We start from the raw sequence: 71,434 nt of genomic DNA on the forward strand, positions 1-71,434 counted from the left end.
ACATACTTCCTCATGAGCTATAAAAAATTGACACAAATAAGAGATAATAACTTTTGAATTGTTTAAAGGTAGCACACAAAGTATTTACTTGGAATGGCAGAAAAATACCATGTAGTAGGTAGGTATGGTGGACACAAATGGCATAGGTTTTGGCTCAAGGATTTGGATGCACGAGAAGTATTCCCTCTCAATGCAAGGCTTTGGCTAGCAAGGTTGTTTGAAGCAAACACAAGTATGAACCGGTACAGCAAAACTTACATAAGAACATATTGCAAGCATTATAAGACTCTACACTGTCTTCCTTGTTGTTCAAACACCTCACCAGAAAATATCTAGACTTTAGAGAGACCAATCATGCAAACCAAATGTCAACAAGCTCTACGGTAGTTCTCCACTAATGGGTGCAAAGTACATGATGCAAGAGCTTAAACATGATCTATTTGAGCACAACAATTGCCAAGTATCAAATTATTCAAGACATTATACCAATTTCCACATGAAGCATTTTCTGTTTCCAACAATATAACAATGAACGAAGCAGTTTCAACCTTCGCCATGAACATTAAAAGTAAAGCTAAGAACACCAGTGTTCATATGAAACAGCGAAGCGTGTCTCTCTCCCAAACAAAGAATGCTAGGATCCAATTTTATTCAAACAAAAACAAAAATAAAAACATACAGACGCTCCAAGTAAGGCACATAAGATGTGACGGAATAAAAATATAGTTTCACTAGAGGTGACATGATAAGTTGTCGATGAAGAAGGGATGCCTTGGGCATCCCCAAGCTTAGATGCTTGAGTCTTCTTGAAATATGCAGGGATGAACCACGGGGGCATCCCCAAGCTTAGACTTTTCACTCTTCTTAATCATATTGTATCATCCTCCTCTCTTGATCCTTGAAAACTTCCTCCACACCAAACTCAAAACAAACTCATTAGAGGATTAGTGCATAATCAAAAATTCACATATTCAGAGGTGACATAATCATTCTTAACACTTCTGGACATTGCACAAAGCTACTGAAAGTTAATGGAACAAAGAAATCCATCAAACATAGCAAAAGAGGCAATGCGAAATAAAAGACAGAATCTGTCAAAACAGAACAGTCCATAAAGACGAATTTTTCTGGGGCACTTCACTTGCTCAGATGAAAAAGCTCAAATTTAATGAAAGTTGCGTACATATCTGAGGATCACGCACGTAAATTGGCATATTTTTCTGAGTTTCCTACAGACGGGGCTACTCAATTTCGTGATAGCAAGAAATCTGTTTCTGCGCAGTAATCCAATTCTAGTATCAACCTTACTATCAAAGACTTTACTTGGCACAACAATGCAATAAAATACAGATAAGGAGAGGTTGCTACAATAGTAACAACTTCCAAGACTCAAATATAAAACAAAACTGCAAAAGTAAAATAATGGGTTGTCTCCCATAAGCGCTTTTCTTTAACGCCTTTCAGCTAGGCGCAGAAAGTGTATCAAGTATTATCAAGAGATGAAGCATTAACATCATAATTTGTTCTAATAATAGAATCAAAAGGTAACTTCATTCTCTTTCTAGGGAAGTGTTCCATACCTTTCTTTAGAGGAAATTGATATTTAATATTCCCTTCCTTCATATCAATAATAGCACCAACAGTTCGAAGAAAAGGTCTTCCCAAAATAATGGGACAAGATGCATTGTATTCAATATCCAAGACAACAAAATCAACGGGGACAAAGTTATTTTTAACCGTAATGCGAACATTATCAATCCTCCCCAAAGGTTTCTTTATAGAATTATCAGCAAGATTAACATCCAAATAGCAATTTTTCAATGGTGGCAAGTCAAGCATATTATAAATTTTCTTAGGCATAACAGAGATACTTGCACCAAGATCACATAAAGCATTACAATCAAAATCATTGACCTTCATCTTAATGATGGGTTCCCAACCATCTTCTAACTTCCTAGGAATAGAAGTTTCAAGTTTTAGTTTCTCTTCTCTAGCTTTTATGAGAGCATTTGTAATATGTTTTGTAAATGTCAAATTTATAGCACTAGCGTTGGAACTTCTAGCAAGTTTTTGTAAGAACTTTATAACTTCAGAGCTATGACAATCATCAAAATCTAAACCATTATGATCTACAGCAATGGGATCATTGTCCCCAATATTTTGAAAAATTTCAGCAGTTTTATCACAAGCAGTTTCAGCAGTTTTAGCAGTTTCAGGCAGTTTTGCACACTTTGCATTAGGAGTAGAAACATTGCTAACACCAATTATTTTACCATTGATAGTAGGAGGTCTAGCAACATGTGAAGCATCAACATTACTAGTGGTGGTAATAGTCCAAACTTTAGCTACATTATTCTCTTTAGCAAATTTTTCTTCTTTTTCCCACCTAGCATGCAATTCAGTCATCAATCTAATATTCTCATTAATTCGAACTTGGATAGCGTTTGCTGTAGCAAATGACTTAATATCTTTAGTTTCATTAGGCATTGCTTTCAATTTTAAAAGATCAACATCAGCAGCAAGACTATCAACCTTAGAAGTAAGAATATCAATTTTACCAAGCTTTTCTTCAACAGATTTGTTAAAAGCAGTTTGTGTACTAATAAATTCTTTAAGCATGGCTTCAACACCAGGGGGTACACTCCTATTATTCTTGTAAGAATTACCATAACCATTACTATTATTAGAAGGATATGGCCTATAGTTGTTACCAGAATTATTCCTATAAGATTTGTTGTTGAAATTATTATTTTTAATGAATTTCACATCAACATGCTCTTCTTGAGCAACCAATGAAGCTAAAGGAACATTATTAGGATCAACATTAGATCTACCATTCACAAGCATAGACATAATAGCATCAATCTTATCACTCAAGGAGGAGGTTTCTTCAACAGAATTTACCTTCTTACCTTGTGGAGTCCTTTCCGTGTGCCATTCAGAGTAGTTGATCATCATATCATCAAGAAGCTTTGTTGCGGCGCCTAAGGTGATGGACATAAAAGTACCTCCAGCAGCTGAATCCAATAGGTTCCGCGAAGAAAAAATCAGTCCTGCATAAAAGGTTTGGATGATCATCCAAGTAGTCAGTCCATGGGTAGGGCAATTCTTTACCAAAGATTTCATTCTTTCTCATGCTTGGGCAACATGCTCATTATCCAATTGCTTAAAATTCATTATGCTACTTCTCAAAGATATAATTTTAGCAGGAGGATAATATCTACCAATGAAAGCATCCTTACATTTAGTCCATGAATCAATACTGTTTTTAGGCAAAGATAGCAACCAATTTTTAGCTCTTCCTCTTAAGGAGAAAGGAAACAATTTCAATTTTATAATATCACCATCTACATCCTTATACTTTTGCATTTCACAAAGTTCAACAAAATTATTAAGATGGGCAGCAGCATCATCAGAACTAACACCAGAAAATTGCTCTCTCATAACAAGATTTAGTAAAGCAGGTTTAATTTCATAAAATTCTGCGGTAGTACCAGGTGGAGCAATATGTGTGCATAGGAAATCATTATTATTTGTGCTTGTGAAGTCACACAACTTAGTATTCTCAGGAGTACCCATTTTAACAGTAGTAAATATAAAGCAAACTAAATAAAATAAATGCAAGTAACTAATTTTTTTGTGTTTTCGATATGGAGAATGCAAACAAGACAGTAAATAAAGTAATGCAAGTAACTAATTTTTTGTATTTTTGATATAGAAGGCAAACAAAGTAGTAAATAAAATAAAGTAAAGCAAGACAAAAACAAAATAAAGAGACTGGATGTGGAAGACTCCCCTTGCAGCGTGTCTTGATCTCCCCGGCAACGGCGCCAGAAAACAGTCTTGATACGCGTGAAGCACACGTCCGTTGGGAACCACAAGAGGAAGGTGTGATGCGTACAGCAGCAAGTTTTCCCTTAGTAAGAAACCAATGTTATCGAACCAGTAGGAGTCAAGGAACACGTGAAGGTTGTTGGCGGAGGAGTGTAGTGCGGCGCAATATCAGAGATTCCGGCGCCAACGTGGAACCTGCACAACACAATCAAAATACTTTGCCCAACTTAACAGTGAGGTTGTCAATCTCACAGGCTTGCTGTAAACAAAGGATTAAACGTATGGTGTGGAAAATGAGGTTTGTTTGCGAAGAACAGTAAAGAATAATGTTTGCAGTAGATTGTATTCAGATGTAAAAGAATGGACCGGAGTCCACAGTTCACTAGTGGTGTCTCTCCACATCCGTCTATCCACGAAATAATAAAAGAAAAAGTGTTTCCGTCGTTTGGTTTGGTTTGGTACGTCAGAGAATCACATCCGTCCATCCACGAAATCGCGTCCGTCCGTTCACCCCCACATAGTCGGTCAGCGCAAGAAAAAATAATCCAGCTTTGTCCCGTGAAGGACTGAATTCCAGAGTTCCTAACCGTGTTGGATGAAAGACCGGTCCAATCAGGACAAGACCTACTACTATACGCCTTAAAATATGGGAGAAATCGCTCGCTACAAGGACACGCGAGCTTCAACGGCAGGTCCATACACTACTTAGTTCATATCGTATGGTACAAGAACTCGATCGAGTCGTCATCTCACGTGTCCGCTAAGGTTTCCGTCGCTTTTTTCTTTTCCTTCACATAAGCCGCGATCCGGAAGCTTCAGCACGAAACAATTACGAGCATACAGCCGTATAAGGTCTGGTCTCGACGTCTATGTAATCCACAATATAAATGCTCGACCAGGGTCCAGGGTATCATCAACCAACTCAATCAACAATTTTGGCCTTCGAGTCGGGAACCGGTAGACTTGTGAGGGATTATGCGTCGAGTATCCGATCGATATGAATTTTGGTCGGCTTACCTGCTAGCAAACCTGGGATCGCATCGTCATTTTCGTTGTGACGCCGTCCGGCTACGCTCGTGCCTTCGCAACATCTCGACCCTGCTCGTGTTGAATTGATTTCGGCTCCGTGTCCGTCCCCGCCAGAGGTCATCATCACCCAGACAAGCACCCGACACGCGCGCGGCCGTCGACTCGCAACCAATGGCACGTTTGCCCACGCGAGAGTGGCCTCCATGCCATGACGCATGACCTATAAAAAATTAGTGTCAAAGGATGGAGTTTGTCTTGGCCGTCGTCAGCGTCCTAGCTAGAGCCACCAGCTACCTCCGGCACCTCGGCGAACCTGTCCGCGTCGTCGTGCTGATCATCCACGTCAAGGGATTCGAGCGGAGGTCACCTGGCACCTCGATGAACCTGTCCGCGCCGGTGTGCCTGTTCTCATCAACCTCATCGAGGATCGAGGGAATCGAGCGGAGGTCACCTGAGCAATTGGATCGACAATGTCTTCTCCACTCCCGCACTTGAGGCTCTCATCGCCCTATTCTTGCGGACGGGCTCGAGTTCCAACCTTTGAAAGAATCTCCTATCATGTGGACGCGATGGGCAGCCAAACTCCGACCTGTGGTGGAGAATTTGGATCCTGGACATCATCCTCCCTGTCCTCCATGAAAGTAATCCGGCAGTTTTCCATACTTATCTTGCGCAAGATGTATGGATAGAAGCGCATGCGTACATCGTGCCTCCTCGCTTGGCAGCAGCACCGAAACTTGGCCCTGTTGATCATCACTTCATTCACCACTTCATTCAGCAATTAATTGGTTTCCTATGTATATGTAGTCTTACTTGCTTTTTATCAAAAAAAATGTAGTCTTACTTGCTGGGCGGACGCCTCTATGAGTCAATTAGGGTATCTGATGCATGTGCAAAAGCTATAATAAGCAACGGATGAGGGAACCGAGGGCGGTTGTTCAGGTGAGGTGCTACTAGACTGCCAACTCCATGTGACCGCGCTGACCATGTTTCTTTCTTCTACTCAAGTTTTTCATGCTTAATTCGCAAAAAAAGTTTGTCATGCTTAACCGTAACAAACACACCGGTATGTTTCTATAGCAGTATTCAGTTTATAGTGCATATAGTTGTTTGAAATATAAATTTATTCAAATAAAAAGAGTCAAAAATAATAGATTAAATAAAAATATCAAAATATCAAAGAGTAGATCGAATGACAAATAATAAAAGATAAGTAATATGAAAAAATACGAACCGAGGCTTGGTTACACTGGTAGATCGACTTGGGAAAAAATTAGATGGCGTCGACGTTTTTTAAAATGACTTTTTTATCCCGGTGCAACGCACGGGCATATTTACTAGTAAGATAAATAGCATGTTGGGTGAACAAATTACAATTGGGCAATTGACAAATAGAGAGGGCATAACAGTGCACATATATATCATGATGACTACTATGAGATTTAATTGGGCATTACGACAAAGTACATAGACCGCTATCCAGCATGCATTTATGCCTAAAAAGTCCACCTTCGGGTTAGCACCCGCAACCCTTCCAGTATTAAGTTGCAAACAACAGACAATTGTATTAAGTATGGTGCGTAATGTAATCAACACAAATATCCTTAGACAAAGCGTTGATGTTTTATCCCTAGTGACAAAAGCACATCCACAACCTTAGAACTTTCTGTCACTGTCCCAGATTCAATGGAGGCATGGATCCACTATCGGGCATAAATACTCCCTCTTGGAGTTACAAGTATCAACTTGGCCAGAGCCTCTACTAGCAACGGAGAGCATGCAAGATCATAAACAACACATATATGATAGATTGATAATCAATTTGACATAGTATTCCATATTCATCGGATCCCAACAAACACAACATGTAGCATTACAAATAGATGATCTTGATCATGATAGGCAGCTCACAAGATCTAACATGATGGCACAATGAGGAGAAGACAACCATTTAGCTACTGCTATGGACCCATAGTCCAAGGATGAACTACTCACACATCAGTCCGGAGGCGATCATGGTGATGTAGAGTCCTCCGGGAGATGATTCCCATCTCCGGCAGGGTGCCGGAGGCGATCTCCTGAATTCCCCGAGATGGGATTGGCGGCGGCGGCGTCTCTGGAAGGTTTTCCGTATCGTGGCTCTCGGTAATAGGGTTTTCGCGACGGAGGGAATAAATAGGCGGAAGGGCAGAGTTGGAGGCGGCGCAGGGGACCCACACCATAGGCCGGCGCGGGCCCCATGCTGGCCGCGCCGCCCTATGGTTACGGGCCCTCGTGGCCCCACTTCGTATGCTCTTCGGTCTTCTGGAAGCTCCGTGGAAAAATAAGACCCTGGGCGTTGATTTCGTCCAATTCCGAGAATATTTCCTTTATAGGATTTCTGAAACCAAAAACAGCAGAAAACAGCAACTGGCTCTTCGGCATCTTGTCAATAGGTTAGTGCCAGAAAATGCATAATAATGACATAAAGTTTGTATAAAACATGTGAGTATCATCATAAAAGTAGCATGGAACATAAGAAATTATAGATACGTTTGAGACGTATCAGTTCGGAAGGATGCTAAGCCGGTGAATCAACATTTACGCCGGTTTGCTGAAGACAGGAGGAAGATCATCAGAGAAGAAGTAACAAAACTATTGGTATCCGGCTTCATCGTTGAAGTCCTACATACCGAATGGCTGGCAAATCCAGTGCTGGTCGAGAAGAAGAAGGAAGAAGACCCGAAGGCACCCAAGGCTTGGCGCATGTGCATTGACTACACGCACTTGAACAAGGCATGTCCCAAATACCCGTTCCCATTGCCCCGGATTGATCAGGTGATCGATTCCACTGCTGGATATGAACTGTTGCCATTTCTGGATGCTTACTCTACCTTCCACCAGATTCCCTGAAAAAGGAATATCAAATAAAAACTGCTTTCATTACCCCGCACGGGGCTTATTGCTATGTCACTACGCCTTTTGGTTTGAGAAATTCTGGCGCGACATACTAGCGTTGTAAGCAAAAATGCCTTCACGATCAAATCGGTAAAAATGTGCAAGTCTATGTCGACGATGTCGTGATAAAAACAAAAGTAAAAGATACTCTGATCAATGATCCGAGACAAACATTTGATAACTTACGAAGGTTCCGGATGAAAGTTAACCCGACAAAGTGCACCTTCGGCGTACCTGCCGGAAAACTGCTAGGTTTCCTGGTCTCACGCCGCGGTATAGAAGTTAACCCGGTAAAGATTCGGGCCATCGAAAGGATGGAATTACCTCAATGCCTCAAAGATGTGCAAAAGTTTACTGGATGCTTGGCATCTTTGAGCCGGTTTATAAGAAGGTTGGGAGAAAAAGCTTTGCCGTTGTATGCCCTAATGAAAAAATCAGATACTTTCGTCTGGACCTCGCAGGAAGACGCGACATTCAAGGAGTTAAAGAAAATGTTAGCCACAACTCTAGTGTTGGCATCACCTTTGGAGAGAGAACCCATGTTGCTTTACATAGCGGCAACAAACCGGGTCGTAAGCGTTGTGGTTGTGGTGGAGAGAGAAGAGGAAGGAAAAACCGTGCAAAGACCGGTATACTACCTGAGCGAGGTGCTCTCCCTCTCAAAGCAAAACTACCCGCACTACCAGAAAATGACCTATGACGTATTCATGGCCGCCACCAAACTCAATCACTACTTCGAAGAGCATCCGATGAAGGTGGTGTGCGAGGTGCCAATATGGGAAATCATTGGCAATAAAGACACCATCGGCCGGATCGCCAAATGGGAAATTCATCTATCGCCTTACGTACCCACCTACGAAACAAGAGACGCCATAAAATCACAATATTTGGTGGATTTCCTGGTTGATTGGGCTGAAATACAATATAAGCCGCCCAAACCGGAAGTTGATTACTGGAGGATGCACTTTGACGGATCAAAGCTCAAAGAAGGTCTCGGTGCAGGAGTGGTTCTCACCTCACCAAAAGGAGATAACTTGAGATACGTGCTGCAAATACACTTCAGGGCATCAAACAATGTCGCTGAGTACGAGGCTTTAGTCCATAGACTCAAGGTCACAAAAGAGGTCGGAGTGCGCCGGATCGTTTGTTACGGTGATTCGGATCTGGTGGTACAACAGTGTTCCGTAGATTGGGATGCAAAGGATGCCAACATGGCATCATACCGGTTCTATGTGTAGCAGATCGCCAGATTCTTTGAAGGATGCAAGTTTCACGATGTGTCGCGTGCGGAAAATGAGGCAGCTGACACTTTGTCTAAGCTAGGTTCATCCAGACAAGAAATACCTGCCGGAATAGCCCTGTACCACTTGAGGAAGACATCAACCAAACCAAGTCCAGAATCCGAGTCACTTTTTGTGCCGGAGTCACATATTGTACCAATGGACATTGGCAAAGTAAACCCGGGGACTGCTCCCTCTGGCCCGGGAACTGCTTCATCTAACCCGGGGACTTCAGGATCGAAGCCGGAAGATAATATGTGAGTGGATTGCATGGAGATCGATATGCCGGTCTTTGTGGTTCGAGAAGCACCAACTTGGGTAAAACCTATTAAGGAATTCTTGTTCAACGGTGGTGTACCAGATGATGAAACCGAATCAAGAAGAATCCAAAGGAGATCTAAAGCGTACACCATCATCAATGGTGAGATGTACAAGAGAAGCGTAACAGGAGTACTGCGCGCTGTGTGGAGCTAGAAGAAGGAAAAGAGATGCTCCGAGAAATCCACCAAGGGGAATGTGGGCACCATGCCTCATCTAGGGCGTTGGTGGCAAAAGTATTCTGGCATGGGTTCTACTGGCCCACGGCTTTGGAAGACGCTGAGGACTTGGTTCGGAAGTGCAATGGGTGCCAGAGGTACAACAAGCAAAATCATACCCTAGCCTCCGGCTTAAAAACAATCCCGATAACTTGGCCCTTTGCGGTTTGGTGCCTGGACATGGTCGGACCATTCCGGCCGGCGAGAGGAAAAATGACACACATTCTGGTCATGTTGGAGAAGTTTACCAAATGGGTGGAGGTTAAACCAATCCGGAAATGTGATGGGCACACAACCGTCAACTTTCTGAAAGACATCATCTTGCGGTATGGTTACCCACACAACATTATCTTTGACAACGGCACAAACTTCGCCCAAGGAGAAATTTCATGGTTTTGCGAGGACAATAGGATTCGGCTTGACATTGCTTCTGTGGCACATCCAGAATCTAATGGGCCAGTGGAAAGGACAAACGCACTGGTGCTGTCCGGTATAAAACCTCGGCTTATCGAGCCACTCAAAAAAACGCCAGGATGTTGGCTTGATAAATTACCATCTGTATTGTGGAGTCTAAGGACCACACAAAACTGATCAACTGGTTATACACCATTTTTCATGGTATATGGAGCAGAAGCGGTCATACCAACCAACATTAGCCATGACTCACCACAAGTCCAACTCTATACAGAGGAAGAGGTCAAAGAGGCCAGAGAAAATAATGTCGACCTGCTCGAGGAACAAAGAGAGTTGGCATTGGCAAGATCAGCCATATACCAACAAAACCTCAGACACTATCATAGCTGGAAGGTAAACCCAAGGGTATTCCAAGAAGGAGACCTAGTTCTACGTCTAGTGCAGCGCACTGAAGGATGGCACAAACTCTCACCTCCATGGGAGGGACCTTTCATTGTGAGCAAGGATATACACAATGATGCCTACTACCTGATAGACGCACATGATGCCAAGAAAGGAAGGAAGGACGGGTCAGGAGAAGAAATCAAACGCCCATGGAACATAGCTCTACTTCGCCCTTTCTATTCCTGAGGATGTAATGTAAGGAGTTCGTGTACTTTTTTAAGTGTTTTCCTATCTATGTATGTCGGCACCTCAAATGTATCTCGGGGACTACCTTTATTGAAGTTGCATGCAATGTGTCTATTTTTTACGTATGCCGGTTTGTTTGTTGGAAATTCTTCTTTCCGATTTAGTAGTGTGTTTAACCTAAAGGTGAATCTTCGACTTAGCTGCTATCCGCAACCCGGCTTCATGGAAAGCAAGACAATCTGGAAGGATTTGAGCACATGAAAAACAAGAAAGAAACCGAAAACAAACAATCCGAAAAAAAGTTTAACTAACCCTAGTTATACCGGTTTTTTTGAAAGAATTTCGAGTTTTTGCTCTAAGTTCGAGAAAGTGTTTGCTCGGAAAAAGAACTTTGGGCCTCATACGTCAAACACCCAAAAGAGGTAGACAGAGCCAAAATAAAAGAACTAAGCATGCATTGGATTGAACTCGGGAATGAATGAGGAGTCTTAACCACACAAGTTAAAAAGAAAACAAACCGGAAGGTTTCCAGCAAACCAAACTTAATGGTTTAACGTACCAAGCTGAACGAGGTTTAAGCATACCGAACCTAGCGAGTTAAGCAGTTCAACGCACCAAAAGGACTTAACAATATATTACATCTTGCCACCCGGCATACCGGGGATTTCACTAATTGTTTTTGGTAGGACACGGCCAGAGTTTTCATGCATATTCCGGAGAAGAGCTCTCCGGAACTTGGCCAGTTGTGGCGGTTTCTTCAGGGACAACTTCCTCGGTCTCTTCATCTTCACCATCCTCAGCTTCTTCCCAATTCATCCTCAAGATCCGCAAGAGCCGGAACAAAGGTGCTGGTAGTGTCGTCGTGGTGAACAGACAGATGCCATGGGATGGCTTGAGTTGGGGTCGAATGTGCGCTAGAGGATTCGGGGGAGGGTTTTGGTAACAGAAGGGTGGAATCCGGATGGAATTCCGGTATCTTGTTGAAGAACTTGGCCTTGGCCAGAGGTTGAAGAAGCACAGTACAAGCTCTACTTCTAACTTGGGATCTCTCTATGGCATGATGAATCGTAGGTTACAGGCTACCATCTACTTACCCCGCGCAAGGGAGTGCTCCCTCTCCTTATATAGGGGAGAGGGTGGCTTACAGGGGAAGAAACCCGAATGGCATCTTTGACTAGACAAACTACTTTACAAAGCCTCTTTGGCAGCAGGTGACGCCGGTAGACCTTTAATCAGGAACGGAGACATCCTCCGGTAGCTTTTACATCATCTTCTGCGTTGGCCTCAGAGCTTCGATTAAAGCTGAAGTGCTTCACTCATCCTTGTCCTCTAGTCCTTGAGAGAATCTTTGACCGGGCTGCCGACGTGCTACAGTGTAGTCCATGCCGGTACTCCGGTATCTTCTTAGTCTATTCCGGTATACCCCTTCTGGGATACCGGCATAGTTTCTCTTTAGCATGATCTTGACTTCCTTGCCCAGAATAATCTTTAAACCGGTACCTCAACAGCCTAAGCGAGGCTAGTTCGGCATGCCTTTGGCATACCGGGGGTCATCCCCCCAACATTAGTCCTCGAAGCTGGTATAGTCCGGTGGATCCTATCCGACGGACCATGCCAGGTCCCCACTTCTTAACGTACCGGTTTAACCCTTCCGGTAACCAGCTCAAAACCTTCCAGCGTCTCTTTCGAACCCATCTCACCATACTGATCTTTTCCGGTAGCTTTGTCATTAAACTCTCCTCGGCGAAGTCGAGAATATCTCGGGAACAGTGCATGTCAGAGACATGCGCACAGTTTTTGACGCGCCAGTGTCAGGGGTCACTTCCCTTCGACTCCCGCGCTCGCATTTAATGTGCCACACCGGATCCTCGCTGCTGTTCTGGATCCTTGTGGCCTCCCTGTGGCCTCTTGTTTTTTACGCGTGTAGCTCCGCGCCACGTGGCAGCCCACGAGGCGAAGCGCCGCGGGCCCAGCGGTTTCCGGCCCATGAACTCTTTCCCTATTTAAGGGCGCGTCGGTTCCTCGTCGTCTCCTTCCTCGCATTCCCCACTTCCTGAGCACCTAGAGCCCTCGCCGTTTGCGCTCCTCTTGCCGTCGTTCGCCGCCGAGACCTCTCTCTCCGACGAACCTCGCGAAGAAGTTCCGCAGAGCTCTGCCCCGTCGAGGTTCACCGAAGCCTCTTCGCCTCTTCCACTCAGATCACCGTACGACAACCCCTTCTTCCTTTTCTCCGTTCGCCGCCCTTAGCCGCTAGCTCGCTGAGCTCCAGTGGAGCGTCGCCTTCGTCGTCCGTCGCCGCCCTCAGGTTAGTTTCACGGACGCAGTATCTTTCTCCCTCTTTACCACATTGCTCTTGGGCCGGTAGAGTATTTACTTCCTCTTTTCTTTTGTTTTTTCCTCTTACTCGTAGATCTTCGCGATAGACTAGATTCGGGGAAACCAGTTTGTAGCTAGGTTTGGAACTTTAGGCAAGTATGTCTTCCGAGGAATATGTTTCGGAATCCCCCGCTAGCAGTCACCACAGCGTGACCCCCACCACTTCTTCCGGGGAGGAGATCTCGGTTGACCATGCTTCCGATGGGCTCGAGGCGGACCTCGCCCAGACTGAAGAAGATGCCAGTACTTTTATTTTGTTTTTTTCGTGGTTGTCAAGCACAAGGTTTCGTGTAAATAAATAACACAAGTATAATAAAGCGAGTAAAACTAGACTAGATAAAATAACTGAGTAAAAACAGTAAAGAGGTTGATTGTTTTTGGTGTTTTGGATGCAAATAAGAAAAATAAATATTTTTGTATTTTTGGATTAAAATAATGCAGCAAATAGAAAATAAGATATGAAGTTGCAGATAATAGTATATGTAGGATCAGAATAAAAATGGGCATCACGTCCTAACACAGAGATGATGCAACACATCTCTCTTATACTCCACAAGAAAGAAACTTCATCAATCGTGTATTTAGAATTAACAGAGCATAGCAATTAATAAATACTTTTACATGTAGTTTGAATATGAAATATGCTAGCTTGAACAAACAAGATCATCAATAATGTCACGTGATGAACATAGCACATGCATTCACTTTATCCCTAGTGAGGTAGCAAAAGAAAGGTAAAGCCATAATAGATCTTGAACATATTGTCACTATCCAATCACTAAAACTTTGTTACTCCATCTAATACACACATCACCCCACACACGCTTTTGCACATATGTTTCATCAGAACAAATACTTAAGAACGGGGTACATAATGTGCATCTACCAATACATCAATATAATATGATCAGATCTCATAAAACAATATCATACAATAATGATCCACCACATAGGTATTACAAATATGACCATAATCATGATAGGCATCTCATATATGGCACTAAGAACTATGAAGAACATGAGAGAAATAGATCAAGCTGATGCCAAAAACCCGTAGTTTAGAGGTAAACTACTCACTTTTGGTCAAGGTGATGATGATGAAGACGTCGGAGAAGGTGGAGATCCCTCTGGCGGTGATCCCGATGGAGTTTCCCCCTCCAATCTTCTCTGTTGCAGCCTCCGTTTTTGTGTTTCTGTGTTTGTGAGACACTCTCATCCCGAGAACTCTTCGGGGTCCTATATATAGTCATTTTTAGGGCAAAATATGTCGGTGCGTGCAAAAATCAGGGCCATCGGACGATCGACGGCCGAACAGAGGTGGGTGGCACGCCCTACCTTACTAGGTGCACCACCTGGCCTCTTTCGGCCCTTAGGCCTCTCCAGGTGTGCTTCTAGGGAACATGGTGCTTCTCCCGATGAAAAATTGATGACTCCGTATAGGTCTCTGAAAGTGAAAATACACAAAACAGGGTTTTCCTGTTCTACAGTATAATCCAAATAAAGGGGATCATTGGTAAATCCCCATAAATTAATGTAAAACATGAATTATCATCATATATGTTGCAAATATTGGATCATGCAAACATTACATGTTATCATTAACACTAAGACATAACTCATTGCATAACATATTTTTTTTAGACTATATAGACAACATGCATGCCATAATAAAATACCTCTTATCAACCATTGTACATGCATATGGGCACATCGGACAAAACCGGGGAAATGCGGTAGCGAAGTGGGGAGGTAGGGGCTCAAGGTTTCCTTGTCACTTTGGAACGAACGGATACGCGGGGCGACGGGGTGTCGAAGGAATTGGTGGGATGTAAGAGTACAAAATTAATTAGCGGTAAATTAAAATTGTTTAGACTGATTCGAATTTCCTTAGAAAATTGGCTCTAATTTTTGGAGGGAAACCAAGTATTACGTTGGAATTTTGCCTATATCTGCTGCAGTGGGTTAATACCATGTGGGTTTTACATTATTATAGTAAAAATAGCTTTCATGTCAGAAGATATTAAAATTATTTCATGGTGACATGTAATCCCATTTCGAGAATATCCCAAAGTTTAAAAGTAAGGAATCTAATATGAAATGTGGGGCCTTCCAATATCATTGGAATAACATGTATTATTTCACAACAAGAAAATTTTGTTGCAATATACGAAATATAATACCACTACTACATATTTTGTTGCAATATATGTTTCCTATTGCAACAATGGAACTATCTGTGTCACCATAATAAAATTCTGGGAATATGTCGAAATTATTGCCACCATCTAACATTTTGTTGCACTAACTACCTTCTATTGCGACGAAAGTCTTTTCTAACGCAATGTCCTTCGTCCATTGCAATACATGCCTCATATTGCCACAAAGAGATAATTAGTGGTAATATTGCAATTTATTGCAATAATTTTTGTTGCAATACGAAGGAATCCTTGTAGTGATGCTAGAAGTTCTTCATGTGGTTGGTCACAAGGAACATGTGTTGTATCGCCGACAGGTTGCACCGGAGAGACCTCTCGAGGCTAGTTGTCCCCTTTGTGACCAGGAACCTGAAACCATCCAACACTTGCTCGTTCTATGCTCAATGGAGCCAACCCGGCCGTTGAAACTATCAAGGTGAAGATCAAGGAAGAATTGGTGGTTAGCTAAGTTGTTCCGAACCCATGGATTAGCTTTCCGAAGCCGGTCACATTGTGGTGGTAGGTAGGAGATTAGGCTAGAGAGTGGAGAGGGTCCTTCACCCCATGTTGACCGCACGATCTGTCGTGACATCTAACAGTGTTGTGTGGGTCTTCTGGCTCTTTTCTTCTACTCCCTCTGATCCAAAATAAGTTTGGAGAGAGTGTATGATTTATATACCCTGGAGGGCGTATTCTCAAGAAAAACCCATTATACATGCCCTAAGGCTTCACTTGAAAATTGTCTAGCTGTAATAGGTAGCTCCTGTAGAAGGCTAGGGTTTTGGGTGCAAGCGGAATACATTGATCGGTGCACCTCGGCACGTATATATAATACATGATGCGGGCCTCTACCTCAACTATACAAGAAACTAGGAGGTGGGCCGGTTACATAACGCACACGTATACAATATATTCAACACCCCCCGCAGTCGAAGCGTCGCCAGAGACACAGAGACTGGAACGAAACTCCTCAAAGGTAGAAGTCGGCAATCCCCTGGTCATCACATCGGCAAACTGTTGCGCAGTCGGAACATGAAGAACCCTAGTCTGTCCGAGAGCAACCTGGTCGCGTACGAAGTGAATGTCAAGCTCAATGTGCGTCGTCCGGCGATGATGAACGGGGTTGGCGGAGAGATATACGGCCGAAACGTTGTCGCAGTAGACAACTGTAGCGCGGGACACACCGTGATGCAACTCCTGAAGCAGCTGTCGAAGCCATGTACACTCGGCAACAGCGTTGGCCACAGCTCGGTACTCAGCCTCCGCGCTAGAGCGCGAGACAGTAGGCTGTCGTTTCGATGACCAGGAAACGAGTGAGGGACCGAGGTAGACGCAGTAGCCAGAGGTAGAGCGCCGAGTGTCGGGGCAGCCAGCCCAGTCAGCATCCGAATAGGCCACCATCTCCATAGAGGGGGACGCTGTGAGGGTGAGTCCAAGATGCGTCGTGCCTAGGGATATAGCGGAGAATCCGTTTGACGAGTGTCCAATGGGAATCACGAGGAGCGTGCATATGGAGACACACCTGCTGAACAGCATACTGCAAGTCTGGGCGTGTGAGTGTCAGGTACTGAAGAGCTCCAACTATAGAGCGATAGAACGGAGCATCAGACGCTGGAGAACCGTCGAGAGCGGAAACCTTGGCCTTCGTGTCCACAGGGGTGGCGACAGGATGACAGTTGAGCATACCAGCGCGCTCAAGTAACTTATGGGCATACTTCTGCTGATGAAGAAAGAAGCCATCAGGACGCCGAGTGACCTCAATGCCAAGGAAGTAATGAAGAGCTCCCAGATCCTTGATGGCAAACTCGTCACGTAGCCGGAGAGTAAGCTGCTGAAGGAGAGTGGCGGAGGAGGCCGTGAGTATGATGTCATCGACATACAGGAGCAAGTAGGCAGTCATGTCACCCTGGTGATAGACGAACAGCGAGGCATCCGAGCGAGTAACGCAGAAGCCCATAGTCTGCAGAAAGCTGGCGATCCGCCGGTACCAGACGCGAGGGGCTTGCTTGAGGCCGTAGAGCGACCGAGATAGCAAGCACACATGTCCAGGATGAGAAGCATCAACAAAGCCAGTAGGTTGATCACAATAGACCTGCTCAGTAAGGTGTCCATGAAGAAACGCATTGGAGACATCCATCTGGTGAACTGGCCAGCCACGAGAGACCGCAAGCTGCAGCACGGTGCGAATCGTGCCCGGTTTAACAACCGGCGCAAAGGTCTCGGTGAAGTCGACGCCGGCACGCTGACGGAAACCGCGGACCACCCAACGAGCCTTGTAGCACTCAAGGGTACCATACGGAGTGAGTCTTGTGCCGAAAGACCCACTTGCCACTGATGACATTGGCGCGAGGTGGCCGAGGAACCAGTGTCCAGGTGCGGTTCCGCTGTAGGGCGGTGTACTCCTCCTGCATCGCAGCAAAACAGTGTGGATCCCGAAGAGCTGCCCGTACGGAGACGGGGATCGGAGAGGGCGCGGACGTGGAGGCCGCAAGGAGATACTCGTCGCTAGAGTATCTCAGGCTCGGGCGGTGAGTACCGGTCCGAGACCGCGTCGTAGGGGCGATGGTCGGCACCGTCGCGGCAGGGGCCCCGGCCACGCCAGGGGCCGAAGGGGTGGGCGACGCCGAAGGCGGGGCAGCGGCCGCGCCAGGGGCTGAAGGGGCGGGCGACGCCGAAGGCGGTGCAGCGGGCGACGGGTTGGACTCCGAGTCGGAGTCGGACTGGGAGCAGCCGGGCGGCGAGGGGGCGCGACCAGGGAGGGTCGCAGCACGTCCCGAGGCGCATGCAGCGCCGAAGCCAGGGGGCGGCCCAAGGCTGGACCGTCCAGAACCGTCCGTGGTGGACGGCGAGGCGAGTACCGGCGGCGAGGGAGTGGCGGCGGGTACCTGCTGAAAAGGAAACTGCATCTCGTCAAAGTAAACGTGTCGCGACGTGAAGACGCAATGGGAGACGGGATCATAGCAGCGATATCCTTTTGTGTTGGGTGGGTAGCCAAGGAAGACGCAGGCTAACGAGCGGGGTGCAAGCTTATGAGGCGCAGTAGCGGCGATGCTAGGATAGCAGAGACAGCCAAAGATGTGAAGCTCGTCATAAGAAGGCGGTGCACCGAAGAGGAGATGATGAGGGGCGAAGTTGCCGCGGGTGCGGCATGGGCGAATGTTAAGAAGGAGAGTGGATGTAGAGAGCGCGTCAGGCCAGAAACGCAGATGCATGTAGGCGTGAAAGAGGAGAGTGCGAACGCAGTCATTGAGAGTGCGGAGGACGCGTTCGGCGCGACCATTCTGTTGCGAAGTGTAAGGGCATGTGAGTCGAAAAGTGGTGCCATGAGTGGTGAGGAGAGTGCGAACAGCGAGGTTGTCAATCTCCTTCCCGTTGTCTGTTTGCAACGCAAGAATGGGACGACCAAACTACGTGGCAACATAGGAATAAAACGCGGCAAGAGTGGCGAGAGTATCGGACTTGCGGCGCAACGGAAAGGTCCACACATAATGGTAGAAATCATCGAGGATGACAAGGTAATAAGTATAGCCCGTATTACTTGCAACTGGAGAGGTCCAAACATCACTATGGATTAACTCAAAAGGGTAGGAGGCGACATGAGAAGAAGCCTGAAACGAAAGCCTAGTATGTTTGCCAAGACGACACGCATGACAAGAATGATCAGCGATCTTATTACACGTGAAAGAAAAACTCCTAAGAATGTGACGAAGGGTGGCGGGGTTGGGATGACCCAAGCGAGCGTGCCAAAGATCCACACCGGTGGCGAGGGCGACGGGGGCGGTGGATGTGGAAGGCGAGGAGTGCACTAGGTAGAGGTCGCCGGGACTGTCACATCGGAGGAGCACCATCCGGGTTCGGGAATCCTTGACAGAGAAACCAAACAAGTCAAACTCAACAGTCACAGGATTATCACGTGTAAATTGTTTAACAGAGACACGATTTTTGATGAGGTTAGGAGAAACTAAGACGTTAGACAATGAGAGAGGAGTGGACGTAGACGGGAGAGATGCATGGCCTATATGAGTGATAGGAAGAGAGGAACCATCTCCGACGGTAATGCGAGTAGAAGTGGTGACGGGGCGGGAGGTATGAAGGGTACCGGGGTGGGCGGCCATATGAGCGGAGGCGCCCGTGTCCATGTGCCAGTCGCCGCCGCCAGCGTAGGCTATCGGTGTCGGAGCGGCGTGCAGCGCGGCGAGGAGGGCCGGATCCCAGGGCGCAGGCGGCATCGGGGAAAGCGGTGGTAGCCCGCCTGGCTGCGACGGCTGCCCTACCATGTAGGACCCGTAGGGCTGCATGTACGGCTGCGGCGCGGCGAAGTACGCCTGGTGGGAGGGTGGCCGCGGGCCGAGGACGCCGGGGGTAGGCGCGCGGGGGACCGACATGGTGTAGGCATGCACGACGCCGTTCCAGGGGTTCTGCCCGGCGTACCAAGGGGCCGGCTGGAAGACCTGCTGCGGACGGGCAGCGCCGCCCATGGGCTGTTGCTGCGCCTGGGGCTGCTGCTGCTGCTGGCGGCCGCCGCGACGACCCCCACGGCGACGGTTGTTGGTGTTAGCGGGTGGGGCCGGTGGCGGAGGGCGGCGCCGGGCGATAGACCGGCGGGTGGGGGAAGCCGGGCGGCGGAGGGCGAGCGACGGGGGGCGCCGGTCCGGTGCGGGTGCCGGTGGCGAGGGCGGTGTGCGTCGCGCGGGACCGCACCATCCGCAGCCGACGCTCCTCAAGCTTGAGGTACGCCACGACCTTGGGGAAGGTGGGGTCCGGGAGCAGGGTGAGGTTGGAGGCGGCGTTCCCGTAGTCCTCGTGCAGGCCGGCGGTGAAGGTGGTGATGAGCAGCTCGTCGCCGATGGGTTCGCCGAGATCGCGAAGCTCGTCCGCAATCTTCTTGAGGCGCATGCAGTAGTCGTCGATGGAGGAGTCGAGCTGGTGGCACCCGTAGAACTCGCCATGAAGGAGGACCTTGCGCTGGAGCTTGTTGTCGGTGAAGAGACCGTTGAGCTTGAGCCAGACGGCGCGGGCGTCGTCCTCGTCGGCCACCACCGTGTGGAAGAGGTCGGTGGAGATGGTGAGGTAGAACCAACGGATGATGGTGGCGTCGATGATCATCCACTCCTCGTCATTGACCATGAGACTGGAGTCCACGGAGCCGTCGACGTGGCTGTGAAGGAGAAACTCGCGAAAAACGAGAGAGAAGTACCACTTCCAAGGAGAGTAGGACGCGGAGGTCTGGCTGAGGGTTACCGGGACGCGATCGGCGATGTTGAGGTCGCGGATGAGAGCCATGTCCGGGCCAGCAAAGGGGTTCTTCGAAGAGAGGAGGAGCCCGGGGACTGCATGGCGGCGTCGAGGGGGAGAGGCGCGCGGTGGGGCGGCGGCTCGAGGGTAGGCGGCGGCGGCGGCTCAGAGGAGAGGGCGGCGGCGGCGGCTCGAGGGGGCAGCGGAGGCGCAGGGAGGGCGCGGCGGCGGCGGCGGCTAGGTTAGGAGTCGTGGGAGGAATCTGATACCATGTAGAAGGCTAGGATTTTGGGTGCAAGCGGAATACATTGATCGGTACACCTCGGCACGTATATATAACACATGATGCGGGCCTCTACCTCAACTATACAAGAAACTAGGAGGTGGGCCGGTTACATAACGCACACGTATACAATATATTCAACAGCGCCAACCTCTTCAATTCGAATCTATACGAGAACCGGCTGTAATACGCACTTCGTTACCAGTATGTGTGAACATCCAGGACGGTAGAGCAATTTTGTCCGCTAGAATATTTAGACATGCAATGTGTTACACATGGTGACATGGAGAGCGATTACCGTGGAGCGCGACTGGCGCTGGCCCAGCCCGTACGATATTTAATGCGTGCACAAATCAAGCTGTGCTGTAATATATCCTCTTCCTCCACATGTCGATACATCTATGGAACTCAGTAACACCCCCAAATAGCAAGGGTAGCGCAGCCACATATATATATACATCTGGTACAGTAGATCAGAAAGCATCCCCCCACCTACACCTTTTAGCTCGAACATCCCCATCTAGATACTGTCACGACGTATTTATCCCCATCTAGATTTTTAATAGTACGAGGGCAACTGCTTTCCGAGAATTCTGCTAGGGATTCAACTGCACTGGATTCATATCCTTCGGTGCTCATGGAAAATACGGCTCTGTCCGAGAGACCCTTTAAAACCCTACCCTTACAAGGAGAATACAGTACAACTCACGCGAGTCGGCTCAAGCAATCAGGCACCCGTTTCAAGTTCCAGTGACGCGATGGCTCGCTCTGGCAGCATCGACAGACTTGTCCTCCTCCTCCTCCTCCTTGTCTCTTCGTACGCCAGCTCGGCCTTCGCCAATGGAATACTTGGCCGGAAGGGCGGCGCCATTATCAATCAGGTACCCGAGCTGGCGTCGGCGGCGCCAGGGAAGTACGCTGTGATCTTCGACGCCGGCAGCACGGCCACACGCCTCCACGTCTTTAGCTTCGACAAGAAGATGGAGCTCCTCAAGATGGGCGACGACGTCGAGGTCTATGCCACGGTATGTAAGCACGCACCATGTATCCATGTTCTTTTCTTAGGCGGAATCTAAATATTTTCTACTGTACTATAATTGTTTTACTGTTTTGCGGGTAATACTGTAATTGTTTGTCTGCAGGTAGAACCGGGGCTGAGTTCATATGCCGGACGGCCCAAGGAGGCTGCCAACTCCATGCTACCTCTTCTTGAGAAGGCCAACGGCATTGTGCCTGGCTCGCTCATGAAAGAAACACCCGTTAAACTTGGGGTCCGTAAAAAAACTAACTAGTAATAAAAAATAATTTTACCTAATATCTGAACTTTTGATCAGTTGAAACAAAAAATCCTTGACACTAGTTTTGACATTTCACAATCGAATATATAGGCGACGGCTGGACTCAGACTTATCGGAGATGATAAAGCAGAGCAAATCCTTGAAGCGGTAATTCTCTCGTCTCTAAGGCTTAGCGTATATTCCACTCATGTTTAAATACCTGCCTAGTAGGACTCAAAAGTGACAGACTTGTTGAACCGATTCCTAATATAGGTCAGGGATCTTGTCCATACCAAGAGCAAATTTCAGTACAATCCTAGTTGGATCAATGTTCTGGAGGGATCGCAAGAAGGGTCCTACTTATGGGTACTACCTTAACTACTTCATTTATCTGTATAATGAGTTTACCAAAGGATCGTACTTACAGACGAACTGTTCTGCATTTTGGGCATTTTTTCAATGTTATGACATACATTTCACGTAGGTGGGTCTAAATTATCTGTTGGGTAAACTGGGAGGAGACTATGCGAAGACGGTGGGTGTGATCGATCTTGGAGGTGGGTCCGTGCAAATGGCATATGGCATTTCTCCAGATGCTGCTGCCGCTGCTCCAGTAATGCCTGATGGGAAGGATCCGTATGTTACGAAAGAGTATCTGAAAGGAAGAGATTACAATGTCTATGTTCACAGGTTGGAACTTCCTTTACATGGCCACATGTTTCCTAATGAATGTATTTATCAATGATAAAATATGGAACTAAAACATGTATTGCAGGGACATAAGCCGTTTAATTTTGCACAAGATTTTACGGTATTAGAAATGTACCAAAATTGAGAATCTAAATATTATTTTCTTGCAAGAATATGCAAACCAATTAAAGGTTTTTTACTACATCACAAAACGTGATACCGAATATATAGTAAAAACACCGGGATATAGTGCTTATATTGCATTTGCATAATTGGAGCAAGTGGCATATATAGATGTGAAGAATATATAAAGGCGAGGAAATGTTCATTTGTTGGTCTCTAAGCACCGAAATCAGACAAGTGTGATCCTTAAGTTAAAAAAGTTGTGTTGTGTTGTGTTGGAGCCCCCTTTTTTTAGAAACTAGGTACAAATGCGGATACTCAGAAAGGTACCCTCGCACCTATGAATGAACCCACAGCTAGTTCTTCCCCTATAAAATGGAGAAACTGGTTAGAAAAGTAAGATTATCATCCATCACAGTGCCAAACACAATCTAATTGTCTCCGCTGTATATACAAATGATATGTCGCACCATAGCAAATTAGTTCGTATTATGTGATGGTGGGTTCACGTGAGCACGAGTCATCTGCTTCAATACAAAAAAGAAAACTTTCGTATGTTCTGTCGTTGGTGGTAATTTAAGGTAAATATTGATGAAATACCCAAATGTCACTGGGATAGAGAAACCAGATGTATACTTCAATTCTGAACCTTCTTAGTAAAACATAGTTAGAGTGCAAGATATATCAAGTTTGCATATATACAAGGAGCTTTAGCTTCCACCACCAGTATGTGTCTCTTGTTTAGTGCTTAGGAACCAAATGTACTTGCTTGCATTTAGTGTGTTGAACTACTAGAAATTCAGTGATCTTCCCATTTCAGCTACTTGCACTACGGTGCTTTGGCTTCTCGAGTAGAGATTTTCAAGGCAAAGAATGGACCAGTCAGCTACTGCATGATGGCCGGATTCAATGGTATATAACTAGGCACCTTCCTTGTTAATTTTGTTGAGTAATCAAAAATATCTCCATCTGATGTATGCATATATTTGGCGATCTTTCAAGGTAAATACACCTACAACGGAGAGCAATACGACGCCATAGCGTCACCGGAGGGAGCAGCATACGAAAAATGCAGAGAGGATGTCACCAAGGCACTGAAACTGAGCGCACCATGTGAAACGAAGAACTGCACATTCGACGGCGCGTGGAACGGCGGCGGCGGGGCCAGCCAGGCCGAGCTCTACCTCACCTCCAGCTTCTACTACATGGCATTGGACGTAAGAAACACATAAGATGTGGATATCGATCGAATCCTTCCTGCTCTCTACAAGAGCTGATGAACTGTTCTGATTCTCTGAGTCTCGTCTCCGACAGGCTGGCCTCATCGACAGCAAGGCTACCAGCGGGAAGACCACCCCTGCAGCGTTCAAGGCCTCCGCCGAGAAGATTTGCCCGATGAGCTTCCAGGAAGCAAAAGCTGCATACCCAAAGTTCCGAGCCAGTGACGCGCCCTACATCTGCATGGACCTCATCTACCAGTACTCCTTGCTCGTGGATGGATTCGGTTTGGACCCGACCAAGGAGATCACAGTAGCAGAGAAGGTGAAGTACGGCGAATATTTGATCGAGGCCGCTTGGCCTCTGGGGGAAGCTATAGAGGCAGTCTCAGCCAGAACGCGTCACCAAGATACTTGAGTTATGTACCCAGCCCGTCCGAACATGGTGCATATGTATGAAGATGACTAAATCTGGCCTCCGATCAATGTGGCACCCAGTTGATCAGAAATGTCTTTCGTGGTTGCCGTTCGATTTGCTTAATTTTTTGCTTTCTGATTCGTGGTACAAATAGCATTGAGTTTCATTGTGTTTCGAAAATCTGATGCGTAATGATTCGCGGTGAAACCTAATGTTTTCATGCATGTGGGGTGTCTAGTGCACGGGAGAATCGCCACTCTCACTCAGTTGATGTCTAGCATCTTATCCTTTTCAGCAGTAAAACTTTAGCTTCTGAGAATGACAATGTACTTTGGGAGGTTTTACTTTCCTTTTCGAATTAAAACAGCTCCAAGAAGATATTGAAAACTTGTATGCATAGCTTGCCAAGTATATTCCACTATTTCTGAAACTTGATCTTATTTGATCTGCTACATCTGGTTCAAAATGAACCGCCATGCTTATCATCTCGCAACACTACTAGTATCGAGAAAATTCTGACTGTTTACGACTTGCCCGGGTGGTTCGTACAAGCGTGAAACATCAGGTTGTCCATCAATTAGGTGGCACTAGTGGCGGACCCAACCGGAAATTCACTACTACATGGTAGGGATTTAGGGGCACTTTGCCATGGGGCACTTTTCAAAGTGCCCCTAAATACCCCTTTTAGAGGCACTTTCCAAAATGCCTCTAATGCCCTACCTATTGGGGCAGTTTGGAGAAGTGCCTCAATTGGTATACATCTATTAGGGCAGTTTGGAGTAGTGCCCCAATTGGTATACACCTATTGGGGCAGTTTGGAGAAGTGCCCCAATTGGTATACACCTATTGGGGCAGTTTGGAGAAGTGCTCCAATTGGTATACACCTATTGGGGCAGTTTGGAGAAGTGCCCCAATTGGTATACACATATTGGGGCAGTTTGACTAGTGCCCCAATTGGTATACACCTATTGAGGCAGTTTCAAGAAGTGCCCCAATTGCTATATACCTATTGGGGCAGTTTCACAAATGCCCCAAATTCTGTAGACGGAAACAACACCAAATTCAAGTGCTTAGTTACAAATTCAAACAAAGTTAAAAACAACAAATTATGTGTAAACAACAGACATAAACATCTGGTAATAAAAACAGATAATTTAAACACTTAAATTCCTACAAACCATCACATAGAACTTGAAAGCTAAACTAGGTGATAATCCAAACTACTTGATAATTTAAAGCTAAACTAGGTGATAATCCAAACTACTTGATAATTTAGAACAAGTTTACTGTAGAACATTCCACTAGAACAAGTTTAACCTGAAATAATTTACTTGATAATCTGAACTAGCTAGTTGCCTCCATTAGTTGATGATCTCAACAAAGTTGAGACCTATGTACTCCTGCATTGTATATATCTTGATCAAAACAGTTGAATCAACTCCAATGTGAGCAGCAGAAGCAAAGTATGTCCAACCATGTTGAAATGATACATGTTCAACGACCCATTCAATTTTGTAGATGCAATCAATAAAATCTTCTTCTTCTCCTTCTAGGGGTTGTCCATTCCTCGAAAGATGTGATTTTCCAAAAATTGGGTACCTGTAGCCATCCACAGCCTCACTAGGCATGTACTGACATAAGAGCAACAAATTATTTGTCAGCATCTAATTATTGCATTCAAATGCATGAAAATATGAGAATAATTAGCTAGTAGCACAAACCAAACCAGACATACTTACCAAGGCTTCAAATTCATGATCGTCCTCATCCATCTTGTGCACCCAAAATTTCTTCTCATCTTTTAGTTCATAGAATTCATGTTCGGTGACATAAACATCTTTTTAGATTCCAAAAAGAATTGCAGCCATCTCCTGCTCAGTAACTGAATTGATGTATGTGAATACAGTTCTATACATGATGCTTCTTATGGAACTAGCGCATCAAATTAGGATAGGGTTCATATGGGTCAGGGAAAGCCCTCCAAAACTCACCGAGTATAGTTTCACCGACGACCCAAGCAGCGAGATGCTGGAGTCCGCCACGGGAGATAGCACGTCGACGAGCGCGTTGGAGTGGCGGTGCAGAGCGACCGACGCTGACGACATGAGCATCTCGCAGTTGATGGTGCTGAGAAGGACCTGGACGTGGGTCCAAGAGGTGGCCGAGGCAGCGTAGTCAAACCGGGGAGTCAAAGAGTAGATCGACGTGGAGGCGCAGCCGGAGGCGCGGATGAATGGGCGCCGCGCCGGCGGCCGAACAGTGGGGCTAGGGTTTCGCGGGGTAGTGCGGAGGGGTGTGGTAGCGCATCGCGGCGGCGGAAAACCAGAGCAGGAGGCCAGAGCAGAGCGACGCCTGCGTGCGGCGGCGCCGGAGACGGCCGGCAGCGACCGGAGAGGTAGGTGGCGGCATCACGAGCGTGAGAGGGGATCGAAGAGGAGGCCGTGTGCGTGAGAGAGAGGGGTCCGGCTGGGTTGACCTGGTCCGGCTGGACCGCATGGCCTGGTATACCTTTTTGAGTAAGTTATTCTTTTCAAGGGGTTATTTGAAAAAAAGGACAAACATTACAGGCACTATTAAGATATGCCGCTGTTAAACGCTTGGCAGTTCTAAAAATCCCTGTAATCATGCAAACTACGCCGGCACTTTCCAAAACTACCTGTAATCATGCACACTATACCGGCACTTTTTCAAATCGCCTAGAATTGGTATAACAATAGCGGCGGTATTAGCAAAAGTGCCTACAAAAGCTAGTATCACCGGCGCTATGTTAAAATGCCGTCCTCAAACCGCCGGCAATTCATGTACGTGACGTAGTGGCTCTTAACGGCAAGAAATGGGTGAAGATGTGTAGAGAAATGGGCATGTGCTCCAAAGCTGGCCGCGTGCACCTGTTGTCACGTTCATCCGGTCTTGGCCACTCGAGTCTCCGTGATGACCTTTTAATTTAAGCCATCTCTTTCTTCTTCCGCAAGAAGAATAGGAGAAAAAGCACCAAGGCCCCTCCAGTTCAACTTATTCCCGATCTCCGTGCGAACCAGCTCCTCTCACCTGCAGACGTAGCACTAAAATGTAATTTCGCGGCACGCCAAGGACCAAAATAATCGATAAAAATGCTTGATTGGGGATTAAATTAAAATTCCAGCTCAGTCCAGGTACACGTACGACCTCCCAAATCGAAGCAGCCCCCCGACGCCGACGAGGCCGCCGCCCCGAAACCCTAGCCCGCCCGCCACGATGAGATCGCTCCGCGCGGCGCACTCCCTCGCCTCCCGCTCGCTCCTCCTCTCCGCGCGCGCTCCACGGCGCCACCGCCTCCCCCGCCGCCTCGGCCGCGGCCGCGGGCGGCGGCCGCTGGGGGAACAACCCCCCGCCTCCGTCGCCGTCGTCGCGGGCGCTGCAGGGCGGGATCGCCGGCGCGGTATCCTTCTCCCTGACCTTCGCCACCATGGCGGCCGCCGAGGTGCAGGCCAAGGAGCGGCTGCCCGCGGATCTGCTGCCGCACAACGTCGTGCTCTACCAGTACCAGGCCTGCCCCTTCTGCAACAAGGTCAGAGGTGAGATCAATTTTCCCATCACGCATTTTCGATTCGGTGCGCAGCAATATTTAGAAATGGTTTTCGATTCCTGATGCACTTTGAGATTCAGTCAGAGGTTGTTGGCCTGGCTTTAAAATTTTACAATTCGTGAGTGTTAGGTCGATTTGTATTTTATTGGAAAACTAATCCAAACTCCTGAGTCGATCAAATTAGGTTGTAATCGGAACTTCTGAGTTTAAGGAGAATATTCATGCTCGTAGAAATTGCAGGGCCATACACTACTCTATTAGTTCCGCAGACCAACACTTGGTGTGTATCAAACCTCTTACCACTATAGAAAGTGCGAAATTTAGTTACTGCCGAATATATTCCATAGTCCATGTGCGCTGAATAAATAATCCTACTTAAACATATGGCTAAATCAACTCTATACTTATATTCTTCTTTTTTGGTTAACCTCCAGACTGATATTTATGTACCTGTATGACTATAAAATCTCTACTACCTAAAAAGAATCTTATGTTCCGTCGTCAACCAATACGTGTGGTCCGTTTTGTCGCTCCCTTCGTCCCACCTCCTTCGTCCCGCGACAGAAAATCCGCCTTTTCAAATAAGTGCCCCGAAAATTCTGCCACCAAATCATCCATCGATCGATCTTCCGCTCACTGAGGCGAATCACCAAATTCGTTAGCTCTAATGAGTATCAAATTCTATGAAAAGTTAGAGATCCGCATGAGAAAAGTGAAGAAGACTGAACTTTAGTTTTAGACTTTTTTTGGGTTGTTGATGCCTGACACGTAAGTCCTTCACCTTTGCACTCTAAGAACATGGTTTCAGAATCCATAGCTCTACTACCAACACCTTTATTTTCACTAGCCATTTCCGCCTACAATTACTTCTTGCAGCTTTCATATATTGTCTCCATATCTTGGTAATTTTATGAACCTCTAGCTTCCATGTCTGCATCTATCATGTAGTTCCCTTTCTGATGAAACCTTCAATCAACTATAAAGGTTCCAGTTTATGAAAAATGTCACTAAATACCGCAGTTTATGAAAAATGCAGTTTCCTAAAGTATCGTGGAAACAATGGTGCTTCTGGCTATCTCAGTATTTAGCACTGTATGTTAACCTTGCTCTATAAATTAGCAAATACTCACACGTATGCTAACTTCTCTTAGTGTGGCAAAAGGTTTTTTTCGTCAAGATTGCATTGCAGCCAGGGTACACACCATTTAGCTGGACAGATTTGGGTGAGGAGATGTTTCACTTAGTTTGAACGTACTATAGAACATACTATAGTTCACAAAACTACAGTTTTTAAGGAAAAAAGAACTACAGTTTTAACTAGAGCCAAACACCTTAAAATATACATAGCTATTAAAAAAACAATGATATTCTCATAATACCAAACATACCCTAACTGTTTCACCAGCTTGCTAGAATAAACATATGGTCTACAGTGTACTAAGCAAACAACAGATGGTCTTCTGCTGCCATTTAGTAAGGTGCTTGTTCAGAATAATTTCTTGGTGTTTCACGGAACGGAGGGGGTATTGATACAGGTTTCCGACGAGTTTCCATTGATACAGGTTTGATTGTCCAGGAGATCCCAAGATACAAGCTGGCATCTTGATGAAACAGCGAAGCTTCACTTGTTTCTCTTGAAACTTTTGGACAGTATCCAAATAGTTATCAGTGATGGGTATTTAAAGAACAACACTTGAATATACTTTTCTGCACATCACAGGAGGTTCCTATTCAACCACTAAGCAAATGCATATGTAGTTTTTCGCATATAAGTTTACTGACCGCGCATATGTAGTGATGCATATGTAGTTTTTCGCATATGTAGTGATGGGTCTTTTCGCATATAAGTTTACTGACCGCGCTAGAATAGAGCATCGGATTTGATACACAATAATTTTTAGTGGGTTTCGTTCCCTTCGAATAATCAGTTAGTTTAGGATAATTTAAAAGCATGAAAATCTCACATCTATGCAAAAATAAGGAAATCAATTTTGTTTAGGTGTGCATCCTGTGTTTGATTCATGAATAGGGATTGCATCGACATTGATAGCGCCATAAGGGACTTTTACTTTCTCAGCCTCTTAAACTTCACCTTATCTTATTTATTCATTTTTGCATATTGTTAGTTTTAGTTGCGGTCCAGTAAATGGTGTTGCATAGTAATTCAAATAAATGTATCTGGTACCATGAAAGGAATGAGTACCCAATTAATATTTGTCATGCTAGACCTTTAAAAATTAAGTTGTACTTTAAGATCTTGAAAAGAGTAGTTGTATAAATGCGAATGATTTGATACATGATAATTTAAAATCATGGAAATATCTCATGTATGCGAAAATAAGGTGATCTTATTTGTTAGCAAGCACTTGAAGTGTTTTATACCACTTTAGTATCCACTTTTGTTTGGAATTGCTCTTTACAGATAGATACGCATGACTTATTCTCAAGAACTCAATATTTCATCGAATGAGCATTCCCTACTCGAGCCTCTCCATAAAATTCGATGAAACAATATCTTTTTGGGTCAGAGTTGGGCTTTTTCTCCTCTTGGTTGTCAGTTACATTGCAGGTATGACTGTCTAGATGTGTCCTTCACTTATTGTTAGATGGTGCATCTCATATATGCTCTTGCACTTGATTCACAGTAAGTGTCGTCATTGTAATCCTTATTTCTCTTGAGCCTATATCAGGGATAGGGTCTTCTTATCCCACAAAGTTTTGTATTTCTTAGTTGGGAAATTGATTGGGATGTTTGGTAGCTGCCTTTTATATAATCATCAACATTTTCATCAATTTTTGTAACAAAAATAAACCAAATATTTGCAATTTATCTCTTCTCCTCGGCCCTATGGTGTACCTGTTAACCTCCCTTTATTACACTGTCATGTGTTAGGCCCAAGCCCCAGACTGGTAGCTCTATCCATGCGGCGGAATTGGTGTTTCGTGCTGAAAATTTTTCGTTTCGTTTCGGGGGAATGCTTCTCTCACTCACTCTCTGTGTGTGGGCGGGTGTCTGCAGATGCTCGGAGATGAGATTGGGAAGGGGGCGTACGGGCGCGTCTACAAGGGGCTCGACCTGGAGAACGGCGACTTCGTGGCCATCAAGCAGGTCTCGCTCGAGAACATCCCGCAGGAGGATCTCAACATCATCATGGTGAGGATTCCCTTCTTGCTTCTTCTGCCTTCTCAGCTGATGTGTAGCGCCCCGCCCGAGTCACAGTTACATGAAATGCGGTTTCTAGTAGATCTTAGTTAAATTTAGTGAATACAAGGCTGTCTAGTAGCACAGATGCTGCAAGGTGGGTTGCCTGCTACTTAACTGCTTCCGTTAAGCACACTGGGTTCCTAGAAGCTGCATGTCTCACATTCTTCTTATTGGTGTGAACATTGTAAAATATTTGCATCAACTTTTTTGGATCTGCATATCAAATATTTGCAATTTATTTGTTGAAACTGTGATTATGAGGTCAATGAACTGAATTATGCTAGTGTGGCAGATGGGTTGAGCGATTTACACTACTATTTCCTTTTCTATGGCGTTAATTTTGACACAGAACCAGCAATTGTATGGTGCGAAAGTAAGACTTCATCCACTAGATCTGCTTTAGGAGACCAGGACAAAAAAAGCTTACTCCATCCGATCCATGATTAGTTTATTACAACTTTGTACTAAATTGGTGACCCATATGATGGATCGAGGGAGTAATAAATTGGACATTTTTTAGTTCCTTAACTAGTCTGGTCAGCACGCTAGACTTGTACTTGTCAATTTTTCTTCAAGTATTGGTAAAATCATGGTAGTTTGTTATTTGTTAGTGATCTGGTGTGAACAATTGTCTATAGGTTAGGTTGCAGGACTAGTTGATTTGATTTAGTTTTGAACGCAGCTTTCGCCAGAGATGTTCTGGATTGTTTTTATTGCTTTAACTTATATATTTCAAACTTTTGCCTGCTGGTTTGACATTTTTCATAGTTAAATTCTTCTTTTTAACATATTTAGATATATGAATAATTTATTTATTTATTACTCATGTCAGTTCAAAGCTATTGATTCACTAAAAGGCATTGCCAATTGCACCCTTTAACTGTTTTTTTTTGTTTGAGAGTAGGTTATCACGTGTACCACACGATTTAACTGTTCTTTTCTTTCTAACAAGCATGTATCGTACTCTTGCTACATATTGAGTATGTTTGTTTCATGCTCACTCCAACTGTTCTTCCTCATGCAATTTCTCATACTTTGTAATATTGGATATTAACAACTATAGCAATGTGAGTATGTGACAATCAAATCTACAAATGTTTAATTTTAAATCTCAACAAAACTATTTGTCCACATAACTGCTATCAACAGTCCAACATTGCTTTTATTATCTTTCAAAAGTAACTTGGATTGATAGACTACTAAGCATAAAATGTCCACGATTTGTTCTTACAATAAAGCATGTTGACGAGGATGATCCAGTCCCAATTGGCTCACCAGGAGATACACAATCGGTCGTGGCTTCTGACATTGAACAGGTAAGCTCGGGGTTCTTTTCCTAATATGTTCATTTCCTAATACACAAATAAGTGCATCAGGAAGTGCACTTGAGAAGAAGTTGAAAGCAGTTGCATCTACTGCTAAGAAGAGGAAGGGTGGAAGTCAGAAAGTTACTGCTTAGATACTGTCATCAAATTACTGCATAGTTACATCAAAACTGCTTAGATACTGTCTTATGCATCTGTGGAAGACAATGCCTCCAAAACTGCAAAGTTATGCATCTGTGCATGTTAGTACTGTAATGTGACCACTGTGATTTGTTATTAGTACTGTAATATGACTTATACCTTAACTTTGACCAAATCTGTGCATGTTAGTACTATAATGTTATTAGTACTGTAATATGACCACTGTCATGCTTGTAGTTTTAGGGGCATTTTGTTTACTAGCTTGTAAAGACATTTAGAGGCACATCTCAAACTGCCTCTAAAGACATTTAGAGGCAAATTTCAATGTGCCCCTGAAAAACTTTAGAGGCAAAACACTAAGTGCCCCTGAAAACCTTTAGAGGCACTTTTCAAAGTGCCTCTAAAAACTTTTAGAGGCACTTTTTAAACTGCCCCTAAAAACCTTTAGAGGCACTTTCCAAACTGCCCCTAAAAACATTTAGAGGCACTTTTCAAACTGCCCCTAAAAACATTTAGAGGCACTTTCCAAACTGCCCCTAAAAACATTTAGAGGCACTTTCCAAACTGCCCCTAAAAATCTTTAGAGGCACTTTTCAAACTGCCCCAAAATGTATTTGGGGCACTCATTTAGGGACGCAAGCATCCGGGGCACTTTTCATAGTGCCCCTAAAAGTAATTAGGGGCACTTTGGCTACCTATTGGGGCACTTTGAAGTGCCCCTAAATATGGACCGTACAGTAGTGATTTGAGCCCGGGCAAGCTATACTTTTCGTCTCATTAGTAAGATTTTTTCCCAAGTTGATTCTTCAACTAACACAGATCTTCACAACCGATGCTCGCCGGCCGAGTCTAGGTAGCCGACTGGGGTCGCGGGGTGCTAGCTCCGTCACTGGGTGGTCCCAAGGTTGTGACGCCGTAAAACAAGTGGGGTTAATACTAAAAAAAGCTCCAACCAATATTTCTTTAAGATAATTTGAAGAAATTACTGAATTCTATAAGAAGTTATTTGGGGCACCTGCTCCAACCAATATTTTTTTAGTTGAAGAGGAATTTCAGGATATTACACAGATTTCATCAATTGAGAATGAGATCTTAACGGCTCCTTTTACTAAAAAGGAGGTTTTTGAGGCAATTTCTCAGATGGAACTGAATAAAGCTTCTGGACCAGATGACTTTCCAGCTGAGTTTTATCAAAAAAATTGGGAAGTAATAAAGGATGATTTGATGGCTTTGTTCTCTCAGTTTACTAATGGGGATTTGCCCCTTATAAACTAAACTTTGGTGTTATCACATTATTACCAAAGAAGGAGAATGCGGTCCAAATTCAACAATATAGACCAATTTGTTTGCTAAATGTTTGTTTTAAGATATTCACTGAAGTCGGTACGAATCGTATCTCGGGGATTGCCCCAAGAGTCATTAAACCAACTCAATCAACTTTTATGCCAGGTAGAAACATTTTGGAAGGGGTGGTAATACTTCATGAAACAATTCATGAGCTACATACTAAGAAAATGGATGGGGTGTTATTTAAAATCGACTTAGAAAAAGCATACGATAAGGTGAAATGGCTCTTTCTACAACAAACTTTGAGAATGAAGGGCTTTGCTCCAGAATGGGGTAGATTAGTGCAACAGTTTGTCCAAGGGGGTAGTGTTGGTGTGAAGGTGACTGATGATATTGGTCATTATTTCCAGACAAAGAAAGGTCTAAGGCAAGGGGACCCTTTATCTCCAATGTTGTTTAATATTATAGTGGATATGCTTACCATCCTAATTGAACGAGCAAAAGATGATGGTCAAGTCGGAGGGTTAATTCCACATTTAGTTGAGGGAGGACTCTCTATATTACAATACACAGATGATACTATGCTATTCTTGGAACACGACCTTAATAAAGCAGTTAATATGAAATTAATTTTATGCCTCTTTGAAGAGCTATCGGAGCTTAAGATTAACTTTCATAAAAGTGAGATTTTTTGTTTTGGAAAGGCAAAGGAGGAGGAGGATCAGTATAAGCAGATCTTTGGATGTGATGCTGGACAACTCACCTTTAGATACTTGAGTATTCCAATCCAGTACAAAAAAAACTTCGGAATTCAGATTGGTATCCGGTGTAAACACGGTTTGAGAGTAAATTAGGATGTTGGAAAGGTAAGTTACTATCCTATGGTGATAGGTTAGTTCTTATTAATTCAGTATTAACTAGCTTACCGATGTTTATGTTGTCTTTCCTGCAAATACCTGTTGGGGTAAGAAAACGTTTGTACTTCTATAGATCTAGGTTCTTCTGGCAGTCCGACGAAAACAAAAAGAAATACTGGCTTATAAAATGGAACATTGTATGTCGACCCAAAGATCAAGGGGGCATAGGTATTGAGGTTCTCGAAATCAAAAATAGATGTTTACTGAGTAAATGGCTCTTTAAACTTCTTAACGAAGACGGGGTGTGGCAAGAATTGCTACATAACAAATACCTAAGACAGAAGACGTTATTAGAGGTACAAGCTAAGCCTACTGATTCTCCATTTTGGAAAGGAATGATGGAGGTCAAACATGAGTTTTTCTCAAGGGGATTTTTCAAAGTGGGTAATGGTAAAACCATCCGCTTCTGGAAAGATGTCTTGTTCGGAAATACTTCTTTGGCTCAGCAATATCCGTATTTGTATAATTTTGTTCATCATAAGAATATCACAGTTGCACAGGTGTTTGCCCAACCACCGTTGAATATTACATTCCGAAGGGTGTTGAGTGGTAGTAAATGGACTTCCTGGTTACAATTATGCAGAAAACTAATGACTATTACTTTGAATGATGAGGATGATCGTTTTGTTTGGAAGTTGACATCTAATGGGCTGTGTACTGTCAATTCGATGTATGAAGATCTTATGTGTAACCATACCCCTTTTTTGAGAAAGTATCTCTGGAAAGTTAAAGTACCACTTAAGATTAAGATTTTTATGTGGTTTATGAGTAATAAAGTACTGTTAACTAAGGATAATCTAGCTAAACGTCATTGGAATATGGGTCAAAATGTGTTTTCTGTGGGGAACAGAAGACCATACAACACCTTTTTATTGAATGTCCTTTAGCTAGGCTCTTATGGCGTACGGTTAATTTCACTTATGATCTTCCACCTTCCACCAATATTACTAATATGTTTGGTAATTGGATAAATGGAGTAGATAGACGATCTAAGGCTTTTATCCGGATTGGGGTTTCTGCTTTATGTTGGTCTATTTGGAGGGCCAGAAATGATATAATTTTTAATAAAAAACCCTCTTTTCATTTCTTACAAGTTATTCACATGTTCTCCCATTGGGTCCAGCTTTGGGCCATACTTTCCCCGGAGGGGCAGCGAGATGCCATGGCTTCTGGATGCATACGGCTCCTGATGGTCGCTCAGGATATCTTGTGCCAGGCTGATTGGCGACATACTAGAAGACTATGGGTCTGTTTGTTTGGGCTGCAGCTTTTGAGAAGCAGCTGTAGCTGTTGCAGCTGTAAGAAGCAGCTGTGAGAAGCAGCTGTGAGAAGCAGAGATTTGTTGTTTGGCAGGAGAGCTTTTTGTGACTGCTGTTGTTGGTTGTAGGAATGAAATGTCTGAAATGCCCTGAGTGCTGAAGATATTGTATAAATACTGATTTGCCTCCATTTACCCATTCTGCGGCAAAATACTTGTAAAAAGACTTTTACCAAAATAATTTTAGCTTTTGGCTTATAAGAAGTCAGAATTTTTTGAGTTTTTGTAATAATTGTAAACCATATTACGGGTGAATTAGTTCACCCAATCGACTCATTTTTTTCCGGGAAATCGATTCAGTGAGGCATCTGCATATGCTCGTGCATACAAGCAGGCCGATGCATAGCCACAGTGGCCGGAGATGGGCAACTGCAAAGGGAAGAGCGGGAGCAGCCTTGACCGTGTGGGGATGGGCAGCAGCGTCCGGCGATATGGGCGGGGAAGTCGCACGGGACGGCGGCGGGGAAATCGCAGGGGACAGCGGCGCCTCAAGCAACTTCCAACGCCGGCGACGAGCGCGACCTTCACGGGCTGGACAACGACAGGATGCGGGCGACGGGCGCGAGCTGGAAGACGGCGGGATTCGGGTGGGGACGGGGACGGGGGCGGGCGCTGGCGGCGGGCCGAGGAGCTAGGCTGCGGGGCTCCAGCGGCCCTCTCTCCGGCGGCGACGGCGGGTCGCGGCGGACGGGGCGGAGGCCGGGCGACGAAGCGGCGGGGCCGGGGGCCGGCGGCGGGAAGCGGACGTTGGCGACGAAGCGGTGGGGCCGGGAGAGCTGGCGGCGGGGCGGCGAACGGGGCGGACGCTGGCGTCGAGAAGGGCGGCGAGAGGAGAGAAGAGCTCGAGGAGGCGGGGTATCGGGCTGGGGGCTGTGTGGCCGTTCGGTGGTACTTCTTTTGTAATTAATCGTTCGGGCCGTTCGGAAGCCCGGGAAGCAGGCAAAAGCACCTCCGGGGCTGCTTCCGCGCGCGCAGTGCAATTTCCCAAAGCGCTTTTAGAATCGGTTTTGGTGAAGTTAGCTGTTTGTTTGGGCTTCCGTTTTTGGGGGTCTAAAAGCAGCAAAAGCAGAAGCAGAAGCCCAAACAAACGGAGCCTATGTTGATTTGCAGTCACAGTATGGTTTGTTTTCGATGGTTGGTTCTTGTATCAATCCTCGGTGATGCGTGAGTTGTAAACAATACTTTTTTGAATCTTATTTTAATAAATGGCCGCGTGCATCGTCATGATGCAAAAACTGGGGTATATCCCCATTTCAAAAAAAAAAACTAAAAATGCCTAGATCCTTTTGCAAATTGTATCCAAGTAGCTTTGGTTTTGTAGTTCGTGAGTGCTTTATGCAGTTGCATTGGAAACTGTATCCAAGGTGTGTATGATGATCTTATAACGAAGATTACGTATGACTCGAGAAAGAAAAAATGACACAACAATATTTCATAAATCGGTTTGGTCGCGTCATTGGAGCGCAGCAAACTCCTATGTTGGGATCGACATAGGATGGTTGTTTCTAGAGTAGATCTTGCAGGTAAGACTTTTATTGGTGAGAAGAACTACTCCCCTAACCTCCTGGGCCGCTCGCGCGAGGGCGGCTCCGGAGGCGACTCTCTTCCTCCTCAGCGGCAGATCGAGATCCCGCCCGCTGGCCGCTGCCGCCGCCTGCTCTCGGGCCGTTCGTGCGCGAGGGCTGCTGCCTGGCAGTGGCGGCCACGCCTAGCTGTCGAAGACGGCGGGCGGGGATGACGCGGCCCGTAGATTCCCCTTCACGCAGGGGTCCTTCTTGGTGGCGCAGGTGGAGTCATGGCGGCGGGGCGGTGGAGCTCGCCTTGTGCGGCGCTCGCCGGTGCGCGGAAGCGAGGAGCGGAGGAGGCAGAGGCGGCGTTCGCGATGGTGGGCTGGCGATCCACGGAGGCGCCTGCCCCGATCCATCCGTGCGTGGGCCGATCTGGGGCCATCCCTAGGGCTCGATCTGGGCCGGTAGGGCTTGGACTGCTCCTTCCGTTCGCCGGAAGCCTACCGGCAGCGAGGGGGCTGCTAGTCCGGCCGCATAAAGGTGGTTGTCCTATGGTTCCAATTCGCGCGAAGATGTTGCTCTCCGATGGTTGCGTGTCTTCAATGATCTGGCTGGACTCTCGTATTCCGGAAGGCTCCGTCGGCGAACTCCAAATGGACGACATGCCTGGAGATTGCTGGATCGGGTGGAATTCGGTAGTGCGCACCCGTGTTTTTCTATGGCCATTTGGTTTCATAGAGAGCGCTTCGAAGCTCTGCTAGCCGTTAATATCATGGAGCACGTTTTCGTTTCATGTTGATGGCGGAGAATGACATGAAAGTCGAGATCTGGGGGCTAGCTATGGTGGTTCGAGTCTGGGTGGTGATGAGGAGTTGGCTTGGTGATTCGTGACTTGAAGCAACGGTACACAAGAGAAGTTCAAAGTCTTACCTCTTAGGGTGAAAACCCAAGGCCTGACCTTAATTGGTTGTCCCTGGCAATGTCCTTGTTAAAGGCATTGTTTTGAGCGTGATGATTTTCTTCAGGGTGAAAAATCTAAGATCTATGATCGGGCGACGATGGTGCTTGTGCACTGTTTCCTTCTTGGAGGCGTCGCTTTTGGAGAAGCTGAACTTCTGGTGTTGTTAGTGTCGTTGTTTCAAGGAATATATTGTTGTAGCGGGACTTTTCTTTTTTGTAATTATTCTTTTTTTTGGGTTGTGTGCATGCGTAGTGCCGCTAGGGCAATGCGTTTTTGCAGAGGCTGGGTGTAATTGGTATCTCCGCGATATTAATATATACTCTTTATCGAAAAAAAGACTTTTATTGGTTGTGTCTGCAGTGTCTTTGTTGAAGGCATTGTTTTGAGAGTGGGACTTTCTTTAAGGTGAAAACCTAGGATCTTTCATCGGACAAGGATGGCGCTTGTGCATTGTCTTCTTCTTGGAGGCATCGCATTAGGAGAACTTGAACTTGAAGTGTTGTCCTGGTGGTGTTTGTGCTGCTGCTACAAGGACTGCAACAGTCTTTTCTGTTTTACGTTCGTCTTCTTTTTTGACTACGTGTATCCGTACCGCTATTAGGGTATTGTATTGTTGCAGAGATTGTATGTAATCGATATCTTCGCGATATTAATATATTCTCTTTATTAAAAATTTGTGACCCTTAAATGCACAAGACTTCTCTAATGTCATATTAGAAATGTTTCTTAGATTGCATTTGCACTTCTTTGTATTGAGTTAGACGTGAACGATCTTCCACCCCTTGTGGGGATTATATTAGTTAGGGGTATTTGATAGAAGATCAAACCTACTGTTTAAAAGTGCATGGAGTTCTCATGTGTGGTTTTAGTAATTAATGATAATACATATGTAATAATGTTAACATTGTCTTATACTTGGGAGGTGTTCCATAGGCAATGCTTGAAGACCATACATCGGTATCAATGTTGGAAAAAAAAGTGAGGAAGTTGGTGTTCTTATATTGAACTCAAAGGAAGAAAGCCCATGCTTATTTATTTAAGCTATGAAGTAACAAGATCTTGAGAAAGATGATTACAGTAGAAGAATTTATTGTGTGTCTCGAGAGATTGTGATATATAGATAACGAAGAAGATCAAGTGATGACAATGGTGATGTTCAAGGTTTGATCCAGAGAATGGTAATGCTAGAGTTCATCCCTATAACGGGCATGTCTTGAAGAAGATTGAGTGAGAATTTAGGTTTACCTTCAAGACATCATCATAATGAAGAATGAATAAATTATATAATGGATTGATTAAGACAAAGTGTGAAGTTTTAATTCAAGTTGACCAGCACTCAAACGCAGATGACGTACCGAGTGAGATCAAGTGATCTCATGGTATGGTAAGCATTTTCAATTTGTGCTTTCCAAGCTAACATGTGATTTACTACTTCTTCCTCAAACAAGTGTAATTTTAGAGCATTTCGGGCACTCCCACCCCCACCCCCACCCCCATGCGTATTATTCCATGCATTCTTCACAACTACTCTGTCCAGCCGTTCACCGATTATGCCCCTCTTCCACAAAAATAGTTCACCAATAAATCCAAGATCAATCAGCTCACAATCATTTAGAAGATCTTTGAATGCTTGCATGTAGCCTTGCAGTCTAGGGTTACCACCCTCTTTTTCATGAGTGAATAAAATCTCGTTAAAGTCCCCAGTAATTGCCCATGGCAAGTTATGTTGATCATTTAGCTCTCTAATTCTGTCCCAAATTAAGTGCTTGTTCTCCCATCTAGGCTCTCCATAAATACTAGTTAATCTCCAAACCTTATCTGGGATTTCGATGATACGAACATCAATGTTCTTAGGCGCCGAAAAAATCTGTTGCATAGAAATCTCTCTTCTCCATAGTATTAGAACACCACCACTTTGACTGTTACTAGGATTAACAATTTTTAAGTCCATCTTCAACCTTCTCTTAAGAAAATTAACCGGATAGCTGTCCAATTGTGTTTCCGAAAAAAAACAACACATCGGGGTTGCATCGCATTTTGATGTCCAAAAGCACTCGAACTTCCGAATAATTCCCCAAACCCCGATAGTTCTTCCCTAGTATCCTCATTTATCCGAGCAGCGCCCCTCCATGGAGCCCGCCAAATCAGAGTTAACACTAGGACCTTCTTCCTCAGTAGTCTTCTTCCTCTTGGGATCTCTCACTTGGTTAGGACTTGGTGGAGCAAGAGGTTCAAGAGAATTAACAATTTCCCCCACCATACCCATTGTATTAGTTCCAGCTAAAGCACCTTTCGCTGCAGCATCACCCATTGGACCAGTTAGGGATGCATGGTTTCGGGCATCCGCTGCTCTTTTTCTATTCAATCCATGATCTTCTTCCGACATAACATATTTTTCCTCATCCTCATTACGTTCCTCGTAAAAGGAACCATAGTTATTTGTAAATCCTCCACTACCACTTCCAAAACCCCTACGATTCCAGCCTCTTCCAGCAAATCGAATAGCCCATAATGTTTTGAGGTCCTTAAAAACCAGAGACGAGGATGGATGTATGCCATCTCCATGTTCTATGTATAAATGTCATATCATCCCGCAGAAAGCACACATAGATACATGATTTTTCAATGGTTTTAATACATCAAGCCAAACTCGAATTCTGAAACAAAAATACCAGAGAAATCCCCTGAGACAGGTTCCGAAGCCACAACCACTCCAAGATTAGCTTCTAAAGCTCCGATCATTGGCTTAAATCCATCAGGGAGATCATGGATTTGAATCCATATTTTGCATCTGTTTAGTGGAATCTCTAACGGTTTTGTAAATCCATCATACGGCGCTAGAATCACCAGGTGCCCTCTAAATACCCAAGGTCTGCCTTCCATTACCTTGTCCCAATCTCCTAGACACGATAATTGCATTGTATACATGTTGTTAACCAGAGATCTGATATTAACTTTCTGAGCGAGGTCCCAGGCTGATCGCATGTTCTTGTAGAACCAGAAATCACTATATTCTCTAGTTGTATGCACCCGGGCGATCGCCAGCCAACGAGTCGATTCAGCCGGCGGAGCGGGCTCCTCCTCAAAGATTACATCATCTAGATCTTCTTCCCTCAACCCCAGATTCTTCATCATCTCCTCAAGATCATCTTTCCTAGAACCCGCTGCCTGGATGCACCTGATGACACCTTCGTTGGATACGTTGCCATGGTGAACCATGACAACCTAACCCTAAACCCTCTTTCAAACCGGCACACGAGAGCCGAGGCCGGGAAGCGATACGAAGATCGCCCCTGGATCAGCCCGAGTTCGAGGTACAGTGGCGAGGTGGAGGGATCTGGAAGAAAAATTCTACATCGGCCGTCGCTGCGAGAGAAACCTAACCCTGACAAGAGTTCACCATTGAGTCCTACTCGTAGGTGGTCGGAAATTCTAGCTACTAGTTCATGGAGACTCAAGGGAGAGGAGGTCACTGCCACAGTGCATGAGTATAAGAGGACCAAGATCACGTAAGATAACCAGGTTCTACACAAGTCATGCATCAAGGCACACAATAGCGAGAAGCCGTTTGTGATCTAAAGCAGCTTGCTTAGTTTGATCCACAATAGTCGTCCGGTCGGGCCCAAACTTGTTGTATTTCATTTGAGTTATAATCCAACACAAGTAAGAGTAGGGCCATTACATGTCTCGAGGGTGCCCAACGGCCAAAAAAACACGTAAACATATCATAACCTTGTGATACACGAACAAAATGTTATACGGCATCGGGCGCTCACTATAGGGATTTTAATTCAACAGATCGGATCTACTTCATCGATTTCGATTCCATACGAAAAAATGGGTACTCAGGCTACGGTGATCATAGAATTTATGACTCCTACTAGATCTACGATGAAGGAAGGGAGCCTCCAAAGAAAACGAGCAGCCCCACATTGTGCCCCGTTGGATTTGTGCCACAATGAAATGAGTGAGACCGCACATCCTAAAGCTATGCCCCACTGGCATGATCCCGAAGCTCAAGCCGAAGGTCCAAGACATAAGCCCACCCTAGGGCAGGTTGTTGTTACATGATGTCTCAATCATGGCACCGGCTCAACCGGTAAGCTGGGAGCGAAGATACTATAAGCTTGGGAGGGGGACAAGGGAGAAATGGGGAGCCCCTTGTTATCGTTGTCCGCTATCAGATGGCCTACTCCAGCGGCGGCGAGGGGATTGAGAGATGATGGTCATGTTTCTAGGTTGCTACGAGTCGGTAACCTTCAATATCGGTGGAGAGCGACTTAGGGCGCTAGCATTTCGCAATACTCTTATGGCATTTTGATACCGATATCGCCTTTTAGTACTTTGATTGATGACTGGCTGATGAAGGAAACAACTTTTTCCACCAAAAATAAGCCTGCAAATGTGTTACACTTCAACACTATGTTAGTTTTTCACCTGTTGAATATGCTAGATTTTAGGCAAAGTTTCATTAAACTAGGTCAAATCATACAATTTAATATTTTATATATTATATGTGGGAGGCAGTCCTCCATGGCCTCTGTACACTGTTTTGGGTACAATACGCACAAATGATTCTAATATATATAAAAAAAAGCAAAGACAATTGAAGCAACCTTCTATAGGAGTACTATTTTGTACAAATGAGAAAAATATAGTATGCATCTAAAATTTGTGCTAAACCAGTGCGTTGAAATAATTGCATCATCGCCTAATTTAACTTAGATCATCTCTCCCCCGAGGGATCTTGATCGTATGTTCTACCCCTAACTTACTTACAGTACTTGTCAGTTCTGCAGAATGCAGTAACCTAGTTTTGCATGAAATGTTGTACTTAGGAGTCAGTTACTTCGTTAGAATCAGATAATTTCTTAAAGAAAATGATATCATCACCAGCCAGTTTATCTTCTATGCTACCCATGTCGATCTTGATTGTCAGGAGGCCAGTATTGGTATGGCCATTGTGTCTCTTCAGGCGGAGTAGTTGAAGATCCCTGCGCCACATGGTAGAAGCAATGCAAAAATATGAGCATCTAGGAAGTGCCAGGATGTCTTGAGGATTCAAAGACATGAATTTAGTGGCAATTGGATATGACCATAATCATAAGGCTCTCCAAATATTGCAACTTCAAACAACATACATTTATAGTACTAATTAGTACCTACCGGCAAATGCTAGTTCCAAATCAATATATGATTGCTTATGCAAAAATGAATGACATGACTAGGCTTGAGTTGATAAAAAAATTCAGCGCGGTTTCAAATGAAAAGCAAGAGTTGTCCCGTTTAATCTTTTCAAACTGGAAAGTGCCAACACTAGCATACAAATTAGGGAAAAAAGGCTATTTATGATCAACTGGAAATGTTCAGAGAAGCAAAAAAAAAGGTACAGTATCATATGTAGAATGTTGGGTTAATAACTACTCCCTTGGCGCAAACTTGATGAGAGTAACATATACAAAAAAAATCTCACTTTTTCGCCAAGAGGAAATGAAGGAACAACTACCAATTGTCTATAAAGGAATTAATCAGGGAAGCAAGCAACACGTGGCTATGAGAACTAACAAAGTAATAAAGTATGGCCATGCTTTTAAATGCGAAGTTGCTCTTTTGTTTTTTACATATCCAATTGAATTCCATAGGGAGGTAAAATTTTATTATCTCTTCCTCCCTGTCCACATTCTGATATTGTGGGCATGCCTATATGGTGTTAGAATAATCTACACACAATGTCCTAAGGAGTGAAGATCTTATATTTCAGTGAATAAGGCTTGCTCAATGTTCATTTGATGTTACAAACAATCAAGAATGAGGCACTCCAATTTTCAGAAGACCCTTGAGCAGCCTCGAAGATATATAGAAGAAAGCTTACTTCTGCTGTACTTGCTGATTTACAGGCCATTATCAGTCCTTCTAAGCCAGCAGGCTTATGATAAAATTTGTGCTGCTGTTTCTCTTGCCCCTCCTTTTCATTGTTCATCTTGAAATGGAATGACAGAATTACATTATGAAGTGAAAGAGAGGGCAATGGAGTAAATGAAAATCAGAAAGAAATCTGATCATTAGAACATTTCATTTAGAGTATAGAAGAGTGGTATTGCTACATACTACATCCTTTACATGAGTCAAGTACTGCATGTAATGTTTTCAGCAAAGGGGGGCAAAATAAACTAAGGACTAGAAAAATCACCTGAATTTTTTGTTTTTGATGTACCATTGCAGGAGAGCGTAGCTGGCTGTTGAGGACGACTGTGGTATGTTGAACTGCAGGTGATGCTACGGTTGATAACAGGTTCGCCAGCTTACCAGTAAGAGGGCACGTGGCAGGTACAGGCACCGCTTGCAAATTATGGCTGACAATATGGCTTTGTGATGGAAGATGGTGGTGATCTTGCTGTTCTCCTTCTTGATTGACTATCACTTGATGGTCTGCACCAACCTGCATGTGTGTCATGCATGTAAAAGTCGATTAATGAGTCGTTTAAGGCTATTATGTGTCGTTCAAAACATTTTCATGGGAAATGAGTTGGGAGCCATGGCATTCAATAATTGTTGAATTGGACAGTAAACCTCCTGGTACACTCTTTGTTTTCATGGTGGGTGGACGCAACATTTTGCTCCCAAGGTTGCTTGTGTTCTGGGTAAAACTGATGTTAAGCTGGAACTAACGGGGTCCATAACTCCATATACATGTGATGTTTGTTGTTCTTTAGCTTTTTAGGTATTTCTTTATTCATACAAGGGTGCTAATCATACAAACTATGCCAAAAGGCTAGTAGCAAGCATACTACTGCGGTTGATTATTAAATGAAAATATTTTGGTTTAATGGAATAGGGATGGTATACACAAATCCTGAGTTACTCAGTAATTTACGACATATCTATAACGAATTCTCAGAAGTTGAGAACTGAGCTCTAGCTCAGTGGCAAGGCATGCGAGTGCGCAGCCAGCCCACCCGGGTTCGAATCCCCATGCGCGGTAATTTCGCAGCAGGGGCGAATAAACCGGGAAAGTCTCATCCTACCTAACAACGTATAGCCAAGGGAGGGATCATTCCCCCGTTGGTCAACGTTTTTAGAAGTGAGTATAGCGCAAGCTAGCTTGCTAAATTACCTCATCATCCAGCATCGGCGGTTGTCCCTGCATCTGGACGGCAGCCGCAGCGGCCAACGCATAGGCAGTGAGTCCATTCTGCATTGACCCAGATGGCATCTCTACCTCCTTGTTGCTGTCCCTTGCACGCTCATCCTGTGCCACCACCGTGGTAGCAGCGACGCTTTGCCGCGGCTGAGTCTGATAGAAGACCTTCGACACTATCAGCTGCCCCTCTTTCTCGTCCTCCAAGTCGCCAAGGTGGTACTGGTGCATCACCCAGTTGGTCTTCTCGGGCTTCCGGGGCTTGCCGAAGTTGATGTACAGGACTAGGATCTTTTTGCACCCCTTCTGTCGTCCGTCCACCATCAGCGGCCGCGTCTTGCCAGTCTTGTGCCACCGTGTCTCGGCGCCATTTCTGCTGTTGGCTAGGTCACGCTCTGCCTGGATCTTTCTTCTCTTCCTTGTGCCGGTGGTATAGGCCTTGGATGGTCTGTGGAAGAAGTGTTTGCTCTGCCCATTTCTTGTTACACCTGGTGAATCAAGTAAAAAGAGGTTGGATGATCCCAAACTACAAGAGAATAAAGTAGTAGCTTGATTTAATCATACTGCAAACATGCTTGACTTTTTTTCTTTTATACTGCATGGCAAGCTCTAGCTACATGAGTACATGTGTTTGGCTGTCTCATTTGTGGAATTTTTGGTATACCAGAAATATTTCATAGAATTGTATTTCTTTCTGTTTCTCACAGACGGCACATTATTTCAGTATGAAAGTCCACATGTAAACATACGTTTTTTTTAAAAAAAAACGGGTGTAAACATAAGTTTAGTACTAGTTTGTGTAGAATCTTTTGCTAAAAATGGCACACCCGAAATATGTAAAAGGAATAGGGGTGCAGGTACACCCCAGGTTAGGAAAACACGTCTCAATTCTATGCCCCAATTAATTAACCTTTTGAGTGAGAGAGAGAAAGAGAGAAAAGAGTGAACGCAAGTTGGAAACTTCCGAAGCATCTCTTCATCATGAGGAATGGAGATAAAGGGTGGTTAGGCACAACCTTACATAAACAATGAATACCTGTGCACAACCCAATCAACGTGGAGAACACCTAGGAAAGCATGGCAGATGCAATACATCAAGATCATGGACAATATCGGAATATGACATATTCTTGTTTTTCTTCAAAACAAAACATATGCCATATTCAAGATTCCAATAACTATAATAACTATCCATGGTAGAACCAGAACACAGAACCAACAAACAGAAGAAACCGAGTTAGACTTAAATCTCAGTAGTAGGCTAGTAACCAGTACTGATGGACGCATGTACTTGTGCAGAGCGGCAGGATGCATATATGGTTACTCACCTGGGAGTTTCTCCGGATGGGTGTAGCAAATGCCATCTTCTCCCTGTAAGGTGGGTATGAAGTCATCTATGAGAGGGTGAGCCCTGGAGCCTCCATCCATCACCTTGGACTCCAGGTGCTCGATCAGCTCCTGGTCCGTTGGATCGAACTTGACGCCGGCAGGAAGCCCGGCCATGTCCTTCTTGTGACAGCAACCACAGGACATAAACCCAAAAATGAACATCACTAGAGAGATCTAATTTTGTCTTCGCGCCCAAGAGAAATGTTGTAATATATGTACCGGTGTGCATTCCAGCTCATGGCCACAGCCGGGGCAGCGTAGGGAAGCGGAGATCCGGTGCTCCTGGAGCTTGTCGTCGACCATGGAGTACCCTGGTTGGCCCCTGTTCGTGCTTGCTATTTGCAGATCATGTGCTAAATGATATCAGTAACACGTTTATCACAATTCAATAAAACATGAGATGTTTAAGAATCAAGAGTATCAAAAAGTGATCAGGCTAGAGAGTTATTTGTCATTACAGGAGTTGGGGATCGATTCTTCAACCCGAGTTAGCACTCAGGCGACTCACAACTCATCAAGAAAGAGTAAGATGCATGTCAGCTGTCACCGGGCCCAGAACCTAAACAATGGAGTGCAAAGAAATGTACAACGCACGCATGCATGGGCTCATCTAATCCGGTTCACTGGCCACCTTAACTTCGAGTGTGGACAGAGCCTAGTTATTATTATTATTTATTTAATTACATTACACAGAGAAAAAAAATCTTTCAGATTACCCAATTCATAGTTTTCTGACAGATTTAGTTACTGTAAATTAATTAGAGTTTGTGACTAGCCAGTACAACTCAAAATTCAGCAGGAGGAAGCAGAAATACTCATGGTAATTTTTTTAAATAAAACCAGGATGCAGTAAATTAATATAGCTGCTCCTTGCTAGTAGGCATTCGGGAGCAAATCGATACTCCCACTTCTCCAGTATGGGCTTCTAGAAAAAGTTCTGCAGAAATTTCACAGGGAAACGTTTTGGGAAAATTGAAATTAAGAAAAAGTCCAAACAGGCCATCGACGAGCCACTGACTAGCAGCACTAGGAAGGATCCAAGGCTATTTCTTCGTCGTGGTTAACAGGCTCGCAGGAAGTAATTGTGGGCAGGACAGGCAGCATATCAGATCTGCCGCGGACTGATCTTCGCAACAACGGCAAAGGGAACGGGAAGTACGAAAGAAGGATGGGGCGTGAAGCGGGTTCTCACATGGTGGGTGGACGGTCGGTCGATTCTCCTCGAAGTGGCCCGCCGCTCTGGGATGCGCCGCCGGTGGATCGATGCGGGGGGCGGTGAGGAGGACTGCGTTGCTTGCTGGTACGGCGAAGAAGAGGAAGGAGAGATGATGGGTGCCGGTGCGTGGGCGTGGCACTGCTCTTCCTTGCAATGCAAGGCAGCGCAGGCAGGCAGGAGAATCTGGTGGGGCCCAGTGCCAGCGGAAGGATGAGGGTGGGAAGCATCAGCACGGTGTTGTCAGTTGTCACGTGTACGTAGCTTGGCTTCCCCTGCAAGGCTGAAAGCGCCAGACGCGATTCTCACCTCTAGACAAAGCCGGGCGAAATATTTGACTTTGTTATTTTGAAATTCGCGTTGCCAATTAATCATCCACATGACCACATACAACTTTGTACTATATCACTTCATTACTTCGTTTACCGTTTTCTGAATTGCCAACACTCCTTTTCATGATAAAGAATCTAATTTTAAGAGAAAACTTTATATCAGATACTCTCCCTCTGTTCCAGAACATAAGGCGTTTTTGGCAATTTCCGACAAACCCCAAAACCAGCGACTGACATGTTTGCCCCTACGGAAACATCGATCAATTTATAAACATGAAATGAAAACGTGGAAACTAATGTATGCATTCAGCATATCGGTGCTAACCCACATCGCTGGCCCACCAACACCCCACCACGCCAATCATCCTTACCTCCATCAATCAGGTGTACTCCATAGATGTTTTCTATGTATAAATGCTCAAAAACTCATAGAATGCCATACCTAGTGTCGGGCTCTAGCTTGGTTAATCATTGAACCGTAGCACACAATGAAGTAATGAACATTTTTCATGGGCAAATGGCATTCGACGAGTAGTCTTCGGGTTTTCCCATACTCTTGTGACGCTAGATCCGTCACCAGTACCGGAACAAGCTTTCACTAACATTTAAGTTTTTTTTTAATATAACATTCAAGTTTTTGAATAGCCCCATGCCCACATGAGCCACTACCACAAGGGACGAGAATATCTCATATAGTTTTTGAATATACATGCAACGTGAATAGGGATACACCCCTTAAAAGGCAGGACGTCGAACCGCTCCATTATAACCAACCATGGAAGCATAATATCGAAGACCATGATGACAAGACAAAATAGGAGAAAACAATACACCACTAGCTCCCAGACATTAGTCGTAAAGGCTACGCGCATGAGGATGGAGCCAAGAGATCATTACTTCATATGACACCGCCCCCACCATTGGTACACCGTCACCAAGGACACAAGAAGGTGTACCAATGACACAAGAAACTAACACGAAAAGACAAAGACAACATGCCATGTAACGATTCAGCTCCATCGTAGCAACTAGAAGGCCCACAGAGATTAGAAGAAAAAGCACACATGGAGATGAAATATGCTTGTGGCAAGTGTTGGCAGCTAGGTTTGCTCTCTGGTCACTCAACTCTATCTCACCAAAGCACGTTCTTCTCACAATCTTCTTCCACCCTCTCTTCGTACCCACCAGCGTGGCAAACTCTCAGAAGTTTGTTCGAGGCAGAGGAACCATCGATAGGCATGCATGGCACCACTCTTATTTTGCCATTTTATATTTACTATGAAACAGACTACATTCGCTATGTTTGAGTGAGATTCGTCTGTCTTTTTTGGCTGTTGGAAGCGGAAGGATAGGAGATACTCGTATGAAGAATACAAACGGCTCAAAAATGGATCTTGTAGTACAGGAGAGGGCAAGGAGAGGCGATGGGATTGTAGAGGACTTTTCGGTTAATTTGACAATGCTAGAAGGTCTAGTTTGTAAAATGTACTAGCAGTCCACATTGTATGCTCAGATCTGATACCTTTATTTTTCATCCAAAGGTCCACATAGCCTAGGTGCAGCTGGTGCATAGATGCTTCTTGTTCATGGGATACGTTCTCATGGGCGACCCAACTTATTCAATCACTTCCATTTTATTTCTATTTCAACAAAAAAAAAAGCAATGGCAGCATCTGGTTTCTTTTGCTCACTTGAAAGAAAAATCAATGCATAATTTGAATCCATTTTACTACTCCCTCCGATTCATAATATGAATGTACGTAGAACTAAAATATATCTAGATACATCCATATTAGAGTCAACTAATATGAACCGGAGGGAGTACTTGTATTGCCAAGAACGAACCAATGATGAATGAGCGAGCAAACTTTGTTGCTAAAACTTGTTCATACCCCTCTGATCATAATAAGTTTCGGGGATTTAGTACAAAGTTGCTAACTTCCTACAGTTATTATGGGTCAAAGGAGTATTGAGCATACAATGCCAAACCGTGATTTCATATATAGATTTAACCATGAAGTCAGACTAAACAAATTTCATAAATGAGATCTTAACATAAAGGTAATTTCAAATGGTGAAAACGTTGTATGAATATCATGAACCACAACAACAACCACAACAACCAAGTCTTTCAGTCTCAAACAAGTTGGAGTAGGCTAGAGTTGAAACCCATAAGATCTCGAAGTCAGGTCATAGTTCCGGAACGTGGATAGCTAACTTCCACGCACCCCTGTCCATGGCAAAATCTTTGTCGATATTCCAAACCTTCAGGTCTCTCTTAACGGACTTCTTCCATGTCAAGTTTGGTCTACCACGACCTCTCTTAACATTCTCAGCACGCTTTATCCGTCCGCTATGCACTGGCGCTTCCGGAGGCCTCCGTTGGATATGTCCAAACCATCTGAGATGATGTTGGACCAGCTTCTCTTCAATCGGTGCTACCCCAACTCTCTCCCGTATATCGTCATTCCGTACCCGATCCTTTCTTGTGTGGCCACATCTCCATCTCAACATGCGCATCTCTACTACACTTAACTGTTGGATATGTCGTCTCTTCGTTGGCCAACACTCCGCGCCATACAACATCGCAGGTCGGATAGCTGTCCTATAAAACCTGCCTTTTCGCTTTTGTGGCACTCTCTTGTCACAGAGTACGCCAGAAGCTTGGCGCCAGTTCATCCAACTAGCCTTGATTCAGTGGCCCACATCATCATCGATATCGCCATCCTTCTTCAACATGGACCCCAAATATCGAAAAGTGTCTCTCTCCGGTACCACCTGCCCATCAAGGCTAACCTCTCCCTCCTCGTGCCTAGTAGAACTGAAACTTGAAAGTATAGAGATGGTAAACCTAGAGGGGGGGTGAATAGGTTTCTACAAATTTTAATTCTTTCTTTGCAATATTAGGCTTTGCGGAATATAAAGATGAGCCTAATGCAAACTAGGTGAAGCAACCTATATGAAGATACAACTATCTCGAGCACGAAGGCTCTCTCGAGCGATTTAAATCACAAGTAAGGAGTTCGGTTAGAGATAACCGATAGCACGCGGAGACGAGGATGTATTCCCGTGTTCCCTTGCTTTGCAACAAGGTACGTCACGTTTGGAGGGGTGGAGGTCCCACGAAGGATTCCCCACGCCACGAAGGCTCACCCTATTCTCCGGAGCCTATCCCACGAAGGAATAGCTCACTCACTTGTGGTAGACTTTGAGGTAGCCTCCAAACCTTCACAATCTTGCCCGGAGCAAATCCACAGCCCGGATGCTTCCGGACTCCTCTTGCCCACCTAGGGTTTCCAAGGAACCCTAGGAAGCAAGCTTCTCGATGAATACGAGGGGGAATGAGATTTGGCTTGGTAGAACAGTAGATCGGGTCCTCCTCTAGTGATTCCCCGGAGGGATTTGAGTTTGGGTGGAGGAGGAGGGAGATCGGAGGCTTTTGGTGTTTCTAACAATGGAGTAAGAGAGAGAGAGCTCAAGAACAGCTTGTAGTATGTTGCCTAACCCTTCCAAGGTAGAAGAAGGGGTATTTATAGTGTTCTTCAAAATCTGGCCGTTGCCACTTGCCACCTCAGCATTTTTCCTCGACAAACCCGGTTGACCGGGCCACAGACCGGACAGCCCGGTCCAGAGGCCGGTCAGACCGGATCAGTGACCGGAGCTTCTTTGCGTCGTCCTGGCGCTTCTCCGGTTGGTGGCCGGTTGTCGCTCGGTTGCCGCCCGGTCGACCGGACGGAGCGCCGGACCCGCCGGTCGGGAGCCCGGTTGACCGGGCGCAAACCGGATCTGCTGGCTCCTCCTTTGGAGCCCGGTTGTCGCCCGGTTGACCGGCCAGCACGCCGGACTGGCCGGTTGCTGGCCCGGTTGGACCGGGCTGGTGACCGGATTTCTCCTGTAACCCCTTTTTGATTGTTGTTGAAATGGGGGGTCTCCTTTAGCCTTCTTGTTCCTTTGATACACCATTTACGCCTCATTGCCTAATACCTGAGATTATCCTTATAAACATATTAGGCCAAATACTTTAGCACGGTGTCATCGTTACCAAAATAATGGATAAGGGTGAAATACCCTTACAATCTCCCCCTTTTTGGTATACGATGACAAACCAAGCTAGAGTCACAAATAGATATTATGATAAGCTCTAAACCTTGATTCCATATAAGATATTACGAAAGCTCCCCCATAATGTGTGCACTTGGAGAATTTGCGTTTGAATGCAAAGTGCACCATTTGTGAAACATGAGAAGCTCCCCCAATATCTTTAGGAAACAAGCATGGTATGGAGATGTGCATATCAAGATATATAAGCATAGCACACATAATCATCCTAACATAGAGTAGCACACATAATAGTCGTCCATATACATCCATACACGAATTATTGGAAATAGCAAATGGTTCTTGAAAAACTCAAAGTAAACAAGCACAAGCCATATAAAATCCAAATAAAGCAACTCCCATGGCTTGTGGCAATCAAAGAACCCCGTGATCCTAGACTCTACTCTCTTCTCCCCCTTTGGCATCGGAACACCAAAAAGGCGAAGAAAAGAGGAGAGATGCTATCGCACCCATCAGTAGTGACCAAACCCAAGCGAGGAGGAGCTCTCGCGTGCATCATCATCACCCGCATCATCATCACCCGCATTATCATCACCCGCATTATCATCAGCATCATCAGCAGTAGGAGTGGGAGCACGAGCAGTCCTAGTAGGAAGAGCACCATGAGCGTACACGGAGAAGTCGAAATTCTGGAGCATCTCATCGGTAAGAAGAGGCATCTCCCACTGAGGTGCTACCACAGGCTCCATCTTAGGTCCAGGAGGAGGAACAGGGTGGTTCCTTGAGGCCATGAATTCATTCTGGCGCCTCCGTGTCTCCTGGGTGATAGAAAGGGTCTGATGTGCAACATCATTGTTGTTCTTGCACATTTGGAACATGCATGTGAAGAATCGAGCGGCCCCATGCTGGGAGCGCCGAGAGTGACTGGAGCTAGCATCATGATCATGGTGTGCCTTGGAACGGCGCTCAGTGGGGGGCATCATGGAGGGAACGTCTGAACGAGTGGCCTCCTGAATGGGGAACCTGAATGGTTCCATGATGACTTTTTCACCAATAACATTCCGAGGAGCGGGAACAATGTAGTTGATGAGCCGCTGAACATACTGGGCGTAGTTGGGAGTCATGCGGTCCATAATTGCTCTCTTCAGTTCACAGTAGATAAGATCACAACCATCAATCTTCCTGACCCTGTCAGGATGACAATAATACATCAAGTTGAGGTGATAGTTCCGGACTTCACTGTGGTCGCCAGACTTGCTGATGAGGTTCTCACGGAACAGCTTGGCAAGTACTAGATATGAGTAGTACATCCCAGAGATAGTGGGAGGTCCAGGCGAAGGGTTCGCAGGATAGCAGAAAGAGATGTCACCCCTAGTAAGCCTGGACCGTGAATGAATCCTATACCCTGGATTACTGTCATCACCACAACCCATAGCTGCACGGAACTGAGAGTAGGAGCATGAGTACTTCGTCTTGCCGGTCATCCAGGTGAGGGTGCGGTCTTCATCATCATGGAAGAAGACAGTGCAGTGAAACTGACGGACAAGGAGGGGACAAAAGGTAGGATCATCTTGGGTATCATCAGGCTTGAGGCACACAAGGTCATACAATCCCATATTCCTCAAGGTTTGAACCACAAAACGATACTTTGTGGCATCATGCAAGGCAAGTTCGTCAGGATTGATGGCCTTGGGTGATACAATATTACCATGCTTCATATACTCATGAGAATCATAGAAACCCTCCAGAGGGCTGCTTGTGTGTTGGTCCAGAATGCCTTGTCCGCACGAGTGTAAGTTGGCTTCTCAAAGCGATACGGATTCACTGTCCTCCATTCCTGCCACTCAAGACGGTTTGCAGCCCCAACATTGATGGTTGGCACTACCTCATCATCCACTTGGGCAACATGCTTATCCTTGTGCTTGGTAGCAACAGACTTGGTTCTACCCCGGGCTGAGCTGCCAATGTCAGTGCCTTGATGAGCTTGAGGTGGTGCGCGACTACTAGAACGGCGGGGAGGGTCAACAGTCCTTCCTCGCTTGGCAACATTGCCACGGTTGTTCTCACCACTCCAACTATCTGTGAATGAGAAAAATAGAGCATGGATAGTAGTGGGGTAAGTGTACATGTCATCAGTAAGAGAGAAACCAAAAGAGCATAGCATATATCCAAGTGTAGTGATGAAATTGTGCGAAAACTGGGCAACCCGGCGCACAGGCCGGTCAAACCGGGCAGAAGACCGGACAGGCCGGTTTGCGCCCGGTCGACCGGGCCATGCACCGGGCCGGCCGGTTGAGCGGCCGGTCGACTGGGCGGGTGACCGGGTCTGTCGAGTTGTGATGTTGTGCCCAGATTTTCTACCACAAAACCATGCAAAAGCTCATAAACTTGAATATAGACTATAGCAATGTAGTGGAGAAGTGCATTGTGATGTGAGACACTCTAAAGGCATGAGGACTTTACAAACCCTAACCCTAACCCTAAGTTTTCTCAACTTTCCTCAACATGTGGCAATGGGAGAGGGAAAGCAAGAAGGAGAGGGAATAGAAGGGAGATTTACCCGATGACATTGTCCTTGGTGCCCAAGTGAGCAAGAAGAACACGTGAAGAGGGCTTGAGGGCCAAATCCCCAAGATCTCCCAAACGAACTCGAGAAGGACCAAATCCTTCGGTGAAGAAGCTTGAGAGACCCCGATCTACGGTGGGGTGAAGTTTGGGGAGGAACTAGCGGTGGGAAGGACCTAGGCTGTGGTGGAGATGGTCAGGGCGCCGGCCATGGAGGTTGGAGGTTGGGGAACAATGGGGAAGATGACCCCAAGGGGTATCCCTTCCCCAATATATAGTAGGCGCGCGACCGGTCAGGAGTCCGGTCAGACCGGGCTGGTGACCGGCTGACCCGGCCTGCACTCGGTTGCCGCCGTCCAACCGGACCATCCGGTCAGGGACCCGGTCCAACCGGGCCAGGAACCGGCCAGCCCAGAATTGTCTAATTTTGCCTCGTTTTTGCCCCTATGCTTTGTGTAAATGTGTGTGAGTGCTCAAATGATGACATGTACATATAGATAGATAGATGATGATGAGATGAGCATAGACAAGGGGTTGGAAACACAAAGTTCTCTAGGCATACCCATTGGAGAGAAAATCCAAACAAGATGTGAATAGCAACAATGGGCATGATTCGAAGTGTATATCAAGAATCATAAGTCATTTTGGAAATGATGCTCGCAATAAGATCATTGGGCCTTATATAGTCAAATCAATTTGTAATGAAGGCTCAATGAGGGGCGGGGAATTACTCCCCCTATGTGAAAGCACAAATGTCATGTGACCGCGAAGAGACATGCTTGGGTCCATATAATGACATTGGGTCTATTTATGTTGCACACATAGGTATGCATCATACCAAGACATGGTAAGATGACTATCCCCATATGTGCTATGCCTCTAAGCTAGATAGCAAGATAAATGCAAGAATATAGTGCAAGAAGTTAATCAATCCAAGTTTTTAGGATCAAGAATACCAAGTTCTCCTCTCAAGTTAACAAAGCGGGCTTCATCCAAAGGCTTAGTGAAAATATCCGCCAATTGGTAGGTTGTTCCCACATGAGTGAGATCAATATCCTTATTGGCAACATGATCACGTAGGAAGTGATGGCGAATGTCAATATGTTTGGTGCGACAATGTTGAACCGGGTTATTGGCGATCTTTATTGCACTTTCATTGTCACAAAGAAGAGGCACCGTACCAAGAGACACACCATAGTCTTTCAAGGTTTGCTTCATCCATAACAATTGAGTGCAACAAGATGCCGCGGATATGTATTCGGCTTCGGCGGTGGATAGGGCGGTGGAGTTTTGTTTCTTGGATGACCAACTCACCAATGACCGGCCAATAAATTGGCAAGCCCCGGAGGTAGACTTCCGATCAACCTTATCACCGGCCCAATCGGAATCCGAATAGCCAATGAGTTCAAAGGTTGACCCCTTTGGATACCATAGCCCGAGAGTAGGAGTGAGAACAAGGTATCTTAGTATCCGTTTGACCGCCACTAAATGGCTCTCCTTGGGAGCGGATTGAAAACGAGCACACATCCCTACACTTAGCATGATATCCGGCCTAGAGGCACAAAGGTAGAGCAAGGATCCTATCATGGAGCGGTATACCTTTATGTCCACATCCTTCTCACCGTCACATGAACCAAGTTGCCCCTTTACGGGCATGGGTGTCTTCATTGGACTCGCATTGGTCATGTTGAATTTCTTGAGCATGTCCTTCACATACTTTTCTTGAGAGATGAAGGTGCCTTTTGCAAGTTGCCTCACTTGGAAGCCTAGAAAGAACTTCAACTCTCCCATCATGGACATCTCAAATTTCCTAGTCATCAATAGCTCAAAAGCTTTGTTATGATTGGGGTTAGTTCCACCAAAGATAATATCATCAACATATATTTGACATATAAAGAGGCCACCCCCTTTAACCCGCTTGGTGAAAAGGGTGGAATCGACCGTACCCATGCAAAACCCATCATGTAGTAAGAAATCCCTAAGGAACTCATACCAAGCACGTGGAGCTTGCTTGAGACCGTAGAGTGCCTTATGGAGTAAATACATGTGGTTGGGTCGGCATGGGTCTTCGAAACCCGGGGGTTGAGCCACATATGCGGTTTCTTTTAGGGGACCATTCAAAAATGCACTTTTCACATCCATTTGATATAATTTGAAATTGTGGAAAGATGCAAATGCAAGCAAAAGATGAATAGCTTCAAGACGGGCTACCGGCGCAAAGGTATCCTCAAAATCCATACCTTCTATTTGGACAAACCCTTGCGCCACTAACCTTGCTTTGTTTCGTATAACAATGTCATTCTCATCTTGCTTGTTCTTAAATACCCATTTGGTCCCAATGACATTGATGCGATGATCCTTGGGTCTCTCAACTAGAGACCATACTTCATTACGAGTGAAACACTCCAATTCTTCTTGCATGGCAATTACCCAATCCGGATCGACCAAGGCTTCATGTACCTTAAGTGGTTCAAAACTAGACACAAAAGCATGATGTTGACAATAGGTGATAAGTAATGCATGGTGTCTACGAGTTACCACTCCTCTTGAGATGCTACCAAGGACTTGATCCACTTTCATGTCACTTGCCCTTGTAGCGGCCTTGATCTTTCGAACGGTTCCTTCATGATCAATGAATTCATCTCTTGCTAGTACTTGATCATGAGGGACCACTTGAGCTTGATCATGAGTTGAGGATGTTTCTTGATCGTCATCATGATCTTGCTCCATGGAATGAGGATCTTCTTCTTGTTCTTCAGATTGAGACTCATCTTGAGTAGAGGATGGTTCTTGAGTTGCACTAGATGGTTCAGCTTGAGTTGAGCTAGGCTCCACTTGTGGCGTGCTTGAAACATCTACTCCATCATCTTGATCATCATTATGAACCTCCATGGGCCGGATGTGTCCAATGCCCATATGCTTGATGGCACTAGATGGATCATCATCATTACCTGCAACACATGGAACAACTTGCTCCACTTGGGAGCCATTATCCTCCAAGAACACCACGTCACAAGATACTTCAATAGTCCCGGAGGACCGGTTGTAGTATCTATAGGCGTGAGAGTTCTCCGCATATCCAACAAATATACCCTCTATGGTTCTAGTTTCAAATTTACCGAGCTTTCCTTTGTTGTTCTTAACAAGGCATTTGCATCCAAAGACACGAATATACATGACATTAGGCTTGTTACCGGTAAGGAGCTCGTATGGGGTTTTGTTGTGGAGGGGACGGAGGAAGAGCCGGTTGGAGTAGTGGACGGCCGTAGAGATGGCTTCTCCCCAAAAGTTGTGGGGTGAGTTGAATTCACTCAACATGGTTCTTGCCATCTCAATGATAGTCCGGTTCTTCCTTTCAACAACACCGTTTTGTTGAGGGGTGTATGGCGCCGAAAACTCATGCTTGATGCCCTCATCATCAACAAACTCTTGCATAGTGTAGTTCTTGAACTCGGTGCCATTGTCGGTCCTAATTGCCTTGATCTCGGATTCATACATACGTTGAGCTTTCTTGGCGAAGGTGATGAACTCTCTATGGGTCTCGTCCTTAGACTTAAGGAGAAAGACCCAAGAGTATCTTGAGTAATCATCAACAATGACGAGTCCATACTTGCTCCCACCAAGAGTATCATAATGTGATGGCCCAAAGAGGTCCAAATGAAGGAGCTCCAAAGGCCTAGATGTGGTAACAATACTCTTGATGGGATGCTTCTTCTTGAGTTGCTTTCCGGCTACACATGCACTGCAAACACGATCTTTCTCAAAAGAAACGCCGGTTAGTCCCACAATATGCTCACCCTTTAGGAGTTGTTTAAGATTCCTCATGTTAACATGACCAAGGCGGCGATGCCACAACCAACCTTCGTCATGCTTGGCCGCCATTAGACATGTGGAGAAGGAGGGGCTCTCTTTCGAGAGGTCAACCACGTAAAGGTTGTTCTCCACATATCCAACAAGGACCAATTTGAGATTGTCACTCCTAAAGACTTGCACATAATACTTAGTGAAATATGAATTGTAACCGGCATCGGCAAGATGATATATAGAAAGTAAGTTATAGCCAAGGTGTTCAACAAGCATAACCGTCTCAAGGCACAAGTCCTTAGAGATTGCTACCTTGCCATACCCAAGTACCTTTCCCTTTTGTAATAACCCAGAACATAGGAACAACGAAGGGTAGATTTAGAAATGGGATGTGCATTTCATCGCTAAACGGGGGAAATTTTCGCGCCTTATTGCAACTAAACCTAAGAGGGATCGAGGTTCTCTCTCATTTTGCACTTAGGGTTAGGCAATGTGAGTTAGGGAAATTTCGACATGATCTCTTTTGTATCTTGATTGATTTGGGGAATTGATTTCATTTGACAAGTGTTAATACATTTAACAATAAACATTGAACAATATAAATGGAATTCATAATTCAAACAACTTATGAATTCAAACAACTTTGAATTTCAAAGTGAATCATAAATACAATGTTTATTCCAGAATATAAATGTTACATAAATCAAAAGCTCATAAACAAAAACTTGGGCTTTATTGATATCACAACACAGATTACAAAGTCTTTACAATATTCTTGATACAAAAATTGATGAATAATAAACAGAAATGAAAATGAAGATTACAATATTATTCCTAAACTAAAACTTAGACTAAATGACTTGAAGTATTTCTTCATGGTCATGTCCATCTTCAAAACCTGCAAAACAAAGAACCAACACTAGCCAGAATGTTAGTGTTAGTCAAATAGTTCAGTTTGGACAGTTAGCAAATAACACAATGTTCAGTTTGGACAGTGCAAACTGTCACCACACACCTGTGCTTGTCCAAAACCAGGGACAGCACAAGATAAGGGCAGCAGCAGACCAAACCTGAGCACACACCAGGGCTCAAGTTTCAGCATATGAGAGCACACAGCTCAAGTGTCTTTGGCAAGAACAAAGAAGGCCATGCAAATGATTAGTCACCAAGCAAGCCAGGCTTGTGTGTCAATGCAGGGATAGAAGCAGGGTTCATATAAAAGGGGCACAAACCCTAGAAATCATAACCAGTCGACCAGATAAGATTCACCAGGTAAGGGTGAAGCAAGAACAAGCTCAGTTCATCCAGTTCTTGAGCAAGAACAGAACCAACACACACAACCACTTAAGCCACCAGAAATCATGGTGACCTAGAAGATCATCCAAGATCTGGAGGTGAAGGGCTGTGAACAAACCCAAGTCTGCATCAACAAAACATTTCTTTCTAGGAGTTGGAACAAGGTATACCTAGTTCCTGGAAAAGATCCAATGGATCTAATCCATCATATGCATGAAATAAGCATGGGATGAGCAGATGCTCATATGGGTAGATCATCACTTGGTTTTCACCAAGGATTACTGCCAGTCAAAAGCTACTAAGATAGAAACCATCCAGATACAGATCATGTGCACAGAAGCTAGAAATCATGCACAGATGCACACACTAGCAAGATCACATGCACAGATAGCACCAGTAGATAGCAAAGATTAGCAACCAAGACTACACAAAAATCCTAAGCATGCAACCATCGAAACCCTAGATTTCTTCACGTGCAAGCATATTGGCATTCATAGTTACTATGATCCCCAAATATGCAAGCAAAGATGAGTAGCCAACAAGATCCAACCAACTAGGTGAGCAACCACCAAGAGCAAGGCTACTGAGGTCACATCACACTTAGCACCAATTAAAAGAAAGCCAAATAGATCACATCACTATCCAGTAATGGATTCAGACTCTAATTGCTTGTAAAAGAATCATGAACAGCAAATTCATATTCAAGCAAGTCATTTAAATCATCACTGCATAAGCAGTTCATCATCATTAAGTAATCCAAGCATGAATTTATCACAGATCCATGCTAAGCATGACAGCAGCATACTGTTAAGCAATACAGTCTAATTCATAGCCACTAGAGCAAGTCTAGATAGCTAAAAATAAGCAACAGCACAAGCAAGCAACAGCACAGTGATGCTTGAGCATCAGCATCACCAGATAAGTGAATCATTTAACCACAGTATTAGCCAGTAAGCCATCACTGACAATCAATTGATCAAATGGATCAATCATAGCAAGCCAAGTTACACAGAGAGGTTAGCCAACAAGCAAGAAATGATCCAATGGATCATTGGCTTGCAGAGGTAGCACTGAAGCATATCACAGGCACCACTGGCACACACACAAGTGTCACAGATACAATACAAGTACACCTAGACAAGCATAGCATGGCATAGTTAGCTCTTGAGCAAGCACAGTAGAGCATGGCAAGTGTAGAGCATGCTAGGAACAGCAGAGAAGTAAGCACAACATGGACAGCAAGCAAAGAAGAAAGGTGCCATGCAGGTAAATGGTAATTGGGCCATGAGCTTGCAATTAACGAAGCACAAGCAAATTGCATAGGAGTAGCATAGCTACGTGTGATCACGGGATCACCGAGAGCAGCAGAGCATGAGGAGGAAGAAGAACAGAAGCATGGGAGGCGCACAGAAGAGGTAGAGGAGAGACAACACTTACTTGCGCCTGGAAGCAGAGGCTAGGGCATGGCGAGGCAGTGCTCGCGCGGCCCTAACAGCTGCAAGTCCAGGGTAGGCGCCGACATTACGCCGGCGAACCCAGACACGAAACCGCACCACCATAGCAAGCACCTGAGGCGACGGCACGAGTACTGCAAGCAGCACCCGCGCCAGGTCAACCCCAGGCGCGTACCATCGTCGGCGAGGACGAGATCTCGCCGGAGTTCGTCGAGGCGATTCTCCAGTGGATCCAGATCGAGGCGATTCGCCAGGAGAGGACGAGAAGGGAGAAATCGCGCGACAGATCGATAGATCCGCTCGTGGCGGTTCAGGTTCGGTAGGTGGCTACGGCGGAGGAGGCCGGCGATGGCCGGAGCAGGGCGGCGGCCATGGCGGCGACGCCATCGCCACGGAGTCGCCGAGATTAGGGTTAGGTCGAGTGAGTGAGAGGGCCGAGTGAGAGTGAGTGAGGTGGGCCGCTTGGCGCCACCGAACCCAAAAGGGGGCCAGCCTTATTGGGCCGTCCCTGGGTTAGGTTATTGGGCTGGGCCCAATATGAGTCCAGGGGGTATTTTGGTCTTTTTACATTTAATAAAAGACCAAAACTTTACCAAATTTTAATAAATCATAAACAACTCTAAAAATCCAATAAAAATTGGATTTATGAATGAAAAATAAATCTTAACCAGAATAAAATATGAAATGGAATTTATGAAACAAATTCAAAATTATGAATTTTCAGAATTTAAATAATAACTTGGAATTTAAAATTATTATTTCCTTGTAATTTAAATTCAAGGAAAAATCTCAAATAAGTTCAAATATTTATTTTCAAACATTTCAAAATGAAATTCTACTAATCCAAGTCATTTCTTTTGAAAGAGGGTATTTTTCCCAGAAAAAATACTATACTCCTTTTTATTCCAAAAACTATAGAGTTCACTCTATAATTTCAAATTATTTTGGAATGACTAAGGTAATCATCAAGTAAAATCATTTTACTTTGAATTGTTGTACTTTGTGTGAATCACAATGATTAATACTTTTAAATCAATTGTAAATTACCGTCAAAGACATAAATCTTAAATACAACCCTAAATTGTAATAACTCATTGGGGTAAGGGATTCAACATAAAATAATCCATCCATGATTGCATTATTTGGATTTTTATAACATTGTCCTTACCGGACAATGATGCTTCTTACAGAACCCGAGGTCCAGGTTCCATCAATCGCATTGAATCGCACTATCTCGCAGTCCACAGGCAAGTTCACCCTTGCTCATGTCAACTTGATTATTTTCTATTACTTTAATGCAAAGCTATATACTTATCATTCCTGCATCGCAAATGAAATGTTATTTTCCAACTATGAATATGACTATGTGGCTGGCAATGGAACCATGGTATGTGTTGATATGGTGGAGGTTCCATTGCAATGGGTTATATCACCCTAGGATTAATTACCAATGCCGTCCAGTGATTCTAGCGCCGTACAAACCGCGTTGACCATGAGATCTATAATGGCTACGGAAAAGCCAGTTGTATCTTTTCCCTTCGCACGCCAACGGATCGGAGAGACGGTGGGGTGCCGGAGGCACCGCCGCAATAGGTTGGGAAATCCTTTTAAATCCCCATCCATTGGTGATGTTAATCTCTTTCGATCTATGAGGGATTGTCCGGAGTACACCATGAGTAAAGCCGTATTATCGGGGGAAAGTCTACTGGAGGTGTACGGTCGGACAAAAGGGTGGGTTTGCAGTCGCGGAGAAGGCGGTGTGGGCTTGGATCTTTATACCTGGCCTCACACCAAAGGAAGTGTGAACGGGGGCAAGTCCCTGCGGATGGCAAAAACGGTGAGATCTCTTGTGGGAAAAGTAACGCACCTCTGCAGAGTGTATCAAATTGTGGCTGTCACTCCTGTTCCGGGAAGGGAATCGCGAACGCGGCAGAAAGGAACTCCACGAAGTTCTGGTCAACTCCGTGAAGACCGACGGGCATAGTTTTCATAATAAAAGCAACCTTTTGAAGAAATGTTTTCAAAACATGCATTGACCTGCGATTTCCTGATCAATGGTCGTAGCTAGTGCATCAAACACCTTTTATTCTTTTAGAACTTGCTGAGTACCTCTGTACTCACTTTCTTTCGACACCCTTCCTAGACTGTGCTCCGGAAGTGGAGGCTATCAACGATGGAGCACCAGAAGGAAGCTACGAGCTGGTCTACGAAGAACCTGATCTTACCGGCGGAGTGGAAGGCGTAGACTATGGGATAGTCTACGGACCAGATGACACGGAGGTGGAGGAGTAGTGACATACCCTAGCAACATAGAGCCGAGCAGCGTAGAACTTACCTAAATAAGTTGTTGAGCTCTTTATATTTGTTATGAGTTGTAATCGTACTTAAGTAGTATCTTAGGGTGTTCTCATAGGACCTGTGAGAATACCAACTTGTTAAGACAATGTTTGTAATAAAGTATGGAGTGTTATGACCTGCAATGTTTCTGTTGTACCACTCTGAGGGATATGGCAATTTGTGAGGAAGCCCCTTCAGAAAGATCATATCAACGACTTGTATACTACAACATGCAGTGGTATGCTGGGTCACCGCAGCTGGTATCAGAGCAAATGTTGCGACCTTAGGTTGGAAAAACCTAGTATAGGGAAGAAACCTGTAGGAGTCTAGTAGAAATAGTAAAGGATTCTCTAGAAATATGGTGATTATTCACTTGAGAATAGCAAAACCATATATTTTAGTGCGATAATTCTTTATTATAGCTATTATGATGCATTATCATTACTAATATTCTGCTTTTGTATACAGCCATAATGGCGAACACTTTTCCTAAGAGGACTTTGAGGAAAGTTGAGGGTTGGCTCGGTGATTATGATGGACCAATAACAGCTCTCCTGTGTGGGATGCTAAGGGAACTTCATTGTGATCCACGGATACCTGTTATCAAGTATACTTACTATGATGGGGAAATCCTAGCCAAGTGCAGAGTATCGGTCCAACTACCGGAAAAACTGCTGATGAGTCGTATAATGCCATACGGAGAAGCCAAAACTATCACCACAGCCTACCATATGGGCCTATTCAAGGCAATCCTTGAGATAAGGCAGCACAAGTCAGTAGAACTCCTATGTTCAGAGTTTTCTCATATACCTCATGCCGAGGAAGATGAGGATCCCACTCTGAATCATTTGGTGTTAGCACACAGAAGTCCTGAAGCTGCAGCACAGCACATGGATAGCTGTAAGTCTTTATTGACCACGATGTATCTTTTACACATGAAGATGAGAGGTGAGATTGACCACATGCTAGCTGAGTTCACGGACCCTGATAAAGTCCAAACTCGGATGCGAGATTTGAGGGCACAACCACAACATACTACACCTTTCTTTAACCCAGATAGCGATGTAGATTTGAGTGACCAGTGGTCCAAGAGAAACCCACTTACAAGAGATCCACTTACACCTAACTTTGTCCCGCACTATCCACACGTGTCAGCATCATATGATACTGGATATGGGGGAGACCATTCATGGAACATAAACTGCTCGGAGTCACCGATCGAGAACTCGACGGGTTGGCGTTTCGGGGAGCCTTTCGGTGATGAGGAGGAGCCAATTCCATGTGATACAGGAGATGAGAGTGATGCGGTTAACCAGAATGTTAACCAAAGCTGTGAGCAGAAAGAGAAAGACACCAACTCCATTTCTTTAGATTTGGAGATATGATTACCCAAAACATCCCAGTACGTCATAGGTGAGAGTTCTGGAACAAAGAAAAAGAAGAAGAAGAAGATGAGGGGTCAAGTGAATAGGAATCCTCCCTGGATGACTGGAGAAGAGGAGCTGTATTCCACTGGGGATATGTATGAATCTTTATCTAGTTACTTTGGCATGACAGATCTCTGTCTCGGCACTTCGTCCGATTCAGACTACATACCTACGGGAAGAACTTTCATTCCAGACGGTCTTCGGAGGACAGACCGCTGTACCGGATGGACCCCAGGGATGTATGCGGAGGCGAATGAAGACGATGAGGAGTAGAGCTCCAAGGAAGAATAAAGTAATCTAGGTGGTATTGTAATAGAGCGTATTTTAAATTTCCGTTGGCTTGGGCTTTGAGCCAAATAAGTGGTTTATATGTACCACATGTAATATAAGTTTGTGAGTGTGTTATGTATTATACGGTGTATATACATAATAAATGTTTGTTTTGGATTTGCTTCTTGATTTCATTGTGTGACTAGTTCTGGGCATTGAGTTGAGCTCAGAAAGCATTTGCATGGTGTAATTATGAGTAATCGCTCTTTGTTACAGGACTAGGGGGAAATGGCGTTAGTAGAAACTGAAGAGGCTCGCAGAGAGCGGGAAGCAAGAGAGAAAGAGGAGGCAGATGCAGCAGCTAGAGCAGAAAACGCACCACCACCACCACACCCAATGTTGCACCCAGACTTCCAACAGTATATGAGGTCAATGGAGGAAGATAGGAGGCGTTACCAGGAAAGCCAGAGCAAAAACATGCAGGATTTCTTTACCCATGTCATTAATGAGAGGGGTAATGAAGGCAAGGGAGTAACACTATCGGACTTCCAAAATGCAAGACCACTACCATTCACATCAGCTCCAGAACCAATGGACGCTGAAGATTGGCTCATGGATACTGAACGGAAATTGAAGACCGTTGGTTGCAACGATGAGGAGAAGATTAGATATACCACTTATCTGTTGTCGGGACCAGCAGCATCATGGTGGGAGAACCTTGTAGCAAGACACCCTCCAGATAAGGTATTCACCTGGGAGGAGTTCAAGAAGAAGTTTCGGGATGCTCATGTCCCGGACAGCGTGGTGGAGCTGAAGAAGAGGGAGTTTGAAGAACTGAGACAGAATACTGCACCAATCATGCAGTATGTTCGGGATTTCAATAGGTTATCCAGGTATGCACCTGAGGATGTAGATACAGAGGAGAAGTGGAAGAAGCGGTTCATGAAAGGCATGAATCCATACATGAAGATGCAACTGAGGTTGGCACGGACTGCCGAATTCCAGGAACTGATTGACTCGGCAATCACTTTCGAGGATGACTACAGGCAAGTCCAGGAGGACAGGAGGAAGAGGGCTCGTATAGAGCCAAGGAAGTACCCAATCAGTAAACCAATACCTGATCGGAGTTTCAAACCCCGATATCGACCTACTACTGGTAATCAATACAACCGGGGAGGTCAGAGTCAGAACCCAATTAACCAGATCATCTGCAACAGTTGTGGCCTGAGAGGGCATTTGCAGAAGGATTGTCAGAAACCCAGAATCATTTGTTATGGTTGTGGGAAGGAAGGACACATCAAACCGGATTGTCCAAACAAGGCGTCCTGGAGCGGACAGAGCTCTGGAGGACGAGGTGGAAACAACAACAACAACAATCGCAACAACAACAACAACAACAACAACCGCAATTACAACTACAACAACAAGAAGGGAAAGCCTTATGGAAAGCTGAATTGCACATCTTTGGAACAAGCGGAAGAGTCGGATCAAACAGTCTTAGGTACGCTAAGCATTCTTACTCATCCTGGCAAAGTATTATTTGATCTTTTGGAGCAACCACATCATTTCTTGCATTGGAATTTGTGGAAAAATTCGGGCTTAGATGTTCTAAGTTAGAAACCCCTATAACTGTTCTATCCGCGGGGGGAACGATCTTAGTAACCCACGTGAAAGAAGCACAAGTCCTAACCATATGTGACTGTGTGTATTTCGCGGACCTATTCATCATACCCATGAAGGACATATCAGTCATCTTAGGGATGTATTGGTTGACAGAAAATGGAGCGGTGATTAACTGTGGAGACAAAACAGTATCACTTCGCAACTCCATAGGAGGTCGAATAGTGTTCCAAGGAGATAAGTACAGTGAGTTGGAGATTGGATTGGAACTCAATAGCCTGAAGGAAGTGAGAATTGAAGATATTCCTGTAGTAAATGAGTTTAAGGATGTATTTCCTAAGGAACTACCGGGTATGCCACCCGATAGAGAGATTGAATTCACAATCGATCTGATTCCAGGCACAGCACCAATAGCACAACCACCATATAAGATGGGACCAAAGGAGTTAGTGGAACTGAAAGCTCAGATAGATGAACTGGAACAGAAGGGATTTATTCAAGAAAGTGTGTCACCATGGGGTACACCAGTTATTTTTGTGGATAAAAGAGATGGAGGAAAGAGAATGTGTGGAGATTACAGAAATTTGAACAATGTAACTATCAAGAACAAGTATCCTTTACCTAGAATTCAAGATCTTTTTGATCAAGTTCAAGGAGCAAAGCGTCTTCTCGAAGATAGATTTAAGGTCGGGATACCATCAAATCAAGATCAAGAAGGAAGATGTACCAAAAACAGCTGTCAGATCAAGGTATGGACACCATGAATACTTGGTTGTACCATTTGGACTAACAAATGCACCAGCAATTTTCATGAATTTGATGAACAAGATATTCATGAAGTACTTGGACAAGTTTGTGATAGTATTCATAGATGATATTCTAATCTATTCCAAAGATAAAGAAGAACATGCCAAGCATTTGAAGATAGTTTTGCAAACTTTGAGGGAACATCAGCTATATGCGAAGTTCAGCAAGTGCAAATTTTGGTTAGATAGTGTTGAATTTCTTGGACATGTTATAACCAAAGAAGGCATAGCGGTGAATCCAAGCAAGGTTCAGTCCGTATTGGAATGGAAATCACCTAAAAATGCTAAGGAGATACGAGGATTTCTTGGTATGGCAGGTTACTATCGGAGATTCATAGAGGGATTTTCGAAGATTGCAGGACCAATGACCAAGCTACTCAAGAAAAATACTCCATTTGTATGGACTGATGAGTGTGAAGCCAGCTTCCAAACACTCAAAGATAAATTAACCACAAGACCGGTGTTAGCGGTTCTGAACCTGGAAAGGATTATACGGTGTATTGTGATGCTTCCAAGAATGGACTTGGATGTGTTCTTATGCAAGATCGGAAGGTAATAGCTTATGGATCAAGACAGTTGAAACCACATGAACACAACTACCCAGTACATGATCTCGAGTTAGCGGCAGTTGTGTATGCTTTGAAGAGTTGGAGACAATTTTTATATGGATCCAAGTGTGAGTTATACACCGATCACAAAAGTTTGAAATATTTCTTCACCCAGAAAGAATTAAACATGAGACAGAAGAGATGGTTGGAGTTGATTAAGGATTACGACCTTAAGATCAACTATACACCAGGCAAAGCTAATGTAGTAGCAGATGCCCTAAGTAGGAAGAGTACGGAGAATCAACCTACGGAATGGGAGATTCCAAAGGAACTTCGGAAAGAGTTAGAAGATGCTCAGATCTTGTTTATTCAAGGTGATGTCAAAGGAAGTATAGCAACCATGAGGATTATGGATGAGATGTACTCAGACTTGAAATATGAGATTATCCGAAAGCAAGCGGATGATTTGTTCATTCAAGAGGAAATCAAGAGGATTGGCGAAGGAAGACCATCGGAATTCCATCTAGGGGATTTTGATTCATTATATTTCCAGAAAAGGATCTGTGTACCAGATGATCCAAAAGTGAAGTTAATCACATTAAAAGAAGCACATGAAACCCCTTATTCCATACATCCGGGAAGTACTAAGATGTATATGGATTTTAAGGAGATGTTCTGGTGGAACAACATGAAAAGAGAAATAGCACAATATGTCTCGGAATGTCATACATGTCAACGAGTGAAGGCGAGCATCGAGTCCTGCGGGATTACTCAAACCACTAGAGATACCGGAATGGAAATGGGATGAAATAGGAATGGATTTTGTTACTGGTTTACCAATGACTAATAAGAGGAAGGATATGATATGGGTAATAGTGGATAGACTCACCAAGAGTGCTCATTTCATAGCTGTAAACACAAAAGATCTTTGCGAGAAAAGCTTGTGGATATATATGTGAAGGAAATTGTGAGTAAGCATGGAGTACCAAAGAAGATAGTCTCGAGATAGAGGTTCGATTTTCACATCAGCATTCGAAACAATTACAAGAATCTTTGGGATCCAAGTTGGATTTCGACAAAGCATACCATCCACAAACCGGAGGACAAACCGAAAGAACCAATCAGATACTAGAAGACATGCTTAGAGCTTGTGCTCTGAACTTTGGAGGCTCATGGGAGGACCATTTACCTTTAGCAGAGTTCTCATATAACAATAGTTATCAGAGTAGCATTCAGATGGCACCTGCATTTAAGCATTGTACGGAAGGAAGTGTAGATCACCAATTTGTTGGTTTGAAACCGGAGAAAACAAGGAGTTTACACCGGACTACATCAAGGAGAGACAAGACGTCATCGAGGTGATCCGGGATAGACTCAAAATAGCCCAGAGTCGTCAGAAGAGTTACGCTGACTTAAAGAGAAGAGATTGGGAACCGAAAGTGGGAGACATGGTTTATCTGAAGGTTAGCCCAATGAAAGGACTTAAGAGGTTCGGAGTGAAAGGAAAGTTAAACCCTCGATATATAGGACCATTTAAGATACTCAGTCAGAATCGAGGAACAGCTTTTGAGTTGGAGTTACCGGCACAATTAAGTCAAGTTCATAATGTATTTCATGTATCACAACTCAGAAAGTGTTTGAAGGCACCGGATGATCCTATCACATATGAAGAAATTGAATTACAATCTGATCTAACCTATGTGGAAAGGCCTGAAAAGATCTTAGAAGTACAATGGAAGAAGTTAAGAAACAGGGCAATCAAATATTGTAAAGTGCAATGGCAACATCATCTGAGCGAGAAGCAACTTGGGAGACGGAAGAAGAATTAAGGAAGTCTTACCCCGAGATGTTCGGTACCAATCTTAACTTCGGGACGAAGTTTCGTTAAGGGGAGAGGCTGTAATAACCCGTAACATAGGAACAACGAAGGGTAGATTTAGAAATGGGATGTGCATTTCATCGCTAAACGGGGAAATTTTCGCGCCTTATTGCAACTAAACCTAAGAGGGATCGAGGTTCTCTCTCATTTTGCACTTAGGGTTAGGCAATGTGAGTTAGGGAAATTTCGACATGATCTCTTTTGTATCTTGATTGATTTGGGGAATTGATTTCATTTGACAAGTGTTAATACATTTAACAATAAACATTGAACAATATAAATGGAATTCATAATTCAAACAACTTATGAATTCAAACAACTTTGAATTTCAAAGTGAATCATAAATACAATGTTTATTCCAGAATATAAATGTTACATAAATCAAAAGCTCATAAACAAAAACTTGGGCTTTATTGATATCACAACACAGATTACAAAGTCTTTACAATATTCTTGATACAAAAATTGATGAATAATAAATAGAAATGAAAATGAAGATTACAATATTATTCCTAAACTAAAACTTAGACTAAATGACTTGAAGTATTTCTTCATGGTCATGTCCATCTTCAAAACACCGCAAAACAAAGATCCAA

At 44.6% G+C, this 71,434-nt stretch overlaps 4 protein-coding genes across 10 annotated transcripts; 2 read left to right on the top strand and 2 right to left on the bottom strand.

Moving 5' to 3' along the window:
• Positions 1-16,609: 16,609 nt before the first annotated feature.
• On the bottom strand, positions 16,610-19,709 carry LOC139832295 (uncharacterized). Its single transcript, XM_071822026.1, has 3 exons — positions 18,908-19,709; positions 17,768-18,116; positions 16,610-17,636 (listed from the first exon to the last, which is right to left on the bottom strand). The coding sequence occupies exons 1-3, from the start codon at positions 19,707-19,709 to the stop codon at positions 16,610-16,612; spliced, it is 2,178 nt and encodes a 725-aa protein (XP_071678127.1).
• Positions 19,710-21,378: 1,669 nt separating this feature from the next.
• Positions 21,379-24,698, top strand: LOC127295407 (probable apyrase 3). Its single transcript, XM_051325347.2, has 8 exons — positions 21,379-21,774; positions 21,892-22,020; positions 22,138-22,194; positions 22,300-22,392; positions 22,511-22,716; positions 23,660-23,751; positions 23,842-24,056; positions 24,154-24,698. Exons 1-8 carry the CDS (start codon positions 21,508-21,510, stop codon positions 24,472-24,474), a joined length of 1,380 nt encoding a protein of 459 aa, XP_051181307.1. The 5' UTR covers positions 21,379-21,507; the 3' UTR covers positions 24,475-24,698.
• Positions 24,699-27,631: 2,933 nt separating this feature from the next.
• Positions 27,632-36,374, top strand: LOC127295413 (uncharacterized). 2 transcript variants are annotated; one of them, XM_051325356.2, is made up of 4 exons: positions 27,632-28,021; positions 31,059-31,193; positions 32,483-32,560; positions 36,038-36,374. In XM_051325356.2, exons 1-4 carry the CDS (start codon positions 27,920-27,922, stop codon positions 36,227-36,229), a joined length of 507 nt encoding a protein of 168 aa, XP_051181316.1. In that variant the 5' UTR covers positions 27,632-27,919; the 3' UTR covers positions 36,230-36,374. The 2 variants fall into 2 exon arrangements, with proteins under 2 accessions (XP_051181316.1, XP_051181323.1); XM_051325363.2 differs by having other exon boundaries at positions 32,505-32,560; positions 36,038-36,190.
• A 7,017-nt stretch (positions 36,375-43,391) lies between these two features.
• On the bottom strand, positions 43,392-48,629 carry LOC127295422 (NAC domain-containing protein 75). 6 transcript variants are annotated; one of them, XM_051325394.2, is made up of 7 exons: positions 48,421-48,629; positions 47,448-47,581; positions 47,168-47,345; positions 45,816-46,327; positions 44,892-45,140; positions 44,574-44,681; positions 43,392-43,695 (listed from the first exon to the last, which is right to left on the bottom strand). In XM_051325394.2, the coding sequence occupies exons 2-7, from the start codon at positions 47,529-47,531 to the stop codon at positions 43,615-43,617; spliced, it is 1,212 nt and encodes a 403-aa protein (XP_051181354.1). In that variant the 5' UTR covers positions 47,532-47,581; positions 48,421-48,629; the 3' UTR covers positions 43,392-43,614. The 6 variants fall into 6 exon arrangements, with proteins under 6 accessions (XP_051181354.1, XP_051181346.1, XP_051181339.1 ...); XM_051325386.2 differs by having other exon boundaries at positions 47,168-47,348; XM_051325379.2 differs by having other exon boundaries at positions 47,448-47,563; positions 48,421-48,546.
• Positions 48,630-71,434: the final 22,805 nt, after the last annotated feature.

The sequence above is a fragment of the Lolium perenne genome, chromosome 1 (assembly GCF_019359855.2).
Source record: "Lolium perenne isolate Kyuss_39 chromosome 1, Kyuss_2.0, whole genome shotgun sequence".
Lineage (NCBI taxonomy): Eukaryota > Viridiplantae > Streptophyta > Magnoliopsida > Poales > Poaceae > Lolium > Lolium perenne.

Excerpts from the sequence above, each read along its gene's own strand:
- LOC127295422 (XM_051325386.2), bottom strand. The coding sequence starts at position 47,531 with ATGGTCGACGACAAGCTCCAGGAGCACCGGATCTCCGCTTCCCTACGC. Across the intron at positions 46,328-47,167 it reads CCATCCGGAGAAACTCCCAG|GTGTAACAAGAAATGGGCAG; the intron begins GTGAGTAACCAT and ends TTGATTCACCAG. Across the intron at positions 43,696-44,573 it reads AATCAGCAAGTACAGCAGAA|GGATCTTCAACTACTCCGCC; the intron begins GTAAGCTTTCTT and ends CATGTGGCGCAG.
- LOC127295407 (XM_051325347.2), top strand. The coding sequence starts at position 21,508 with ATGGCTCGCTCTGGCAGCATCGACAGACTTGTCCTCCTCCTCCTCCTC. Across the intron at positions 21,775-21,891 it reads ACGTCGAGGTCTATGCCACG|GTAGAACCGGGGCTGAGTTC; the intron begins GTATGTAAGCAC and ends GTTTGTCTGCAG. Across the intron at positions 22,021-22,137 it reads AAACACCCGTTAAACTTGGG|GCGACGGCTGGACTCAGACT; the intron begins GTCCGTAAAAAA and ends TCGAATATATAG.
- LOC139832295 (XM_071822026.1), bottom strand. The coding sequence starts at position 19,709 with ATGGGCGGCGCTGCCCGTCCGCAGCAGGTCTTCCAGCCGGCCCCTTGG. Across the intron at positions 18,117-18,907 it reads TAGGAGTTTTTCTTTCACGT|GTACCCGCCGCCACTCCCTC; the intron begins GTAATAAGATCG and ends CCTTTTCAGCAG. Across the intron at positions 17,637-17,767 it reads TACGACGCGGTCTCGGACCG|GAGGAGTACACCGCCCTACA; the intron begins GTACTCACCGCC and ends GCTGCGATGCAG.
- LOC127295413 (XM_051325356.2), top strand. The coding sequence starts at position 27,920 with ATGGCGGCCGCCGAGGTGCAGGCCAAGGAGCGGCTGCCCGCGGATCTG. Across the intron at positions 31,194-32,482 it reads AGGATCTCAACATCATCATG|CATGTTGACGAGGATGATCC; the intron begins GTGAGGATTCCC and ends CTTACAATAAAG. Across the intron at positions 32,561-36,037 it reads TGGCTTCTGACATTGAACAG|CTTTGGGCCATACTTTCCCC; the intron begins GTAAGCTCGGGG and ends CATTGGGTCCAG.